The sequence below is a fragment of the Marmota marmota genome, unplaced genomic scaffold (genome assembly GCF_001458135.2).
Source record: "Marmota marmota marmota unplaced genomic scaffold, marMar, whole genome shotgun sequence".
Lineage (NCBI taxonomy): Eukaryota > Metazoa > Chordata > Mammalia > Rodentia > Sciuridae > Marmota > Marmota marmota.
The window spans coordinates 11,389,129-11,450,311 of record NW_026000119.1 but is presented as its reverse complement, the minus strand read 5'-3'; the positions used below and the strand labels follow the sequence as shown (position 1 = coordinate 11,450,311).

At 35.8% G+C, this 61,183-nt stretch overlaps 2 protein-coding genes and 1 long non-coding RNA gene across 5 annotated transcripts in view; 2 read left to right on the top strand and 1 right to left on the bottom strand.

The window, feature by feature from the left end:
* Positions 1-7,288, top strand: part of Nudt9 (nudix hydrolase 9) — a 26,901-nt gene extending 19,613 nt beyond the window's left edge. Inside the window, exons 5-7 of the mRNA XM_015499174.1 lie at positions 1,750-1,896; positions 3,179-3,263; positions 6,495-7,288. Of these exons, the coding sequence (XP_015354660.1) occupies positions 1,750-1,896; positions 3,179-3,263; positions 6,495-6,673 (411 nt within the window). The 3' untranslated portion in view covers positions 6,674-7,288. The remainder of the gene's footprint in view (positions 1-1,749; positions 1,897-3,178; positions 3,264-6,494) is intronic.
* A 12,498-nt stretch (positions 7,289-19,786) lies between these two features.
* Positions 19,787-59,928, bottom strand: Sparcl1 (SPARC like 1). Of its 3 annotated transcripts, XM_015499144.2 has the most exons (12): positions 59,509-59,928; positions 48,615-48,728; positions 39,793-39,856; positions 36,510-36,656; positions 35,145-36,128; positions 33,407-33,479; positions 32,595-32,713; positions 31,943-32,063; positions 30,563-30,699; positions 27,891-28,039; positions 27,000-27,148; positions 19,787-20,245 (listed from the first exon to the last, which is right to left on the bottom strand). In XM_015499144.2, the coding sequence occupies exons 3-12, from the start codon at positions 39,844-39,846 to the stop codon at positions 20,217-20,219; spliced, it is 1,962 nt and encodes a 653-aa protein (XP_015354630.1). In that variant the 5' UTR covers positions 39,847-39,856; positions 48,615-48,728; positions 59,509-59,928; the 3' UTR covers positions 19,787-20,216. The 3 variants fall into 3 exon arrangements, with proteins under 3 accessions (XP_015354630.1, XP_015354629.1, XP_048640809.1); XM_015499143.2 differs by lacking the exon at positions 48,615-48,728 and having other exon boundaries at positions 59,509-59,927; XM_048784852.1 differs by lacking the exons at positions 48,615-48,728; positions 59,509-59,928 and adding an exon at positions 41,524-41,603.
* LOC125611077 lies at positions 32,030-34,655 on the top strand. Its single transcript, XR_007341204.1, has 3 exons — positions 32,030-32,758; positions 33,549-33,608; positions 34,178-34,655. It is a non-coding gene; the product is annotated as an uncharacterized LOC125611077 (long non-coding RNA).
* Positions 59,929-61,183: the final 1,255 nt, after the last annotated feature.

Here is a 61,183-nt window from a genome sequence, read left to right as displayed (position 1 = left end):
AAAAAAAAAAAAAAAAAAGAAAAGAAAAGAAAGAAAAAAATTTCTGACACTGTGATTAGATACCTGAAAAAAATCAAATTATAAGGATGAAAGATTTATTGTGGTCCATGATTTCAGTCCATGGTAGGTTGGTTCCAGTGTATTTGGTCCTGTGGCAAGAAGGGGAAGGATAGGGCAGAGGTAACTACTCACTTCATGATGGTCAGAAACCAAAGGGAGGGTGGAGGATGGGAAAGGCAGCGGAGCACAACAGACACTAGTATGGCAATATGTAAATCAATGGATGTGTAACTGATGTGATTCTGCAATCTGTGTATGGGGTGAAGGTGGGAGTTCATAACCCACTTGAATCAAAGTGTGGAATATGATATGTCAAGAAATTTGTAATGTTTTGAACAACCCACAATAAAAAATTAAAAATAAAAAAAAAATAATAAAATAAAAGTAATCATATCTACCTTACAAAATAGCATAGGCACTTACTAATGTGGGTTCCCATCTTAACCACTATTCCAAATCGAAGGTAATATTTTTAGCATTATTTATTAAATTCTGATACTTTATACATAGTAAAAAAGATAGCATTTTTTACTTATTATTCCTTTTAGTTTAAAAATTTCCATAATATTAGGAAAAATATACTTTTGTCAACCAAGTATACCTTAGTTTGAATTTATGCCAGTATGATATTTGAAGTGACTTTTAATATATGTATCATATGTGTGTAGAAGGTTTTCTATTTTGTTCTGTATTGTGAAATGGAGATGATTTAATATAATAAATATTCTATAAATGTACTGTTATCTGAAATAATTTTTTGTAGGATAAGAGTAGAATGGAATTAAAGATCTAAGCTGATTCTGATAAAAGCTTAGACTAATTATTATGAACCAAATCATCAGACTTCACTCGTGCTCAGTGCAACAATGTCATAATGTTTTCATCATAGGAACTTATATTTTAATTGTCATTTGACATTCTGATGAGGTAACTGTGGTTACTGATAAAATTTTGAGTTATTCATCTACTCAATATAATTTGAGTATTTTCTCTTTGTTGACTAGTATCTTAGACACTGAAGGTACAACACAGCAACATAAACAAACATCCTTGTTTTATAGTGCTCACATCCAGAGAGGGAGATAATAAAAGTTAAATATATTTTACCTTAGGAAATGCTAAGTATTAAGAAAGAAATTAAAGCAAAGTAGGAGACTAAGAAGTGTATGAGAATTCACAATTTTAGATAGTGATGTTTGTAATCTGAAGGAAGCGAATGAATGAACCATGTAGGCATCCATGAAAAAACATCTTGGACAAAGATTATAGCAGGTGTAAAGGCCTTCAGGTGGGAGTAGGTCTGGTGTGTTCTGTGAACACCAAGGAGATGAGATCAGTCTGCTGGAATGGAATGGACAATTGGGATGACTCTATTTGCTGTATTCTTTCTTGCCTCTGGCCTTCTCTCCTTTAAGTTTGGAAAGTGTCAGGATATGAATTTGATTGGCTTACCATAGGCCAACTTTGGATAATCACTGTGGCCAAATAGATAAGGTACATTTATTGGCTACTTCTAGAAACAAATGGTTTAGAGGAGAGCATATTACAGAGGAATGAGGACCATTATTATAGGCTGATTGAATAATGGTCTGTTGTACCTCAGTAAATATTTCATTAATAAATCAAAGCTTATTACTGCTTCTTCTTCTTCTTCTTCTTTTTTTTTTAAAAAAATAATATGATTCTTAGGGGATGGTAGATCCAGGAGAGAAGATTAGTGCTACACTGAAAAGAGAATTTGGTGAGGAAGCTCTTAATTCCTTACAGAAATCCAGTGCTGAAAAGAGAGAAATAGAGGAACAGTTGCATAAACTCTTCAGCCAGGAACATCTAGTGGTAAGAACTGATGGTTTCCAGAAGGGATTTAGTCCTGTGAATTAATAAAAAATGACTTAAAATATATCTGCAACCTAAAAGAACCTTCTCTAAAGAAAATAAAACTCCTTGTATATTTGAAAAATATATTCATAAAAAATTTAGGCTGTAGATCTTCACTTTAAAATACATTTCTATTTAAACTTTAATAGCTTTAGGTAAATTTAATAATAATGTCTTTTAGTTTTTTTCTGTAGACCAAATGTGATAAGCTCTTTTTTAATCTGCTGAGTATACATCCAACAGCCCTCTTTCCTCTTTTTTGTTTGTTTGCATGAATCCTCCTTTCTCTGAAAGGACATTCACATTTTAAATTTTACAAGAGTTTTTCAGGTAGATAACTACTTAAATCTCAGGTCTAATTTAAAAAATTAAAAAATTAAAAAAATTTAAAAAATTTAAAAAAACCTTATAAGGTATATGTGCACTAATTATAAGGAAAGGAATAAATTTTCTTTTCTTTTCATTGCCTTTCATTTGGATTACTTTGTTTTCTTTCCGGAATTAGAATTTCTTAATCTTTTGTCTATGTTATCCAGTTCGATGTATTTATTTTTTTGTATCACATTTGTGTTAGATGACTAGAACCAAATCTTTTCATGTATTAACAGCTTAAATATGTTAGTTTTATTTATAGATCTCCTTTGTTTAAGTAGAAAATCTACCTTTCTATTTATGAACTTATAATCACAGAAATTATTAAAAGGACTATTTTCTTTTCTTTTCTTTCTCTTTTTTTTTTTTTTTTTTTTTGTGGTGCTGAGGATTGAACCCAGTGCCTTGTGCATGTGAGGCAAGCACTCTAGCACTTGAACTATATCCCCAGCCCCCAAAAGGACTATTTTCAGTTTTTTCCCCTGATGTTAGTGATTAAACCTAGGCTCTCCCACATGCTAAAAGCACTTGCACTACCATTTAGCTATGTCCCCAACCCCTTTCACATTTTGAAATTAGAAATTTAAGATATGGAGGGTTTTTTGAACCTTAAAGCTGCCTCTAACGAAAATATTGTCTCCTGAGAAATTTAAAAGAAGTGTTTGAAAGCTACAGTAAAGATTCTATGATATTTACATTTCTTCTTTTTAAAAAATTTTGGTAAAATACATGCAATAAAATTTAACCATTGTTGTACAACAGGATGTTTACATTTCTGAATCTAGTGAATCTTCTGAACATTTTTTTGTTCTACCCATTCCCATTTCACCCTAGACTTTTTTTTTAATCTGCCTCCTTTTAAAAATAGATATATAAGGGATATGTTGATGATCCTCGAAACACTGACAATGCATGGATGGAGACAGAAGCTGTGAACTATCATGATGAAACAGGTAATTTTATACTCATGTTTATTGGATTGATTGGAATTGAGGATAAATGTAAGTCAAGCAGCCTACTGGGGCAGTTATAGCTGGACTATCTTAGCATTTAAGGTCAATTAACTATTTTTTTTTTTTAAATTTTTTAGTTGTAGATGGACACAATACCTTTATTTTATTTGTTTATTTTATTTTTTTTAAATATTTATTTTTTAGTTATCAGCGGACACACATCTTTGTTTGTATGTGGTGCTGAGGATGGAACCCGGGCCGCATGCATGCCAGACGAGTGCGCTACCGCTTGTCACATCCCCAGCCCTTATTTGTTTATTTTTATGTGGTGCTGGGGATCGAACCCAGTGCCTCATGCATGCTAGGCAAGTGCTCTACAACTGAGTCACAACCCTGGCCCCAGGACAATGAACTATTGATTTTAGGACTATATTTATATGAAAGCAAAGTTATTGGCATTAAAAGACTACATAGAACAAAACTTCAAAAGTGTTATTCACCAGTAACTATTGGTAGCATATGAAATTAAGGTTGAATTTATGGGCTAAAACGATGTATTTTTAAAGGTTGTCCTATTATTTGTATAATATATATACATTTGTGTATAAGATAAAAATAAAAGCAACTAGGAATTTGGGTGGGAGAGTAGGGCAATAATAAAGGAGTTGAGATTTATATTTGTCTTAGTGTTTGAAATATTTTAATAATAAGCATGCATTTTTAAAGCACAAAACAATATCAGAAAGGTTACAAATACTGAAAAAATTTAAAATGAATGCTTTTTTCTAGTCTGTGTATTTTAGAATTTATTTGGGAGAATCAAATGCGTTATAAAAAGAGATAAAATTTGCTATCTTAAAAATTAATTATTATTTTAAATTTACACATTGAATATCTTCTCTTGAAACACATTTGATTGCCAAACTGGATGATTTCCTAAGTATTTGATATTTATCTGTAGCATAATGGAGTGAGGACACTGTATCAGAGAACTGAATGTTCTACTCATGGCTCTTCTCTGAGCTGTGTAGTCATGTGCAAATCAATTTTCCCCTTGGACTCAGTTTATTCATTTATAAAACAGACTAGAATTAGAAGATCTGTGACTTCTCTGTGCTTTTGCTTGTTGAACTTGGGGGAAACTTCTGGCACTATTTCTATTCTTCTACTTTAAGATAGTAAAAAAGAATTCATCCTTCTGGTATTAAGAACTGAGAAGAAATATACAAATAGAACTTAGAGGCAGGTTTATACAATGGAAATACGGACAAATTTGTTATTTTGTTTTGGTGGGAGTGGTTAAAAATAATAACTAATCTTCCAAAAAGGTTGATTACATAGTTTATATGTTGTTCATTGTTTTCACTTCACTTCCTTTTCTCCATTTAAAAAAAAAAAAAGAATTCTTCCAAAATAGATATCTGAGTGTCCTATTGCTTACTTTGTCTCTTCAGACTGTGTTTTTGACTTTTTAGCATACCTGCAGTGTATTTTAAAAGCTGGACACAATTTATCTGGTAAAACAAATTAAGGCAAATAGGACTTTAGTGTGAAGTTTTGTTTTTATCTGGCCAGGATAGCTGTATTTATTGCTAAAGCTATAATAAGAGTCAGAGACTAAAATTTCCTCTAGTGTCCTTGTTTTTTGTTTTTTTTAAAAAAATTTTTTTAACCTACTCTGTTGTTTTAGGGTTGCCTTAGAGACTTCTTAATAAGGTCTGAGATATGCTCTTCAGTTGTATTCTCCTGTTATAGTAAGTTTAGGGGTAGAATCCAGTGTTTGGGTCTTCAGCCTTTTAGTGAGCCTGTGCCCTTGGCCTATGACCTTTACAAGTGCTTCTAGGCTTCTCTTCCTCCTTCTCCCATTCTTAGGTCAGACAAGGAGACAGAGAGCTCTGGAGTTGGGTATTTCCCTTCTCCAAGGTTGGTTAAGCCTTGGTAAAATAATTTTCTATAAGGGCAATATACTGTGGGAGTATTTCAAAATGGTTACTTTCATTTCCCCTTTCTGGAAACTAGAGGGGATTTTCCTCTAAAGAGGGGGAAGGACTCTGCCCTCTGTTGGATATAAGAAGAATTGTTAATTTTCAGTTCAGCTTTTTTTCTTGTTAAGGTAGGAATTATGACTCCTGAAGTCTAAATGTCAGATCATCTCCCTTTAAATTTTTAAAAATTTGTTTTGTATAATTTATTAAGTGACCATAGGGGTGAGTAAAAGAACCTTTCAGACATTATTAATTCTAATAAGAAACTTGATGTAGAGAGTTATTATTTAGATAATTTGATACTTTAATTTTTGGATTCAGGTTTACTTTTTAGTTCTCTTTCTCTGTGGATGGTTGGATGTTGCAGTTATAATGAAGATGCACATAGAGCTATCATTTCAGCATTGGTATTTAGGAATCTGTGCTAAAATATAATAATAGTTCTTTCTTTTAAACACTAGCTTTATTATTTTATTACAAGTACTTATTATATAGGTAAAGTTAATTGAAAGTTATTTAAAAAATAAATGACGTAAAGAGGAAATGCTTTAACAGGCTGTTTTTTTTTTCTTTTAGATAAATTCTTCATAGAGGAATTGATGGATTGTTATTGTACATTCAGTGCCTAGTTTAATGTTTGGTACACAGACACTCTGATATTTATTGGTTGAATACTTATAAAGAAGCATTTGCTTTCTAAAAATACCTGATAAACATTACCAAATTGTTCTATAGAAATATGCCATTTATATTCCTAAAAATGACCGAGAATGTTTATTTTAATTTTTTAATAATTATAGTTAGAGATATTTTAATAAATATATTTATGCTTGTATAAATATAAATATTTTCTGTTGTAGTTTTTTGTCATGCTTAGAAAAGTCTGCTTAAGCCTGTATTTATTTATTTATTTATTTATTTATTTTTGTGTGTGTCTAATCCCTCAGGAATTTTTTTTTTTGATGTAAGGTTTTGTACTCATTTGATATGTTCTCTTTGATAAGTATACTATTCTTACTTTTTTAAAGAGAAAAATCTTTCTTTTTGGTGCTCAACCTGAAATTTAGTAACTTAATTAAAATATAGGCAACTTGGAATATTTTAATTTTTAAATTTCTTGGCCACTGATACAGTAATGATTTATGATTATTTTTACTAAGAATACTTGGAGATGTAGTTATGCTGGGAAAAAGAAATAAATAAATGAATTCCTTTTTTTTGGTGATGGTTTTTCTTTGGTAACCAGGTGAGATAATGGACAATCTTGCCCTAGAAGCTGGAGATGATGCTGGAAAAGTGAAATGGGTGGACATCAGTGATAAACTCAAGCTTTATGCCAGCCACTCCCAATTCATCGAACTTGTGACAGAGAAACGAGACGCACACTGGAGTGAGGACTCTGAAGCTGACTGCAATGGGTCATAGCTTGTGGTCTCCGTGTAAGCCAGAGGCAAGCAAAGGAACATGCACTGAAAAGAAGGCAGTGACAGAACTCATGCTGTAAAAAGGCAGCGTAGCTCACTAGGAAGTAATTTTATTCACTTTCAAAATGTTTGTATTTAGAAGGTTTTTGCATCAGAATAATATGAGTAAATATCATAAAATAGAATTTCCACCTTTCTGATCAAAAAGATTAGAAATAGTTATATTTTGTATGCATTCTATAAGCATGGCTTAAACCAAGTTTAATAACTGATGCTCTTGAAGAGTTGTAGTTAGAACAAAGATAAATTTCCCATCAGCTGTAACTTCTGCTTTTTCCATCTAATTCTTGTTCGTTAGTTCTTTTCCTCCCTCTAAACTGAGATTTGAAGGATGTTTGTGCCACATCCAACTTCTTTTGGAGGAGTACTGCCATTGGTTGTATAGTTTAATGTCTAATCTGATTTTTATTTAAATTATTTTGCTTCACATTTTGCTTCATATGATTTTGTTGAAGCTGACTTCAAAAGTGGAAACTGTGTTTTTGTCTTTGAGTCATCCATTTTATAAGGAAATTTCAGTTATCTTGTCAATAAAGATCAAGACTGATGAATAAGAGCTCATATTCTCATTTTTCAGAAATTCTGAATTTTAAAAATATGCCTAGGGGATTAGAAATTTATGGAGATTTCACTCTACTATAACTATTGTATGTCACAAATGATTTAGAGATGATGTAAAAAGGCAGGGACAGAGAGGTTGTTGTAAGTTAGAGTACTTTTTATGAGGAAGGGAATGTTAAGGATTGAACTTAATTTTTGAGAGACATGTGGTCAGTGTAAATCATAGAGGAAGGATAGGGTTGGTGTATTAGGGTCTTTTGGAAGCAGGGAAGAGGAAAGAAAAAGAGCACTGCCTGTCCCAGTGGACATATCTGTCACACTCAGGCTAAGGATTTCTATTGGAAAGTCCTGTGATATTGACTCCTTGACAACCTGCAGTATGGACTGTCAGAATTCCTTCTTCCTTCCAGTTAGATTATAGATGGGACACCTAAAGAAAAGGAAGTTTGTGGAAAAAGACATGGTACTTTTCTACAGATATTTGAAAAGGGTAACCAGGCTTACTCTCATAGCTAGAGAGCAAGATTAGGGCTAAGATAAAACAAAATGGTGGGATTTTTTTTTTTTTTTTGTCTTGATTGTTGTTGATTTGATGTCATGACTTTTTTGGTGATAAACCCGAACTGATCTGGAAAGAGACATTTCTCTTCTTAGTGTAACTGTAAGTTTTGCAAAGAAATGTTGCAGTGTTTGATTTCAGGATACCTTGGTCTCCTCTGGAAGAGTTATATTATGAGGCTTATTATGATATTATTCTTTTAAAATCCATGAAATCCTGGTCCATAGGATCCTGTGCATTGATCACCCTCATTTGAATGACTTTCTCCCAGCATGAAAGAGCTGGCTTCTACTTTTACTGTTTGACAGGAAGAAATTGCTTCTTCCTGGCAATAAATAGAATTCTTTGAAATTGAAATGACTAATGAAAGCTCTCAAGAAAGTTTGAGAAATTTTGTGAAAATAACATTTACTTATTTTTTAATAATTTTGGTATATTTGAACTGAAATAATAAAGATATTAGTTTGTGTTGAAGTTTTATTTGAAGTATGACTGAAGCAGATAGGTCTATAGATAACATTCGTTGTGGTATTTTAGAGTTTTCATTAGAACATTGACAGAGTATAAAAAATGATTAAACCACTACCAACTATAGATAAGATAAATGCAGATAGTCTTGTGATAATTGTAAATATCCAGCACCATCTATAATTAAGAAAAAACAGATTAAAATGTTAGTTTAAGACCTTCCTGGAGGAACATCTGCATCTCTATTGCTAGATAATGTCCCCTTCATATTTACTTTCCTAATGTCTTAGAGATAATTAATATTTTTTTCTTTTAGAGACTGAATAAAGTAAGTAGCAATAATAGATCCCATTTACCGAATATCTATATCATTATTACTTAATCCTCACAACAATCCTGTGAAGTCACAGGACTGTTCCATTCCATTTTACAGATGAAGAAATTGAGACTTTGAAAGATTGCCTAAGGTTTTATTCAGTAAGGGATAGAGCTTGAATTCTGATCTACCTAGTTCCAGTATCTGTTCTCGTTTCTATTACATATTAACCCTACTCAGGTTATGAGTATTGTGATTTGTCACTTTAAGGATGCAGATAGGAAAAGTATGTTACATAAATGATACTCATGTTAGCCAAAATAATGCATAGTTTATGACTTGAAATTTAAGGGCCACACCTGATTAAGCCAGCATTGTTGAAATTGTTTGTATAATTTTGGACCAAAGACAATTTATTTGGTGATATCTTAATCTAAGGTATCAGTATTTGTCTTGCCAGCAGACATTCTTGAGCTTTTGAAAGAATTTCCAACTCAAATAGAAGTGTATGCTAAGTTTACTTAAGGTTGTAATTATCTTAAAAGCTAGACACTGGGTAGCTATAGAGAGAATTTGAAAATTCTAGCAGTTTTAGAGGCTACTCTTGTTTAGAAGTGTAAATTATGCTTAGGACTTCTGGTGGCTATTGTTTTCTCAAATATTTCAGGAGTTTTAATAAATAAACTAATTTAAAAATATATCCTTTAAAGAAATCCTTTGTCATTAGGTTGGTCTTGTTTATGGTTGATTTCATCATACTATGAATTTACCAACATGGACACAATCTCAAGGTGATAAACACAGAAATATTTAGAAATATATAACGGTGGTCTGCAAATAGAAAAATATTTGGAGATTTTACTAACCATGTATAACTTCTGGCATAATGGTGACAGGATTATTTCTGTTGAAATAGAAAATACAGATTATAGTTATATGAAAATATTGTTATCACCTGTCTCCCATTTTATGGTTATTTTATTGCTCATGTGTTAATATTGAAGTGACTCTGTTGGTTGGGAGTGGAAAATAACGTGATTCTACTGTACTTTAGTGCTGATAAATTGAACTCTGAACTGTCTTGTCTACAACATGGAACTTTATTTTTCCCGTTTGGCCTCTGATGACCTTAGAGAAATACTTGAAGTGGTAAAAACATACTAAATTAATACTTAAGGGCATTGAAACTGATTAGGAAGGGAAACTGTTGGGTAAAAATCCAATTTCTTTCTCAATATTGAAGTTGAAAATATTTTGATTCATCAGCTTCTTCAAGGTAGATTAAAAAATACATATGTATATAATTTTAATTATATTCAATTATTTTGAAAAGGAATATATATTTTTTTGTTCCTACTTTTTTTTTTTTTTTTTTTTTACTGTATGTTTTAAATGAAAGCAAACTTGCTTGAGAGAGAGTCAAAGCAGATGTCCTAAAGTTTGTAGCCTTTTCATCCAGCAAGCTGATGGCTCTTGCATTAAGGAGATGTGACATGCAGAAATTTTGATCTAAAAGTCTTGGAGGACACTGAGTTTATAACTAATGAATTCTAATTGGGTAGATGAAGTGGGTTATTCTGCCATGTGTTTTTATAGTTCAGAGGCATTATTCTTACCTTTCTTGACATTGCCACTTATTTTATAAGTAGAAATAAAATCTTACCCCAAGGAAGCCCTAAAAATAAGATAAAAAAATTAAGCTATTATCTTTAGTCCATTCATTAAATTTGTAGTTTATAGTAGCCTAAAAATACTTACCCCCAGTTGGTTCAAAATGGAGGTGATCAACTGAGAAAGAAGAAAAATCAATGTCAGGACTATCAGTAGGTTTATTTTTAATTTTAATGTAGTACATGTATAAATTAGACTATTTTGTATATGAAAATGGTTTTATTGAAAATTCCACTTTGTTACTTATGATTTTATTTACATAATGTAAGATTTTAAAATGAAGAATCAATACCAAGATTTACATTTCTTTAATTTACAGAAATATTTTCTTCTGTCTTGTAACTCTATTCATTATGTTTGACTCTCACTCTTGGCAATCACAGAAGAAATTGTTTCATTGATGTATAGTTGGGTTGAATTGAATAAGTGAATATATAATTGTTCTCAGGCATTAAGATTGTTTTTTGGGTTTGAATTTAACAGCTGTGCTTTATTTTGTATCTACATGAATTGGACTAATAAGAGTAATTTTCAGGATGAATTGGCTCATTTTATGCAGTATATTGAATATAATATATTTATAGACTTATAGGTTAACAAGGCAAAATGTATTTACCATTATGAATTCATTAGGTGTCAGGACCTAGAATAAAGGAAATACGAAATAATCTAGGAGTTGATAATTCAGCATTTTAACTTTTTTCTGTTATAATTTTATATTAGCTTGGTAAATGAAAACATGCTTTTTAGAATGCATTTAAGAATTATATCATTAAGATTCATATTTACTAATATTTTTAAAGTATCTCCCCCTTGGTACCTCTTTCTCAAACCTATTTCTGGATATATGTAGTACATATTTTCTTTTGTGGATTCCAAACATATAATATTTATTTTTTAGTTATAGGTATACACAATATTTTTATTTTTATGTGGTGCTGAGGATCGAATCCAGTGCCCCACGCATGCTAAGCAAGCACTCTTCCTCTGAGCCACAGTTTCCCAGTTTCCTTTTTTATAAGTTTTTTTAAAAATGTTTTTTAGTTGTCAATGAATCTTTTTTTAAAAATTTTTTTTTTGTAGTTGTAGATGGACAGAATGCCTTTATTTTATTTATTTTTATGTGGTGCTGAGGATCCAACCCAGTGCTTCACGCATGCTAGGCAAGCACTCTGCCACTAAGCTACAGCTCTAGTCCAATGGGTCTTTTATTTATTTATATGCCATGCTGAGGATGGATCTCAGGGCCTCACATATGCTGGGCAAGCATTCTACCACGGAGCCATGACTCCAGCCTGGAATTTCTTTTTTGAAGATCATTAAACCTATGCTTACTAGGTTGAGAAAAAATACTACACTTTTGCATTAACATTATGAAAGAAACTATAATAATGTTATTTTCTGTAATTTTAAGAAGAGTATAATTTTAAAAATTGGAATTAATATACTATAAAATATATAACTTTTTTTTTTCTAAATCAGTCATATAATTATCAGTACTTCAGTGAAGTCCCATTAAAGTAAAATTTAAATAAACCTTATATACCATGAACATAACCCTAAATATAGTTCAAAGGCTTCAAGGACAGATACATTTCAATAAGTATCCCCTCTCCCCATGAATGTCAAATGTAAGCATAACTTTAGAGGCACAATGTATTTCATAAAAGATCTATTTTTACTCTCTTGTCTTTGAGAATAAGGTAAGGCTGAGAGGAGCCTGATTATTCCAAAGTGTTAAAGAGCAGACCTAGAGCTGGCATCTCTAGAACAATTTGCCTTCAAGTTTTTCTACTGGTCCCCAGGTTTATTCCATACAATCACTGAATGTATCAGGTTTTAGGTTTGAGATTTATATATTAAGTTGTTCAAAATTTAACAATTGTTATTTTGTTAAGACAAAGTATCAATAACTAGTAGTCCCCAAAGAGAATGCTAATCATTAATTCTTGGTATAAAATTCCTCTCTAATTAAAATTCTAGAGAATTTTCAAGTTTGTATTTTGTATTCATTTAAATATTTTCTTAAAGTTTTAAGTATAATTACCTGGTTTGGATTATAATGAAAAAGAATTGGACTCTAAAGAAGGGGAAGAAATGAATTATGAACAAAACAGACCACAAACATTTCCTTTGGGCTTTTTTTCTCACAACTATTCATTTAACCTTCCAACCATCTGTCCATCTATCCATGCTTGACATGTGTACTGAGCAATTAACTTTGTGTCTAAGACTGGGCATATCAGTATACAAGACACTTTCCTTAGGAAGCACATGATTCTCTATGATTTATTTTTCTTTCAAGAGGTATGGTCATTTTGCTTTATCAGTCAAAACTAAAGCCTGGCAATCTGTCTTTTGAATCAGTGTTGATAGTTCTTGCGAATTCCAGTGGGATTTCTTTACTTGCTTACTTTTAAATACTGTTCTGCCCTCTGGTGGTAGGAAGAGTTTCTATTTCAGATACCATTGATTCCTTTTTGTTGCCACATATAATTACATAATTTAAAATATAAGATGTTAATGGGCCAGGAAAGGAAACCATAGTAAATTTATCATTGCATTTTAAGTAATATTGATAGTTATTTTAATTTTTTGATATCCTGAATAATACTGTTGTTTAACAGTGAATCAAATAGGAATAAATCCAATTTGACTAAACACAGACACACCAAAAAAGATGTTAAGCCATGTGTGGTAGCATGCCTGTAAACCCAGAAGCTTGAGAGGCTTGAGATTGAGAGTCCAAAGCCAGCCACAGCAACGGGGAGGTACTAGGCAACTCAGTGAGACTCTGTCTCTAAATAAAATATAAAATAGGTCTGGGGATGTGGCACAGTGGTTGAATGCCCCTAAGTTCAATCCCCAGTACCAAAAAAAAAAAAAAAAAAAGATGTTAATGGTGGCTACTAAATTATAATAAAAAACTAATACTTTAGGCTTTTACACCAACTTAAAAACAAATTTACTGAATTTCAGCCAGATAAAGGAAACAATGTATTTAGCTCCTATTAGAGACAAAATAATTAGAATAATTATCAATTAATAATAAATACAAGTACCCAGAAATTAAGCAGGTAGAATTCAATATGTGAAAATGTTAAAGGGAAAGAAATGTTCCATTGAGGACAGCTTTAGCCACAAATTTCCAAAGCCTATTTAAAGTTGAAACCGTTTGAAATTAAATATAAGGGGAAGTGTTTTTCTACACTTAAATATAAAACTAAATTAAGAAAGTTATATATTTTAAAAATATTTAGAGGATCAGACAATAAATTAGACAAGATGCTATTTTAAACTGTGTTTGAACTTTTCTGAACATCATTTCTTTCTTTTTTTTTTTAAAGAGAGAGAGAGAGAGAGAGAGAATTTTTAATATTTATTTTTTTTAGTTTTCAGCGGACACAACATCTTTGTTTGTATGTGGTGCTGAGGATCGAACCCGGGCCGCACGCATGCCAGCAGAGTGTGCTACCGCTTGAGCCATATCCCCAGCCCAACATCATTTCTTAAATACTGTCCAACTTTAACATGGTCACAACTTGTGTTGCAGCCTCATTGTATTAATCATTCCTCCCCCAAATTGCCTTGTGCTTTTCAGGTCTGTGGCCCTGCACTTACTGTTCTACTCAAAATGCTGCCCACTCCTTATTCTTTGAGCCCAGGCCCAGATGCTAACTCCTTTGTGAAGTCTGACTTGTGGCCTGATTTAGCTTTTTATTTGTGTAGGAGCACTTATCAAATGGTGTTGTATTTTTCATTTCATTTTTCATATCTCTTCCTCATCAGATTATGAACTTATCTAATGCTTTTTAAGTTTCTAGCATTCACCATTAACCCTATTATGTAGTAGACACTTAGTGTTAGCTGATGAATGTTGTCTGTCTATAAAAGTTGTATGTAGACTAAAGGAAACTATGTTTAGTGTTCTTCCAGCCTTTATTGAAAAGATGTTATAAAATATATTAGGAGAGATTGGAGAAACCCCAACAAGAATAGAATTAGTTTTATTGTTTGACCTTTGATAAAGAGTTGTAGAAAGCTGGGGAAAACTTTAGAGAAAAGAAAGCAGCAAAGGTGATTTAGTAAAAACAAAAGAATGGATGTCATAGACTTTAGTGTTCTCTTCCTCAAGACCAACTACACGTGTCATGAAGTAATCAGTTCAGATAATATCTTTTTGATGATAGGCGTAGAAGGACTCTGGAGGAGGTTGTTGATTTGGGGGAAATTTGTTCATCCCTTGTCACACCCCACCACAGATATTCAGGGAGAGAAGTATGAATAGCCGATGCCTGGCGACCTCATTCCATATGAAAATTCAGAAAGTTTCATAACCATCATCCAACTAATCAATTTGAGATTCCCAAACCTATGCTTACCAGGGGCAGTTGTGGAGGTTGTGGAAATAGGATCTGAGGGAAAAACGGTGATACTTGTAGTGGGAAAAAGTTAAATCTCTATGAAAAGAAATATAATGTGAGTAATTCTGACAGTTGAAAACATTTAAAATGATGAATGTGTCATTTGAAAATACAAAGTTTACCTGTGCACTGGAACTTCCTCCAGATTGTTCAAGCTTGTAAAACAACAAGAGCAATAAGGTAAGGCAGCAAAAGGCAGTAAATGATCCATTAAAAAGAGATTTGATTTTAAAAGAGAACAGGTAACAACCCACCATTGAGCATTATACCTGTCAGTGATGTATAATGCTTCACCTCTGAAATAGAAGTAGTTGAATGTCTAATAGGGAAAACTTGAATTAATTTTATCCAGTGATTTAGAACACTGGAATACTTTTTACCTTTAAACTTATATCCAATGCTTTTATTTACGTTTTTTTTTTTTTTTTTTCAAGATTATGTTGCACATTGTATGTGCCGTAAAATCTTTGAAATAAATAAGTGTTTCTTCTAGTTTTCAGCATTTTTTTTTTTTTTTTTTTTTGTGGTGCTGGGGATTGAACCCAGGGCTTTGTTCAACTAAGCTATGTCTCTAGCCCAGTTTTCAGCATTTTTAAGTTCAAAGCAAAGGGAGTATGAGAGGGTAAACTTAAATCTTGTATCTCAAACACAAATTTTGAAAGATCTTTTACTTTTTTTGAAAACTCCTTTGTTATAAAATGTTCAAGGGAGAGGGTTTCATGCTTAGGTAGTACCTTGCATAGTCAGACTACAGTAAACACGGATTGAATTTATAGATCTCATTTATACAAATGTGGAAGGCATGGTTATAGTCAGTATTAGAAGGTCTATAAAGATGGAGTTAATGGTGTTCTGGAATTACTGTATTTCATGTATTCTAAGATACCATCATTCTAAAATGCATCATTATTTCATATATCACCACCCCAGCTGTTATATCACCACCCCAGCTGTTAAGCTGCCATAATGCTTTATTACATCATGTTTGTAAGATACATTTCAATTTCAGAGATGCAAAAATATGAAAAGTATATGTTAGAATAAACAAAATATGCATACTGTAACATTTCCAGGAGTATAATAATCTTAAACAGACGATATAAATGGTTTGGCACTTTGACAGTTAATACTTGTTAGGGCTAAAGATGTAGCTCAGTGGTACAGTATTTCTCTAGCATGTACTGAAGCCCTGGGTTCATTCTCTAGCACTGCAACAAAACAAAACAATACTTGTCAACTTTGGCAAAAAAAAAAAAAAGTAGCCTGGATTAGGCTTTTATCCAGGGGCAATATATATGAATATAGCTTTTGATCCAGATCTGGTTTCAAAATTTGAACTTTTACAGAATGTCAGTTATCAAGAATACAAGTAACAATAAATGTTGGCAAGGATGTAGGGGGAAAGGCTCACTTATACATCGCTGGTGGGACTGAAAATTGATGCAACCAATTTGGAAAGCAGTATGGAGATTCCTTAGAACACTTGGAATGGAACTGCCATTTGACCTAGCTATCCCACTCTTCAGGTCCTACCCAAAAGGCTTAAAATTAGCATATTACAGTGATGCAGCCACTCAATGTTTATAGCAGCTCACTTAACAACAGCTAAACTATGGAACCAACCTAGTTCCCTACAACAGATGAATGGATAAAGGAAATGTGGTATATATACACAATGAAATATTATTCAGCCATAAAAAAGAATGAAATTATGGCATTTGTCAGTAAATGGATGAAACTGGAGACTGTCATACCAAGTGAAGTAAGCCAATCCCCCAAACCAAAGGCTGAATGTTCCCTGTGATATGTGGATGTTAACCCACAACAAGGAAGGGTAAGGAGGGAAAAAATAAAATTTCATTGGATCAGACAAAGGGGAATGAAGTTGGCAGAAGGAGTATAGGAATTGGAAAGACAGTAGAATGAATGTGACATAACTTTCCCATTCTTATGTATGAATCTGCAACCAGTATAATTCCACATCATATACAACTACAAGAATGGGATACTATTTAGAATAAGTTATATTCCATGTATGTATAATATGTCATAATACACTCTATCTAGAAAGAACAAAAAAATTTTGGACTTAAAGATTTCTGTATGTTATCCTTTTTGGACTTATCTCTATACTGGATTCTTATAAAGTCAAGTATAAGTTTTTACATTTGTAACTTAGGTAGTCTTAAATATTCCTTTCTGTAAAACCAGATCTAAAAGAAGGAAAAGATGGTTGGTATCAGAGAATTTTTATAGATCAGTCTTTTAAGAAAACCTAAGATGGTTTAGGGCAGGGGTATTATAAATGAAGATCAATTCAAACTGTTTAATTTAGACCTGAATCACTGTAGAAACTTGTTGTCTATTGCAAAGTTTGCTGGTAGCTTCCTATGATTTGAGTTAGCACTTTTAAGTACTTGAAATATATTTTTACCATCTCCACACTACTCTGAGATTGTTCTTTTAATTCATCTTGTAGCCAGGGAAACCATATGTTAATGGCCCCTGAAGCTGGGATTTGTACTAGGCTACTCATTGAACTGAGGAAGAGTGGGAATCCCTGAGCCCCTGACTTTCCTGGATTCCACCTTCCCTTTTATTGAGATGAAAAGAGATAGGAAATGCTTTCTAGCCCAGAAATACAAAGACTTGAAGACTCCAAATCTGAAATTGAGTCAACAAGTGAGGAGGAGTACTCACAGGGATGGGGAGAGCAATGGCAGTGCTCAAAAGGCCAGCCAAGATGAGAAATTTCATTCTGAAGGTAGAGCCTGGAATTGAAGATTAGGAGATCATTTCCAGTTTCCGTTCCTATTTCCGTTGTAAATAGAGGGTTGAGGTAGAGGTGTTGAAATAGGGTCAAGCTAAATCCTGCCTCCAGATACAGATTCAGGTTGTGTAAACCCAGAGGAGCATTTAAAAAACTTGGAATGCCTTTCAACAAGACATGCAGTCTTTGACTCCTAATACTGCCTGCCATCTCCTACTCTTCCTTATAACCTACAGCTCAGCCTATATCTGTTTGGTTGTTCAAATTTGTGGTTTCTATACACAAATATTTAATGAGCATAATGTTTACTATTGGCAATTTATCATCACTGGCTAAAACGAGAGGACAATATTTATGTAATACACAAATAAATATGCTTGGAGCTTATGCCTCCAGGAGACTTACCAGGCCTTTACATAGTCTGGATGCTGTTGTTGATGCATACAGTTTCTCAGGAAGAGATTATACAGGAAAAAATTCATAAAGTATAGTGGGTTGGTAGAAAATAAGTACAAGATGAATAAATTTAATAAAGCAACTCAACATAATCTTTACTGACCTGCTGTTCCTGCAAGTAAACATTTAAATGTTTTAAAAATACACTTAATTCAAATTACCTTACTGTGTGAGTTTCAAACCAAATCACTGTACCCTGGAATTTGATTTTGGAAGAAAAAAAATCAATCATATTCTGATTAATACTTCTCTCCTGTATGTGAGACAAGTTATAACTATTTATAGATAAATAATTATTTAGCTTTTTATATATCTTTAAAGCTTAATTCTAAGTTATTTTAGTGCTACTTTACCTGAATTTAGGCAACTTATTTCCTTCCCTTTTTTTTTTTCATGTCTTTGTATTTTTCTTTCTCATGGATTAAAACTTTTGAAGTTCTTTCTTGCTTTGTTAAGTGGATCTTATTAAATTATCCAACACAAGAATATCTTACATTCTTTTATCTAGTGCAATAGAATCATCCAAATTATATCTCTTTAATTACCTTTGCTTCAAATGGCCCTCGGAGCAACAAATTCAGGAGGCAGTGTGATCTCCTAGAGCCTCTCTACCCATCAAGTGTTTAAGCCATATTACTAATGCCTTTATAGTCATGGGCAATATGAGTCACACAATTCAAAGCTAAACTGAGCAGTTGGTTTCAGATCGGGAATTCCAACTTTAGTATCTCAATTACACAGAGACTTAAAGACTGATTACTAAGAAAATAACTTCATCTCTTTGGTTGGGGTTAGATTAAATCTTTATCAAAACAAACCAATAATTAAAAATGATATCCACTAAGAATATTCAAGTGTTTCTATAATGTGTCATTTAGGTATACATACGGAAGCCTTAATTGCTGGAGAAATTTAAGGTTTGAAATGTTCTATGTTAAATGACATTTGCATTTCAAAATGAAAATTAGTTTCAAATAAAAAAGTTTAGTAAATATTTAGGCAGTGTCCTTAGCATTAAGACTAATTCAATTTAATTATTTGGAAAGGACCTGGTTTAATGTGACTCTGGTTGAAAGCAAGTGACTTATTGAGTGAAGAAAAAAGATAAAAATAAAGTTAACTTAGTGATATCTTTCAAGTCAGATAGAAAAATGTTTTTTAAAAACCCTCTTTTAAATATTGTAAGTGGAATGAAGTGGATGACAGGATCTTTTATTGTTGTGTTTCAGACCTTGGAAAACTGTATGGTCTCATTTATATTTTTGTGATTCAGCTTTAACTCTAATTGTTACCAAAGAAGAGCACAAATAAAATCACATTTTGTATAATTTTTTTTTCCTATCAATTTATGGTATTAATGTTCACCTCTCACCACACTGACCATCAGGACACTTCATGGCTCTCCACTGGCTTGTTTCATCTTTCATTATCTTTATTTTGAAAAAAATGGAATGTAGAAATTTTGCAGATCCTCCTCCCCCATGCACACAAACAACTGTACAAAAGCTACAATTAGTTGGATCAAGATGTGCATAATAATCCAAATTGAATTTGGCTAAATAGCACTTTTCCTGTTGAACTTATATGACAAAGGGTTTTCGTGAGCAAGTACTATTTTTACACACTGATTATTTGTTTTCCATAGGAAACGTCTCACACTTTTCAAGTCGCACTAGCTTCTTTTTTTTTTCTTCCTCCAATAGTAAGAACTAGGAAGCGTCTTTATAATTTGATTTGAATTGTGAGTCCTGGGTTGATAATTCACTGAGGGATTACTTAAATAAATTTGTTTATTTAAATAAATGACTAGAAATAAACTTGAATAGGCATTTGAATTTTTATGGACACTTTATTAGGATATTAAGATATTAACAATACATGTTAAGCACAAATATTCCATTTTCTTGAAATGCACATGATGTTATGGACAGTATGAACACATTATTTTTTTAAGTTTTATAATTAGCAATTATAAGTTGATTCAGAGAGTGAAATCACTATGAGTTAAGCTCCTACTTATATAAATGGTTTACAGTCTTTTGTATATAGTGACATTACTTCATTTTAAAGTTCTATTTCCTAAGTCAATGTTGAATGCTTGGTGTGTATATATTATTATCAAGCAGTTATTCTCATTGTCTTCTCATTCATGCAGATATTTTACTAAATATATATCTACCGGTATCATGGCTATATATATTTCAGAAGTGGTTAGGACAGAGGAGAATGCTGGAAAGTTTGACTTCTTCAAATCTTAATTCAAAACAGGAGGTTTTCATCTATGTCTTCTGTAAAAACAAAAACAAAACAAATATACTTTTAGAAAGGTACCAGAGTAGTAGCATAAACTAGTATGTTAGAGCTGGGAAATTAGACAGGCCATCTAATAAGGCAGCACGGTGGTGGTTCTGAACCCTGGTAGGGCATCAACATCATCCATGAAATTTAAACAATATAAATTCTTTGATCTCATTCCTGGCCTCTGGAATCAGAATTCTCTAGGGGTGGACTGATGGCAGGTGGACATATAGACAACTCTGCAGATAGTTCTCAATCACTGATAGAGGAAGGGTAGGTTAAGAGGAGGCCCAGCCAAGAAGTGTCAAATATAATAATCTATAAGGGCAGCTAAATTTTAATAGGAAGAGGCAGAAGTATAGTACCAGTTCAATCAAACTTCAATTGAATAATCTGAAGAACTTATTACCATACCACTAGGAGAAGACATAAGATATCATGGATATATAAGATATAAGATATAAAAGATACACCAGCCTGGCCTACCTGCCTGCACTTGGGTGTGTTTTGTCAATAATTGTTAAACAGATATTTACAGCAGATTAATTTGAACCACACTAAACTATGACCCTATCTGGGGCACCAGGTAATTTTCCTTTCCAATGTAAGTTTTTAGCCCAGAGAGTTGAAAGAATATAAACTTTAACATATTTTCTTTTGAGTACTGACTTTATTATTAAAATGGAGATACTAACTTTATTACCTGTAAATTTATATTTGCACACGCACACATAGTACTCTGTACTTTTTTGGTTGTTCAGATGAGAGATATCTTTTCCTTCTTCCCTTTTCTTCCCCTCCTTCTCTTTCTTTCTGTGTACTAGGTATTGAATCCAGAGCCCCTACATGCTAAGCAAGTTTCTACCACTGAGCTATATACTCCCAGTCCTTTTTGTTTTGATATAGGGTCTCTCACTAAGTTGTTCAGGCTGCACTTGAATCTGCCTTAGCTTACCAAGTAGCTGCAATTATAGATATGTACCATTGCACCCTATGAGAGATAAGAGAACAAACAACCCTATCAACAAATGGGCCAAGGACCTGAACAGACACTTCTCAGAGGAGGACATACAATCAATCAACAAGTACATGAAAAAATGCTCACCATCTCTAGCAGTCAGAGAAATGCAAATCAAAACCACCCTAAGATACCATCTCACTCCAGTTAGATTGGCAGCCATCATGAAGTCAAACAACAACAAGTGCTGGCGAGGATGTGGGGAAAAGGGTACACTTGTACATTGCTGGTGGGACTGCAAATTGGTGCAGCCAATTTGGAAAGCAGTATGGAGATTTCTTGGAAAGCTGGGAATGGAGCCACCATTTGACCCAGCTATTCCCCTTCTCGGTCTATTCCCTAAAGACCTAAAAAGAGCATGCTACAGGGACACTGCTACATCGATGTTCATAGCAGCACAATTCACAATAGCAAGACTGTGGAACCAACCTAGATGCCCTTCAATAGATGAATGGATAAAAAAAATGTGGCATTTATACACAATGGAGTATTACTCTGCATTAAAAAATGACAAAATCATAGAATTTACAGGGAAATGGATGGCATTAGAGCAGATTATGCTAAGTGAAGCTAGCCAATCCCTAAAAAACAAATGCCAAATGTCTTCTTTGATATAAGGAGAGTAACTAAGAACAGAGTAGGGACGAAGAGCATGAGAAGAAGATTAACATTAAACAGGGATGAGAGGTGGGAGGGAAAGGGAGAGAGAAGGGAAATTGCATGGAAATGGAAGGAGACCCTCAGGGTTATACAAAAGTACATACAAGAGGAAGTGAGGGGAAAGGGAAAAATAATACAAGGGGGACAAATGAATGACAGTAGAGGGGGCAGAGAGAGAAGAGGGGAGGGGAGGGGAGGGGGGATAGTAGAGGATAGGAAAGGCAGCAGAACACAACAGACACTAGTATGGCAATATGTAAATCAATGGATGTGTAACTGATGTGATTCTGCAATCTGTATATGGGGTAAAAATGGGAGCTCATAACCCACTTGAATCAAAGTGTGAAATATGATATATCAAGAACTATGTAATGTTTTGAACAGCCAACAATAAAAAATTAAAAAAATTAAAAAAAAGAATAATATTCAGATGGAAATAAAATTAAAAAAAAAAAAAAAAAGAGAGATGTCCTTTCTATTGATCTTAAGGCCAGTCCCTCTACCTGTGCTCAAGATCTCTTCTGATCTGAGGCTTCTCCTAATTTCCTGTTTTCCCTCCTTATATTCAAAACCTTTCCCCCACCTTTCTATTTATTAGCTCCTTCCCCTTGGCATTTAAATATCGTTTATAGGGGCTGGGGATGTGGCTCAAGCGGTAGTGCGCTCGCCTGGCATGCGTGCGGCCCGGGTTCGATCCTCAGCACCACATACAAAGATGTTGTGTCTGCTGAGAACTAAAAAAAAAAAAATATTAAAAAAATTCTCTCTCTCTCTCTCTGTCTTAAAAAAAATATCGTTTATATATTCAGCCTCTTGAGTATTGCCTGGCTCTATAGAGACCACCAGTAAAGTGATTGAATAAGAAAGAACGAATGGACTGCTCAAGCCTCTTTTATTCTAAAAAATGCTTCCCTCAACTCTATGTCCTCTTCTAGCTCTTTCCTGCCTCCAAACATTCACTCTTTATTCTATCTCATTTTTCATTCTTTCTCAACATATAGAATCTGGTTTCCAACTCTACCATTTCACCAAAACTGCTCTTACCACGTGTTATGGTTTTGATATGGAATATCTCTCAAAGACTCATGAGTTGAGAGCATGGTCCCCAGGGCAGAAATACTCAGAGGTGGGCCTTTTGGGTAATGATTGGATCATGAGGGCTCCTAAATTCATCAGTAGATTAATCTATCCATAGATTTATTGGGAGGTGATGGGGCCTAGGGGTAAGATGTAGGTCAGTGGGGGAGTACCCTGAGGGTATATCTTGTCCCCAGGCCCCTCTATGCCTTCTTCTCCTCTGCTTCTTGACCACCATGAGGTGAGCAGCTCTGATCTGCCAGGTGCTCCTACCACACACCTACAATAGTGGGACCAAATTGACTATGGACTGAAACTTGTGAAACCATGAGCTAACTTATAGAGCTCACTTCTGTAAGTTGTTTTTCCAGGTATTTTGTCACAGTGGTGAAAAAGAACACACTCAGATCACCAGTATATCCTATTTCTAGGTTCCATGAACATTCTTAATCTTTATCCTCCTTGACATTTCAGCAGCACTTGGCACAGTCTCTTCCTCCTCTTCAAGACTCTTTTTTTTTTTTTTTTTTTTAGAGAGAGAGAGAATTTTTAATATTTATTTTTTAGTTTTCGGTGGACACAACATCTTTGTTTGTATGTGGTGCTGAGGATCGAACCCGGGCCGCACGCATGCCAGGTGAGCACGCTACCGCTTGAGCCACATCCTCAGCCCTGGACACCCTCTTAACATGGCACTCCTCTCACGGTCTTCCTTCATTTCAGAAGAGACTTTTCATTCTCCCTGGTGAATTCCTTCCTCCTCCAATATCCATCATCTAGTGGTGGTGGTCTTTAGCATTCAACTCTGGATCCATTTTCATGTAACTTTATGCATTTTCCTTGGGAGAATTAATTCCCTTCCCTGATATCAATTATTCTCTGCGTGCTCATAATCCCCAAATATATACTTCTGATCTAAAAATCTGTCTTGAAATGCAGACAAATATTTAACTGACAGTGGCACATGGAGTAATTCAAAATTCATTGTCATTTGAAATGAAATTTGTCATTGCCCCCAAATCTGCTTCTGCCCCTGTTTTCTCTCTCAGTAGACAGTGGCTCTAGTCATCCTGCCTGACCCAACCAAGCCGGCTCCTATGGCATTATCTCTCTCTTGTTCTTAGTCTCTCAACTGTCTGTTCCCTGCTCCTACATATTTCCTGTCCAATCTTGTCTTCTTATTCTACACGTTGTATATCTTGAGTATGTTTTTTTTTTTTTTTTTAAATTTTTTTTTTTAATTTATTTTTTAGTTATGGGCGGACACAACATCTTTGTTTGTATGTGGTGCTGAGAATCGAACCCGGGCCGCATGCATGCCAGGCGAGCACGCTACCGCTTGAGCCACACCCCCAGCCCGGAGTATGTTTATATTTAAAAATATTTCTTGAATATAGTACTTCTCTGTTTCCCCATGGTCACTCCTCTAGTTCAAGTTGCCACAAGTCTTACCTGGATTTATCACAACATGCTCTCAACTATTCTCTAGCCTTTCCACAATATAACAGAGAAATCTTTCTTAAATACAAACTCTGAAAATCACTCCTTGCTTAGTGATACCCCCGGTGCTCTTAAAATAATGTTTTTAAATGACTTAGTAGGATCTTCATGATCTGACTTGTTTACCCTATTAGTTTCATTTGGAGAGTTTTTCTAAACATTAACATGCATAGTTGCATAGATGAAGACTCCTCCACCAGTTATTTGAACCCCATGTTTACAGGTTAAAAAAAATGAGACTGGGGACAAATGGCATGCCCTATTGAACAAAGCTAGTTAATGACAGAACTGAAATATTTGAACACATTTAGCTAGTTCAGATCACAGGCAGTTAAAATTCAGGAATACACTAGCTAAAATCTATCTTCTCCCATGGCTTTCCAAGACCTGAGGGAAGGAAGGGTATACTTACAAAGAGATTTTTTTCCCCCTTTTCCTAGCTGTATCCCAAAGCAATAACTTGTTTACTCATTCTGACTGAATATTTAATATTTGTTTTATTAGTTTAATATGTGATAATTCTTTCTCTTTTTCAAAATAACATAATGACAGCCAAACCACACTACACAAACAAGATCATTAGTGGCTTTGCAAGTCACTGGACTTTAAGCACTTCCTGCTCTCCTAGGCAACCCCACAGCACAGAGCCTGGGTGAGCTCACATTCTGAAGAGCTGCCAGAAGCTTGGCAAAAGAACAGTGAAATACAACTGGTTTCCTTAAATAAACAGCATCTGTCCAAATTTGCCTTTTTATCAGAGCTTTAAAATCACACGTCCTATAAAAGGGCACACCTAAATATATCTTATCCCAGTTAAGTTCTCCCCTCTTGATACTGGTGGGGAGATGCAGCTGTACTTGGGTATGTTTTGTTTTTTTAGTAGAGGAGTTATAAAAGACTGTTTAATCCATTTTTAGAAGTAGATTTGAATTTTTGTAAGTACTCATAGAATAAATGTTAGGAAGGAAACTGACATTATCTGTGTGGGTATGAGTCTTATTAACATTAATTTCACATAAGTACTAACAGGGTCCAGCCTTCAGGATAACTGCCATTAATTCCCTACCTCATGTCATTTTCTCCCATGTGATAGCAGGGTTGCCCAGTGTGAACAACAGAACATGTCACAAGTAATGGTATGGGCTTTAGTCTTGGGCTCATGTTCTTTTTGGTCACTCACTTTGGGGGCAATCATATCCCATGCTGTCAGTAATACCGTGGAGAGGCCCACATGGTGAGGCAGTCAAATCTGCAGATTGCCAAATGAGTGAGCTTAGAAGTAGAGCTGTTAGTTCTATTCAAGTCATCAGATGACACACTACTGACAGCTTGATTTCATCCCTAGAGAAACTAAGTCAGAACATCCAGGTAAGCTACTCCCAGATTCCTGACCCTTGAAAACTGTGAGAGATTTTACATGGCTAAGTTTGGGGTAATTTGTTATGTAGCATGGATAGCTAATACACAGAACTAAGTGCTTGCATGAATAGACATTTTTCATTATGATTGTGTTACTTTCACAGAATAATATTAAAGGAGAAAAGAACTAATCTTTCTGCCAATCTATTAATCAATAAACAAATCCTCATGCTCCGAGTTCTTTTCAATGTCAAGCATTTATACATCAGCATGAAGAATATTTTTTAAGCAATGGTTTACCTCTTTTTGGGAAATTCTGACTTTTGATGAACTTGCTTTTCTTTACTGCTTGATTGCATATTCATCCTACATCTGTGTAATAATCATATGCCTAAAGTCTCTGCTTTAGAGTTTTTGTGTTTAATGTTGATTTACATTTTGTGAGCAGTTTCAATGCTATTTTTTGGATATGCTTCATAACTTGATTATTGAAAACATGCTTACTCATAAAAGTCAACTCTAACTTTGGAAAATAAAAGGAAGTAGATTAAGACATAACCCAGTATAACAAATGTCTTAATTTAAATTCTTCCACTGCAAGAGTAAAGAAAGAACCACCTGATTCCCCCTGCTTCCTGGCCCACCGATCACTGAAGATGCAGGCATGAGCTAGTTTTGGATTAAAGCAATACTATCTGGTTACAATTTGTGATATAAGATCCAATCTTTAATTAATAGTGAATTCTAACATGTCTTCTGACATACCCCCTTGTCAGAAGCAGCCTTGCTGTGCAGCTATAAGTTTTAAAGGTTTGCCCTATAGTTAGGTTAAGCAATGAGATTAAAATAAGGTATAAAGCCCTCTGAGATTGGCATGGCTCTCTGGATTCACATAGTTTCTTAGGCTTATCCAGTTGCTGAGAATGCAGCGCATATTCACCCTCGTTCTGAAAAGTAGTGAGAAATGATCTTGCAATGACAGCTTGTGCATGAGGCAGTCCTGTCTGGGATATGTCACCTCATGGGCCTTTAGGTTTCTATTAGAACCTACAGCAGGACTTCTCTGTTAGGCCTTCAGGGTTTATTTAGGGAAGGGGTCAACATCCTCCTTTGGCTGATGATGAATTTACCTTCTTTAATTCCAAAGCAGTGGCCCCACTCCTTCAAGGTGATGTGCTTATCCTTGTTGGGGTCACACTCCTCAAAGAAGCGGGTTATGCAGTGCTCCATGGGCACCAGAGATGCTCGTAGAGGAGCAAGCTCGGAATGTGTCAAGACTCTGCAGGGAAATAAATGGCAGCCTATTAATTGAGTAACTTGTATATAAAGATTTAAATCTTAGGATCACCGGGGATAGTTTTCTTCCACAAGTTAGCTGCATGTGCCAAATAAATAGTACACAAATAAAATGCTGAAAGTGAGGGCTGGGATTGTGGCTTAGAGGGAGAGCCCTTGCCTAGCATATGTAAGGCACTGAGTTCGATTCTCAGCACCACATAAAAAATAAAGGTCCATTGACAACTAAAAATATTACAAAAAAAAAAAAAAAACAACCCTGAAAGTGAAATAAACAATATGTGGGTGAGGTGGAGAGTTTTGGGAATGTCAATAACCAAGGTTTCTCTCCACTGGAAACTGTCCTCCATCCACCCTAAATCTAGAGTTTACCTAGAGTCACACTTATACAACCTGGTTCCAACCCACTGGTCATACTTTATTATTCCAGATGTAGGCATTTGATCTAGTTGGTCAGATTATCTATAGAATTTATAATCAAGAATGAAAAAGTTGGAGGAGTTTCTGTGGGAAGGTGGATCTTAGCATGTAAACTTGAGAGCTGTATGTAGCCATATTCTGTTATTTTCAAAACAATTTTGTGTTTAGACTCCTAACCACCATTATTTGGCATTTCATCATTCTAACATGAAGTGGAGATTTTCATAATTCTATTTCACTTTCCCTTTTGCATAGATACTTGTATATCAGAGAGTGACCTGGTAATGGAAAGGTAGAATTTTTACCTGTCTGTAGGATGTTGGTCAAGTTCATTAAACTGCCAATGCACAGGATAAACATACATGTGGTAGTTTTTCTTAAAGTCCCTTAAGAGAAGGTCAATGGGATGGTCCCCAGCCAAAAGTCTCTTTTCATCCAGGTAAATTTTCTGGACCTGGAATTAAAAAGTTGAGAAGATTGTCAGAGCATCAGTCAACAGTAATGGAATTGACACTTGTTCAGCTTTGCTTGAAGAGTAACAATAATAATGTGACAGAGGAAAATACACTCAGGCATCATGTGCATCAAATTAAATGCCTTCTAGTCAATACTCTAGCCTTCCTTACATCTAGATAGAAAACAGCCAATGTAAGAAATTTGGGGTTTTCAAAAGAAAGTCTTTTTTGATCTTTTAACTAGTAATGTTATTTACATTCCTTAAAACTATGAGAAGGTTTTAATGAAAAGAACTGAACTGACTTGAGCAAAATTTTTGATTACTTAGTGAAAAATCCTGTTCTTTCTGCAATTGGTATATTCAATTCTTCATTCCCTATTCCTGCTCAGTCTGCTTATCTCTGATCTGTTGCTCCTGGCTACCTCCATTGAAATTCCCATTTTCATACCTTATACTTGAAAGTCTATCTGTGACAATGTACTAAAGGGAAGGACAGAAATTATCCATGAGCAATGCACATAAGACTCAACTTGTGATGTTACCTATTATTTCACTAAGCAATTGGAAGCAAACAGAACTTCCACCTCTTCCCATGCCCACATCTACTGGCTTCCCTCGATGTTATCAGTGATGAACTTCCTGTGTTCCTATTCAGAGCCTCACCCTTCTCATCTGCCTGAAACAACTACTCAAGAACACCCTCTAGAAGTTGGGTACATTTCTCTGGTCTTCATTAAATTTTACTTCATTGCTAGGTTATTTGTAGAAATTTACAAGTATCCTCTATCATCTCTAACTGGTAGAAAAGACTTCTTGAATTCACTTTCCCCTCCTGTTACCACTTAACTTCTCTTTAACCCTCAAGAGTATTGTGTATACTTGTTGCTTTTACATCCTTCCTCTTATTCTCTCTTGAACTCTGTCAATTCAGTCTTCCCTTGCCTGGATCCACCTTACAGCTAGTGTCAAGGTCAACAATGACTACCACATGCTAAATCAGAGACACAGTTAATGCACACCCTCCTTCTTTGATCTTTCTTCATAACAAGTTTTAAAGAACCTGACATATCTTATACATATGTTTGCTGATTTGATCATATTTGCATAGGTTTATATTTACATATATATGTTCATAAACTAACTCTCTCTCTCTCTCTCTCTCTCTCTCTCGCTATCTTGCAGGTGGGAGATTTGTTCTGTTCATTGCTGTATCTCCAGTAGTTACATCAATTCCTGAAATGTAGGTTATTCTCAATAACTATATGGTGAATGAATTTTTTCCTGGAAATATCTGGAATTAATATTCTTCACTTTTTAATCTTAATATATTGTTATGTTTTAGATCTTTGGCATCCCCCAAAAACTCATGTGTGAAACAATGCAAGAAGGTTTAGAGGTGAAATGATTGGGTAATGAGAGCCTTAACTTAATTAGTGCATTAATTCCCTGATAGGGATTAACTGGGTGGTAACTATATGCAGATAAGGTGTGGCTGGAGGAAGTGGGTCATTGGTGGTATGCCTTTGGGGTTTTTATATTGTTTCTGGAGAGTGCAGCTCTCTCTCTCTTTCTTGGCTTCCTGTGTCCATGTCCTGAGCTACTTTCCTCTGTCATACCTTTATTCCATGACGTGCTGCTTCACCTTGGGCCCAGAGTAATGGAATTGGATATTTATGGACTGTGACCTCTGAAACTGTGAGCCCCAAATAAACTTTCTTTCTCTAAAATTGTTCTTATCAGGTCTTTTGGCCATAGCAGTGAAAAAGCTAACTTAAACATATATCATTGACATTGTGAATAATAGATTTTCCTTATATATCTATATCAGATCTATGAGGGCAAACAAAAGTTCAGATTTAAATACATTTGGGTCTATTCTAATTTGGATCTGCAATATCACCCAAAGCCCATATGTTAAAGATTGGTTAGCCCATGGCACTATTGGGAGGTGGTGGAAGTTTAAAAGGTTGGCAATCTTCTTGTCATATGGGAGAATATTGGGATCCTGGCCCTTCCTCTTTCTTTGTTTCCTAGCCCAACATGAGATAGGCAGCTTGCTCTACCACATGTTCTATGCCATGATGTGCAGTCTCACACAGAACTAAAAAACAATGGGACCAATTAATCATGGACTGGAATCTCTGAAATGGCAAGGCAAAATAAATCTTTGCTTTTAAAGTTGCATTATCTCAGGTATTTGTTATAGTACAGAAAGCTGACTAACATACAAATACTAAATATATGTTAACTTTGCCCCACCATTGCTGGCTCTAGGTATGAATTAAAGAGCCCTTATTCAAAGGACATTGCTCTTTCAGTAGGAATAGGGCAATTTGACAGTGTCTCAAATCCTGTGGCATGAATGGTGACGACTACAAGAATGTTAATCCCTGTGGGGTAATCAGATGCAGGGAGGCAGAATGGGCTTCTGCAGCTGTGCAGAGGTAGGTAGCCGTCACATCTTTTTTTCCTCAGGCCCTCTAGACAGACCCTTAGGTAGAAGACCTGTGAATAACTTACTTTACTTCTCTGTTTCTCATTTAGATATCCAGCATGTTTAGGGTTAGGTTCATAAAGCTGCATGAGGATATTCTTGAGCCAGTCTCTCATCCGTAGAGGAAACTGAGCCACTTCAAAGTCTGTACAAGCAGGAATAGCTGTTTTAAGCAGAAAATACATGACCATTAGTTCTGCCTCTGGAGTCTTCATAACAGGAAGCTTAATAACTTCTGGGGACCCAGAGAGCATCCACACTGCCCCTTCATACTTCAGAGGTCCTTAATCATGGTGGCACCACAGATTTGCCTGGTGTGTTTTAAAAAACATATCAAATACCAGACTCCATTTGAAGAAATTCTAATTTGATTGGTCTGGGGTAGAAACTGGACATCAGGAGTTTTAAAAGCTACAAAAGTAATCTTGATGGGCAGCTAGAGCTAAGAATCTGTGCTGTAGAACCAGAGAGCTGGAATTTAGAAAAGGAGGAGACAGGAGCTATTTACTAGAGGTTGAGAGGAAAAAGGAGGGCTTAGCTTACACTATCATTACAAAGAATGCTAATTCTCAATGGCTTAAAGAGACAAAGGCTTATTTCTCCATTCTGCTACAATTCTAATACAAGTTGGCAGCAGGGTTCTGCTGCTGTCTCCCTGGGGCTTATCTTTTGCTGCTACCATCTCAACACAAGACCTCCGGGTTTGTGGTGGCAAAGGGAGCAAAAGTGGAGAACCACACCAGCTCTGAAGTGCTTCTGCCCAGAACGTACATGGGTGATTGTGCTTTATTCCAGTGAACAAAGCAAGTCATATGACTACATCTAACATCAAGGAGTCTGGCAAGTTTAATCCTCTTGGGTGTCTGCAAGGAGGCAAGAACCAGAACATGGGTGAGCACTGCCAATGTGGAGAATCATTTATCAGCAAGGGGAGCCAAACACAAATGAGAGTATCCTGGGGAAGGAAGACAACTTAAACAAACAAACAAACAAACAAAAACTTCTGGAAGAATATGTTGTCATAAAACCTTTTGGTAAAGGCTTAACTTAAATTGGGAAGAGGGCAAATAGTTTGGCAAAATTCCATTTCTCATCGCTATTATTAAGTAGATAACATTATTATAGTGGTTCTGAGGCCTGGCTGCATGTTAGAATTGTCTAGGTTACTTGAAAAACAAATGGAAAAGCAAAGCCAGGGTTCCAACCCAGTTCAATTAAGTCAGAATCGCCTGTAGTTAAGGCCTGTGAATCCTTATTTTTTCTGTCTCTCCAATTGATTTAAATTTTCAGTTTAAGTTCATAACTACATTAGCCTTTTCTTATTTACATATATAGGATTTAAGCATGTACAGATTCACCCAAAACCCTCCCAGAAATGGTGGTTGGCAGAAGTGATGGAATCTTACATTTGCAGGCTCCAAAATAATCCAGCTGCAGTTGATGTCCCTTTTTGGTTCCCTCCAGTCTGCACTTTGTAGCAAACAGATGACAGGAACTTGCATAGGTCTGGTTGTCAGTGCCACAAGCCTATGGAAGACAAGCAAGAGAAAAAGTTGATAGATCCTGATGCTTTTTGGATAGTACTCTGCTCCCGAAAGCTCAAAGAGTGTCTGGTAAATGGTGCTGTGCCAAAGATATGGTCAGGAAGGTAAGATTATTAAAATTGTAACTCTCCAGTTTGGCAACAAACTATATTAATAGCCCAAATACCACTGTTATATTTTTATGGAACCATTGAAATACTTTGATTTGGCTGGCATTTATTTCTGTTCAATATTACTTCAAATATTAGATTATAAACTGAGCATCTACCTTCAAAAAAATTTCAGTGCAAACTATTTTCATTCAAATCCCTGGCCCCCTCTTTTTTAAATTTTTTTTTTTTTTTTTTAGTTGTAGATGGACACAATATCTTTATTTCATTTGTTTTTATGTGGTGCGAGGGATCAAACCCACTGCCTCACGCATGCTAGGCAAGTGCTCTACCACTGAGTCACAACCCTGGGCCCTCCTTGGCCTTTCTGATGTGTCTGAAGGACTACTTTGTTGAGTACTTACTTGGTCAAGGGGTTTTGCTGGAGGACAAGTCACTGGATCCTGGCAAACGCAGTGGGGTTTTCCCTGTTGGTCTGCTTTACAGATGTGTCCTCTCTTACACTGGAAGTTCACACAAGGATCTAACAGAAAAGTTTGGAGAGGAAACATGGACTCAGCAAAATCGAGTATGTAAATGAAAATGTATGATTCACTTCATTTTTGTTAATAAGGCAGAAATTTTGAAACCCTGAAATTTGAAGATTTCAAAGTGAGAAAACATTACAAACTGCTTTAACTGATGCGCTGATTTCCAGATGGAACCGTCTGGCATCAGAATTTTATATGATTGTTTAGCTTTCTTGAAGCCATTTGGTTTGGTGATGTAAAAAGAACAAGCAGTTCTTCTTGGCCTCCCTGAGATGAACATAATCTGAAATATGTAGTGCAGTGTTGTGTGAAATGGTTAGAAGTTAAATAAGCCATAAGAATTTTATTGTGTTGAAATTACAAATGTTTGTGATTAGGGTAGGAATTAGTCCCTTAGTTAAGTATGGAATCTAAATTTAATAGTAAGTTGTGGATTGCAGAATTAATTCTTTCTCAGAAGCAAAAAGAATTCTAGCTGTGTACTATATCTCAACAGGACTTTCAGTTTGTAAACACATTGATCTGTAGTTTATCAAATATCACAAGATAATATCAACAATTTATAGGAACATTTCCTTGGAGAGAAAGGAGAAGGAAATTTCTGGTCATGAAGGGAGGGACAAACCCAAGATGGCAGATCCCATCTCTTCCTTGGGATAGTCACAAACAGCTCGCTCAGCACGTACCCACACTGTGCACCCCCACATTGCCTTCAGTTGAAGTGTCATCTTCGTTTGATGAGCTGCCTGCTTTCTTGGCCTTTAAAATAGCAAGAGCAGAAAAGTTAAACTTACTTAACTTGTATTCCAACTGTGTTTGCCTTCACAGAGTTTTTTGCGGCCAAATAATGTCAGATCTCAAAAGGGGAAACCATTCACAACTACACAGGTAGAGAATAATCTTGGAGACCAAAACCCTTCTCTAGCTTCAACTGAATTCAGTGCTGTATTTGGGGGGAGTATGCAATATGAGTTAGGATCTTCTCTTTGGATTTGGGAAAACACTAGCAATGTATTATTATCTTGTGATTCTGTAGTTAAGACAGGGTTACATCAGTGATCTCTATGAAGTTGGTAAGGCTTTCCTCACAGGATTCTAAAATGTAAGAAAACACCTATCTTAGAATGGTGGCAGAGTTCTCAGTAATTGAGATTAGTTTTGACTTTGCTCACCAAAAGCTGTGCCTGATGGGTGGCTGCAAAGTTTTGCACAAAAGCTCCAAATGATTAAACAGCCAAATAGCAATATACTCCCTCCATGCAGTATTTCTGGATTCTCATTTTGGTATATGTTTGCTTAATAAAGTAGTACCTTAATATTTACATCTGACTCAACGGACATTGCTGGCTCTCATGTCAGAGGTAGTTTGTTTGCCACTGATGCTTCAGTTGCAACACAACATGGCACCTGCCTTCAAGACATCAGAACTGTGACCATCAATGTCTTCTATTTTTCAGGTCTGTCAGAGCCAATTCCAGCTAGCCTCAGGCATTTTCATCTGCCATCACCTGCATTTCTGGTCCCAGAAACCATGGAAATCTACTTGGTCTACTCAATTGACTGGATGTGCTTTCTAGCTTCACCCAGCCAAAATAAATGCTCTAATTATTTCCCAAATGGAAAAATTCTGAGGAATTTTCTTTAAAGGAATAATGATGCTGCTTTCATTAGCTTACTCTCCTTGCCTGAATTATTTCTCCACTCCTCTGTTGTTCCCTGTGTCTCTCCAATAACTTTAGGGGAAACCTGAATAAAACAGGTGCTCTCAGTCTAATGATGGAGATGGACAGAAAAATAAATAATTGTACAGGCTGAGCATCCTTAATCTGAAAATTTGAAACCCAAAATACTCAAAATCCAAAACTTTTTGATTGCTGACATGATGCTAAAGTGGAAAATTACATACCTAACTTCATGAGCTGGAATGCTGTCAAAATGCAGACATACTAAAAATATTATATAAAATTACTATCAGGCCATGCATATGAAGTGTATATGAAACATAAATTAGTTTGAGACATGGGTTTCATCTCTAGGATTTAAATTATGTATATGCACATATTCTGAAATAATAAAAAGAAATTGAAAACACTTAGGATCTCAATCATTTCAGTTAAGCGATGCTCAACTTATAATTTATTTTAATAATGTACTGATAGAAATACAGGAGATTGGGCTGGGGATGTGGCTCAAGCGGTAGCGCGCTCGCCTGGCATGCGTGCGGCCCAGGTTCGATCCTCAGCACCACATACAGACAAAGATGTTGTATCTGCCGAAAAACTAAAAATAAATATTAAAATTCTCTCTCTCTCTCAAAAAAGTTATTTAAAAAAAAAAGAAATGCAGGAGATTGTGAAGTCACAAAGAAAGGCCATGGCTCTTTATTGATAACTAATAGACAAGAATTATTGTAAATAGTCTCACCCCTTGGTAGTGTCCGTGCTCACTGGTATCTTCATGTTCATTCTCGTGTGTTCTTTCTTTTTGCTCCTCATATTTGAGATGGTAGGAAATGGACTGAGCTCTTTCAGCCTCTAGAAAGTCCTGGCTTGGGGTGAAATCGACATCAGTTGCACTTTGCCTGGGTCCATCATGGCTGGCATCATCAGCCCCATGATTTCTGGGCATGATGTTTCTATCATCAGTAGGTTCCATGAGCAAAGCCTCAGAAACAGTCTTTTTATCCATGTCCTCGTGCTTGCCAGTAGCTTCAGGGCCCATTTTTCCTTCTTGGCTCTGCCATTCAGTATCTTGAATGTGCTTATTTATGTTTGATACATTGTCCTCTTCTGCTTCTGCATTGGAATTATCCTCTTCTTGTTCTTGGTTATTCTGCTCAAGTTCATCCTGCATTTTGCTTATTTGAGTTGGTTGATTGGACTCTTCCAAAATATCATCAGATTTCTTACTGTCTTCTTCTTGCTTACTGTTAAAATTCTCTTTAGGAAATTCTTTCTCCCATTCTTGGTTATCACTGGGGCTACCAATTTCCCCTGGCTCTTTTCCCTCTTCCTCATCTTCATTGGGAGTATTAGGATCCTGCTCTTGCTTTCTCTGATCCCTTAGGTTTTGGCTGTGTGTATCATTCTTGTTCAAATGATGATGTGGATAATTTGTAGGTTGTTCTTGGTTTTCCTCTCCCTCTGTGATGTTTTCTTGTTGGTTAGAATCCACAGAATCAGGAGGAGGAAAATCAGTGCTCTCAGGGAGTTTTTTCTCTTGAGGCCCACTTATATCTTCTCTTAGATCCAAGCTACCATCAGTTGGTGAATACTCCAAATTCACACTTAAGTCACCATCGCTATCCTCCTCATCCTTCAGTCCTAGCTCTTGGCTGTAAGCTTTATCCTGTTCTGCTGACTGTTCTTGATTTTCCTCTTCTGACTTTAATATTGAAGATTTTTCATCCTTAAAAGAAAAATTTTAATGTTTGTTTTTGAAACAAGCTATCTTATTTACAATTCCTAAGCTAACCTTTAATATTCATCCTTCTTTTTCTTCACACATATCATGTAAATGTATTAATGATGTTCTTCACATTCTATGGGCCACAGATTCAACCTGAACTTGAATTTTGTAAAGTGAAACAATTATATAGCGTGTTAGCCCAAGGAGTAAAACTCATTAATCTTCATATCATCTAGTGATTGGAGGAAGTTGATATGATCATCATATTAAAATAAATTAAACTGAGGACATGAATAATGTAATCTCTTTGACCATGGTTTAATACTGAGTCATCCTTTGGAGAAATAAACAATTATATTAATATAACACTGCTATTTTTACCTTATGGTTGGAAAGGTTTTCTCTGGATACTGCAGCTTCCTTTTCATTTTCTTCAGCTTCAACCTTTGCACTGGGAATTGTAGTATTGTCTTGTATTAATGATGTTTCAGTTGGTTTGGAATGATCAGATAGAAACCTTGCATTTGTCTGAAAAAATTAAGAGCTTGTTTGTGTCATTCACCTCTAGGTGCCAATTTAAAATTTTTCTGCTGCTCTTTAGTTATCATCATTATTAGTAGCAGTTTTCCTCATTCAGCGCATCAGCTAAATGGTATTTTGTAAAATATTTGAGAATACAAGCAAATGCCCAGAATAATGTTAAGTGAAAACAAAATTCCCACCTGAAAAAAAGTTATGTGTAAAGAAACTAGGCAAAAATCAATCAAATAAACAAAAACCTTCAATAATTATATAATGATTTGATAATTCAATAATGATTACCTTTGATTTTGGAAATTATTTTGTTTTCAAATTTTTACAATGCATTAGTGCTTAATAATTTTGAAAAGTATTGTTTTGTATAAAGTGGAAGTCAATAAAACTGGCCATAAGATATAGTATTGTACATTTCCTTAACATTTAAGGATTCGCTGATAATTAATAGAAAAAATTATAAAACTTTTTACTATTTATCAAGTTTTTAACACTGTTGGCCTTAATATCCATTAGGAAGTTTTTAAATAAAAAAAATTAATCTAGAACTAATTCAAGGATTATGTGAAGCAGGGCACTCAGCCTAATAGAGAAAGGCAGCTATGGAACATTTTCATGACAGAGACAGCTGTGTCTGTTTCTAGAAAGACTGGGGACTAAAATGGAGAGCTAGGCAGTGAGGCATGATGGGAAGTTAAACAACTGGACTTGGATGGTGAGAAGCCTCCCTTCAAGTCTTAACTCTGCCATTTACTTCCCACCTGTGGTTTGAGGAGTTGCTAACCCTACCCTGCAATCTCAAAGTGAAGTGGGCATAAATATCAAGTAAAAGTTGTTTATATAAACTATTTTGCAAATTTTGAGGAGCTACCCAAGTTAAAATTCCTAATTATAATATCATATGGTGGTAATAATATGAACTGTTCAAATATCTGACGCAGGTATTTGCCATAGATTTTTGTTATAGAGATGCTGTGGGTACTTAGCAGCTATATCCAGATGTAAGGATAAAACTCAGACTATTTGGATTGACTCAGTTTTACTTCACGAGCAGGTCCAGTAGTGCTGTGTACTGCAAAACAATCCATGAGGTATAAATGTATTTTAGATTTGGTTTGTTCTTTTGCTTCTTGTCCTTTTTACAACTAAGAGGATTAGTAGTCTTCAAAAAAGTTATGAAAGAAGTTATAAAGAAAGGGGAAAAGCCGGACTCAGTGGCACATGCCTGGAATCCCAGCAGCTCAGGAGGCTGTGGCAGGAGGATCACAAGTTCAAAGCCAGCCTCAGCAATGATGAGGCGTTAAGCAACTCAGTAGGACCCTGTCTCTAAATAAAATACAAAATAGGGCTGGGGGTGTGGCTCAGTAGTCAAGTTCCCTTGAGTTCAATCCCTGGCACTCCCCCCCTGCCAAAAAAAAAAAAAAAAAAGGAGAAAGGAAGGTCTGGAAAAGTAGCTTTGTAGAGTAGTACTTGCCCAGTGTGCATAAGGCCCTAGGTTCACTCCCCAGCAATTAACAGATTAAAAAAAAAAAAAAAAACAATTGTGAGAGCAAGGAGAAAGAAAGGTGGCTATTTTGACGAGTTGCCAACAAGGGCCTTCATGGAAAACAACAGATGGGGGAGATTTTAGTTTTTTTAGTGGATGGCTTTTCTCCTTCAGTGCTTACCTCCTCCTTCACATGATCATACCTTCCCCTAGCAGGAAGAAATGCATAAAAACCATGGCAGCTTATTTTCTTTCAGAAATGTCTGGTAATTAAAAGTCTATTATATTATTAGACCCATATCTATATTTAACATGCCCTCTGGAAGTGCATTTGGAATATCCCAACCACTCATAGTTCACTTCTCTGGAGAATTCGTGCAGGTGAGGAAAATGATACAAGATTTTTAATAGGTCAATACTATGAAAAAAATATTTAGCTTTTTGATATTTGCCTGGGTCTGCATAAAACAAATTACCCTGGAAAAGAAACATCTGGCATGTGTCTTTAGGCAGACATGTCATTCAAACATTTGGTTCAAAGACAGTTTTTAATGCCTATTTACAATGCCACCGTCCTTGCAAAGGCAAAACACATTTTCAGGAGAAAACAATGACTCTCTGGGATCTCCTTTCTTTATTAATTTGTCCCAGTTTTGTAATTTTAAAGTACACTATGTAATTCCAGCTGGAGTAGCTCTCTACTATTTAAGCACGATTCTTAGTGGTGGTCAGAAATTCTGTTTTCTTTGGACTGCTTGATCTGGGTGGCATGTAGCTTGTTTTTGCTGACACAGCTATTAACCTGAAGCAGCCACCAGTTATCTGAAAAGCAAGGACAGAACTTTAAACCTAGAGAGGAAGGGAAAGAAGGGACAATAGAGAAATCGCATTGTTCATTGATAAAAAAAGAAAAACATGATATAAATTAAAGATGCTATGGATCATTTGTAGAGCATCTAAAATGATCATATAAATGATTGTGTTTTTTGAACTTTTGGGTTGTTTTGAGATTGCTGACCTGGTCTGAAATGGTCTGATTTGTGTATGGCTCCTTGATTGCTTGTGAATGCTGAAGCCAGTATATCTCATCATGACTTAGAGAATGCTCTAGTCCTATCCACTTTCAGCATACTTGTTTGGACAGTGCCTCAAAATGAGATAAGAACCCATTTATGATCACCACAGTGCTTCTGTTCCCATTGGTTCCTGTTTTTATCACAAGACTGTCAGGATTTCTCATCTAGCATGTGTTCGATCTTGAAGAAAATGCTGGTGATGTGGATATATATATGAGCTCCAAGTTAAATGCATAGATATCTCATACCAATACGATGAGATCCATTGGGAATTTTTTTTCCTGTCCTTTTGGTATTTGGCCATATTCTATGGTTAATAAAAGGACTGACAACACTTTCAGCTGTATTTATTGTGTCTTATAAAACCAGATAGACCTGAGAAAATATTTTTGAAAAGCACCTTATCTTGATTTTTAGTCATACATTTACGATTTGCATAAGAAAGAATATAATTGAAATAAAAACCAGAACTTCAAGCCACTATATTAGAATATTTCCTTTTAAATAGTAGGTTTCTGAATTAAATGTCAGGAGGGAGAGATATAATAACAGAAGAAAGGAAATTTACCGGAATTGCAACTGCAGTTCCCAAGATGTATATGAAAAACAGCAGAGTCTTCATGCTTCTGGACCTGTGAACCAAGAAGATAATTTCAGTGATGGGAAAAAGTTTCCTTAAGAAAGATTAAAAAATAATCTTAGCAAATATTGAGTTTGATATTGTCTTTTGTATTTGGAGGAGATTATTGTCTTTGTGGAATAGTATGTCTGAAAAGCCAGATAACTACAGTTTTTTACCAGTTTTGTCCCTCTGAAAATTAGTTCTTATTTTATTTTTCCTTTACAATAAAAGAAGCTTCAAACTATCAGGAGAACTGGACTCTGGCTCTGGCACTGTCCCTAACTGGCCAAGAATCTTAGATAGTTTACTTATCCTTTTTTAGACATAGCTTTCTATTGTGATGAACTGTGAAGAGGCAGCCTAGATGATTTGCTCTAATACTTTAGAACTCCAAAATTGAAAATCTATGAATTTCATGAGCTCCTAAATGCTGCTATCTTTTAAGCTTTAAATTGTTAAACCTAAAATACATTCTATGATTATTGTATCAAAAATAAAATATTTTATATATCGACTTTAATTTTCACAGCAAATATGTAAGATCTACTTATATCTTTATTATTGACGATCACTTAAAATATTTTATTCTTTAGGAAATGCTAATTGTAAACAATCACTGAAAAATGAAGTTTTTTTCCCTCTATTCCAAAATTTAGCATTCATCATTCATTCCATAAGTATTTATTAAATTTATGGAAGTTTAGTTACTTATAGGTCAGTATATTATTGTTCTATTTGTAAAAACTATACAAATCTGAAACAATACAGCTTAGTGTATAGTTTGGGGCTATACATTTGGGGCTGGAATATTCTTTGTTGTGGAGATCCATCCTATGCATTGTAGTATGTTTAGCAGCATTCCTGGTATCAACCCACTAGATGTCAGTGTCAGTCCACCAGCCCTCCCTAGTTATGACAGCCAAAACTGTCTACAGGCATTTCCAAATATCCTATGGGGAGTGACATTGCCATAACCAAGGAACACTGGTTTATCAGAGGGGGACTAGTGCCCTTGGTGTAGAACTGTGTTTGAACCCAGGACCAATACTTGCCATCCATGTGATATTTGGCAAGTTACTTAACACCCGAGTCTCAGATTCCCCATCTTAAAATGGGGATAATATTTTTGATGGTTAATTTTATATGTCAACTTATTATGTCATTAGATGCTCAAATATATGGTTAAACATAATTTCTGGCTATCTTTTAAGGGTTTGTTTGGAAGATTGTAGCATTTGAATTATTAGATTGAATAAATCAGATTTCCCTAACCCTTGTGAGTGGATATCTTTTAATATGTTGAGGGTCTAAATATAACAAAAAACAGAGGAAGGGAGAATTCTTTTTGCCAATCTGCTTGAGCTGGGACATTGGCCTTTTCATACTCTCAGGCCAGGACTATGCCATCAGTCTTCCAGTTCTTAAGCCTTGGACTTGGACTAGAACTGGGACCTTCAGTTCTTCTCATTCTCTGAGTGTTAGAACTAAACTGGAACTATACCATGGGCCTCTCTGGGTTTCCAGAGAGTACAGATATGGGAATTTCTTGGCATCATAATCATGAAAGACAAGTATTCATAATAAATCTCTCTTCCTCAGTTCAATTTTTGCTGGAGAACCTTAATATAATATTTGACTCAGTTTTGTAAAGATTATTAGTGCTATTCATAACAATACCTGACATGCAGCAATTGCTCAATAAACTTTAATTCTTTCCACTCATCTTCAAGAGAAGTTGTGATTCTTAAATAAACAGCTTCAAGTCCAAGAAAATAATATAAAATTGCTGTAAGGTCAAAAAAAATTTCCGATGGAACATTTAAGGTTCACTTTGGCCACAAATTTACCAAATTTTCCTTTAACTTCAAGATTCTTTCTTACATTCATCATAAATAACAATGAAATTAGACTAAGAGAATCTTACCCCCTTTTTTTTTTTTTTTTTTTTACAAATGGGCAGTAAGAATAATCAAAAGTGTTGTGGATTAAAGGCTTATTTCTTTTTTGAGTTTGGTTTTTATAGCAATCTAAATGGCTAATTACATTTGTAAAAGGATTCCCTTTTAATTTGACCACAGGAGGATAGGAGTTTCCTCCACATTCCTAAATCTAAATGTAGCTGAATGTGTCAAAAAGAAATATGTCTAGTTGGCCAGAACTTGCATCACTTATTCACTCTTCCATTCATTTTTTGACCGCTTCCTAGATGCTATCAAAGTACAAGGATATAGTTTCTGCCTTAAGAGTTACAAAGGCTAATAATACCTGATTCATTCTACTATCCTTCCTACTCCCATATCCCCTCCCCTCCCTTCACTCCCCTCTACCTAATCTAAAGTATACCACATTTTTTTTTATCCATTCATCTGTTGAAGGGCACCTAGGTTGGTTCTATAGTTTAGCTATTTTGAGTTGGGCTGCTATTAACATTGATGTGGCTGCATCACTTGTAATATGCTGATTTAAAGTCCTTTGGGTATAAATTGAGGTGTGGGATAACTGGGATAGATGGTGGTTTCATTCCAAGTTTTCTGAGGAATTTCCACACTACTTTCCATAACAGTTACACTAATTTGCATTCCCACCAGCAATATATGTGTGTACCTTTCCCCCCATATTTATTGTTGTTTGTATTTTTGATAATTGCCATTCTGACTGGGGTGAGATGAAATCTTAGAGTAGTTCTGATTTTCATTTCTCTAGTTGCTAAAGATGTTGAATGTGTACACATATAGCTATATAACTGGTGGGATTCTACATCATGTACAACCAGAGGAATGAGAAATTATACTCCATCTATGTATGATGTATCAAAGTGCATTTTACTGTCATGTATAACTAATTAGAACAAATAAAAAGAAATTTTAAGAAAAAGAGTTACAAAGGAGGGCTGGGCATAATCCCAGTGGCTCAGGAAGCTGAAGCAGTAGTTTCCTTAGTTCAAAGCCAGCCCCATTAACTTAGTAAGGCCCTAAGCAACTCAGCAAGACCCTGTCTCTAAATAAAATATAAAAAAGTTCTGGGGATGTGGCTCAGTGGTTAATTGCCCCTAGATTCAATACGCAGTAATCCCCCAGCCTCCCAGCATTAAAAAGTTACAAAGGAGGAAGTCAAATAAATCAATGGGTTTATTATAATGTGATGGTTATATATATAGTGCAAATGACAGAGATTAACATTTAAAATTAGGTAATTAACAATAGCTAACATTTCTAAGTCCTAAGTACTTAGGCACTATTTTTACAATTACCCACATACTAACAATCTTCCCTACATTTCTATGAGGTGGGCAATCTGGTATAATCATTTCATTGGTAAGGAAACTAAGGCATAGAGGTTAAGTGACTTTTCCATGATCCACAGCTAAGAAGTGACAGAGTAAATATTTGAGAATTGGCTGTTTGATTTCAGGTCTGTGTTCTTAATTATTGTGCTATATTGCCCCTGTATACGAAAGACTTCTAGAGAAGGTAATTCTTGAACTGGAATTTGAAAACTAATAAATAGTTGTGTCATAGTCTGTTTTAAATTACAATAGAATACCTGAAACCAGATAATTATAAAGAATACAGATTTATTTGGCTTATGGATGTAGGAACTGAGAAGTCCAAGGGCATAGTACCAGACTGTTGGGGGCGTGAATGAATTTTGAGCTATCTCAAGTTGCATTTCCATGAACTCTTGGTGAAATTCCACCAATCTGACTGCTCAGATCATGCGGACACCTTGCACATTGGCTCAGACAACCCTAGGTTCAAACGCAGCAGCCCGGAGTAGAGGAGATGGGGGTAACCTGCTCAGCCTCAGCCAAGTTGCCTTTGCCATCTTCTTCCTGTTTTCCTCAGGAGTTCTGCACACTGAATCTCAGTGGTGTTCCTATCCACTTAAATAAAGTGCGTGGGCTCCATTTTGTCGTTAGATCCAGTCTCCATCAGAGCTGGTCCCCATTGGATCCTGCAGTTTCTCGTATTATTAGTTTCTCGTCTTTATTTCTTAAATTTCTTATACCTTTAATATTTCTAATCTGACTCACTGCCCTCTTTTGGGGAAACTGAGTAAATATCACAATGGTCCTGACACCAGACTCTGCTCAGCATCTGATGAGAGTTTTCTTGCCGTATCAAAAAAGAAGGAGGATATCATATGGCAATTCAGGGCAAGAATGCCAGAGAGAGCTCACTTTTATAACGAAGTCACTCCTTCAATAACCCATTAATCCATTAATGGTCTCATTCATTCATTAGAGCAGAATCTTCAGGACCCAATCATCTCCCAAAGGCCCCAATTCCAAATACCATAACATATGTGTTTGAAGACAAAGTTTCCAACATGTGAAATTTGGGGACACCAAATTTCAAAGTAGTCAGCTCTATGAAGGATGGGAAGGTCAAGGTGGAAGCAGCATGTGTGAAGATTCTGAGGCAAAAATCCTAAAAATTTGGGGGGAAGTAGAGGAAGATAAAGCTAAAAATCAAGGCAGGTATCCAGCTTGTGAAAGCCCTTGTGTATTAGATTAGGAATTTAAAATTCCAACTGAAAAACTGTGGGAACCCAATGAATGGCTGTAAATGTGGAGGTGATCTGCATTCGTTCGAGAAAGGGCTTTTGGGACAGCTGTATGGAGGAGAGACCAGTAGAAATGCCTTCAGGAGCCAATTGCAATATCAAAGTGAGATGTGTTCAGAGCTTTGAATTTTTGCTGTAGTTTTGGAAATGGTGAATGAGAGGGATAGGTCCAATCTGTACTGCTTCATGAGAGTCAAATTTCAGGAATTTTGTAAGCCAGGAATTTGTCAATGCCAGCAATAAAAATTAAATTATATACACTTATAAATTAATTATATTAAAACCATGGAAATAATAACTCAAAGCAAATCATTTTATAATTATTTTACTACATTTTCTATTATCTACTATCAAGGTATTTATACCTTTATTTGTAGGTGCAAATACTACATAATGTGTGCCACTACTACATGTCCTTCCCAGTTCTGTTCCAGGATATCATATAGAAGCTTATAGTCAGTCATGGTAGGAAGATTCCATCATGGTAACCATGAAATGTTACCCTTTCCCACTCAGAGTGCTGGCTCTTAAACATTTGCCAGCACACCTCTGGATAGTTGTGAGACATACTTAAAGGAAGAGCAGATGAGACTTCATGACTAATTAGATACTGTAAAGAGATGAGAAGGAAGAATCTTGGGTTAGCATATTTCTACTTTGGACATATGGGTAAATGGTGGTGTTAACCATAAAGATGAGGAATTCGTAGGAGGAAAATCTGATTTTAGAAGAAAGATGAATTAATTATAAACTTGTTGAATTTGAGTAGAGCTATCTAATAGACACTTGGATAAATTGGTGTGTAGATAAGCATAGAGTTTGGAGCTAAAAACATGGTTTGGGTGCTATTTGCATGAGAAGATAAACAGTGAACAAAGAAGTCTGGAGACCAAACCCAGGTAAATAAAGGCTAGTAGGTGTCAAGAGAGGATGGGAAGAGCTAAAGATACAAAAGATGAAAGGAGGGTCACGTATGAAAAAGAAAATGTTAAACGTCACAGAGAGGTCAGAGCAAAATAAGGCCAATAAATTATCCTTTGTCTTTGGAAATACAGAGGTTATGGAGTACTTACAGTTTTTATTTTTATTTTTTTCCATAGGATTGGTGAAAGCTAGTCTGAATTGAAAAGTATATAAACAGACAGTGATAAAGTGAAGACAGTGAGTGTGGACCACTTTTTTCAAAAGTTTGGACTTTAAAAGGAAGGAGAGTAGAATGGTAGCTAAAACTGAATGTGCAATCTTGGAAATTTTTGTGAATAAAAATGGTCATTCAAATATTGTCTGTGCCGGGGGGAAAGCATAAGTAAAGAATTGAAGGGGTAGAAGGAAAGAAATAAGATGCAATAAACACTTATGGCCTTCAGTGAAACACAGTTCATGGGCTTCATACACCTTTGACTTTGGGGCTTGACCTTGTGTGGCTTGCTTGGGCCTATGTGACATTAACAAACATGATGCCAGCAGAGGCTTGTTAAACACTTGCACATTGGGGTTTGTGCTTTCTGTGGAAGCCTCCAACATGCTCTACAAATGCTTGGACTAGATTACTAAATGGTGAGAGATGGTGTGGAGAGAATCCTGGAAGATGAGGACATCTTGGATTGTTCAGCCTCAACTGTACTTCCAGTTCACTTGGGCCACAAATGATAGACAAAATTAGCAGAAGAACCGCTCAGCTGAGTTCAGTTCAAATTTCAGAACCAGGAGCAAATAAGGGGATATAATTTAAAGCCATTTAATTTTGGAGTGGATTGTTAAGCATCAATAGGGAACTGAATCAGGAGAAAATAGACAAGTTACCGGAGCCACGGCAGGACAGTATTGCATAGAGTTCAAAGACACAGCCTCTTAAATAGAACTTTCTGGGCTTTAATTCTTAATTTGCAGATTCTTTGGAAAGTGTTTTAGTTTTGGGAGGCCTTAGCTCATTATGTGTAAAATGATGTGAACATTAAGTAGGGTAATACAACCTTGGTAAGCCCTTGATAAATATTTGCTGGTCTGATATTAACGAATAGGGAGAAGGTTTAACATTGCAGAGAAGGAAGGGTTCTTTATTCTTTAAGAAAAAGGGAGGATACCATAACTTTAAGGATGAATTGAGGCAGGGCCCCAGAAATATAAGTTCATTAAGATGGATTTAATTATGGCTTCCTTACATTTATACAGCATTTCAGTGTATAAAGTATCTTCCTATGTACACTCTCATTTGATTCAATGTGGAAAGAAAGGTACATAATGTTTAAATATAAAGAAAAATAAGATTGAAGAATCTAAATTATTTGGCCAAATGTACAAGGCCTAACAGGTGGTCAAGAACAAGAATGGGGAATTTTGGACTTAGTGTCCAGTGTTCTCACAGCACAATCTAATGGGACAGGCTACAGGCTAGAAGTCACAAGTTGTAGCTTTGGGGCCTGGGTCTGCCAAATACTAAAGGCCAACATGAGCAAATTATTTAAATCTCTGCAGCCTTTATCTACGAAGTGGGAATAATAATTCCTTTCAGTGTCAAAGGAGCCATTGAAGTGGAGAGGCACTTTACAAACTCTGAAGTATCAGACCTATGTGATTATTATTTCTGCCTGCTGCCTCTCAACAATATTATCATTATAATCACTTATGTCTTGTAGTAAGTTTGATGTAAGAGTAAGGAATATGCCTTAAGTGTGATATAAAGGAAAAGAACCTTTCTTTGTCTCCATCCTCCTTTCAAACATTCCTCCTCTTGGTGATTTTAAGCTGTCCAGAAAATCCCTAGTTCCAGAACATATTTATATTTGATTCACTCAATAAAAACAAACTTACTTGTCTGATAATCTTTAAATTTTTAGCTTTTTACATGGATCTAATCCCCACTTAGGAGATAAGAAAATTCCTGAATGAATGTCTTTCTATTCTAAGCTGAGAGGTATTTTCATATTATCTTTAACTCAAAGGCGCAGCTAGGATGCTGAGAATCCCTTCTGTAGCTGAAGGGAGTTGTCTATGGTATAGAACAAGTATAGAGTTTGTGGTGTAACTTTGGGTGGCTGGTTGTGCAGGCATTTTGAGAAGCTCTGCATGGGCCCTGATTGCTTCCAGCACTGTCCCAGGATGGAACTGTTTTTTTTTTTTTTTTTTTTTTTTTAGGAGTCTTGTGTTTATTTCCATTCTGAAATTGAAAACACAATTTAAAGACAAAAGATGGCTGTGCCATTTAGAACAATTCAAGCAGGAAACCACCTCATGTTTCAATTATAAAGAAGATGCCTGTGTTGAATTTCTAATGTCTGGACAATGTGGAACAATCCAATGTTTAGAATTTAGAAGACTTTGACTTCTTCTATTGTTTTCTGCTTTGTCCTTCAGGCCAGTCATGGGGCATTTTGGGCTCATTGAGCTAATTGTATTTGCCACACATTGATGAAAATAATTTCATGGCCTTTAGAGTCTTACTTGAAGAACTGAACAAATGCTCTGACTTGCATAAATAAGAGAGTAGAACTTACTGGGAAATGAATTATATTTTGAAAACAAGTGAGTGTCATATTGAAGTCTCAGGGAGACTTAATTCGCTGATGTTTGCAAAGTACTTTGAAAATGAAAACCATGATGTCCTTGCTCAATATGATGAATACCATTTATTCTTGGATATGTAAAAAGTCACTTATTTTAGATATTCAAATTTGGTGTGCTGTGTCTACAAAATGCAGGTTGTTATTTTGCAGAAAGAGAAAATAAAATTCTAGATGAAAAATGCACAAATAAGATGAATTTTTGAATATACATCATTATTATTCTGGAAGATTTAAATATGTAACATCCATGTGAAATTAGATAAATGTTATTTCCCCAAATAAATAAGCTTAGTCAATGATGACAGCATAGTATGAAATTGGAATATTTAAGTTCCAGGCCTGAGATGCCTTTTATCAGCCAGGAGATTTTGGTCAAGTCACTGGTTTCTTTTTCTACAAAAACAGGAGAAATAATAATATATTTTCCATTTGTCTTCTAGAGTTGTTTTGAGACTGAAATGTAATCATATAGTCATTTGGCAATTTTAACAACTATAAAAATAAGGCAAAAAATATCATTTCTTGGTATACTTTAAGGCAGAAAATGGCTTAACACCAATAATTAATAATGCACAGAGACTAATTTTCTTGTTACTTAGTGTCCTTCAGTAATTTCTTCCTTTTTTTCCCCCTTCATACCTCTATGTATTTTCCTGAATCTTGAGAGGTTGAAGATGAGAAATGGTGGGAAACTTCAAAAAGGATCTTGTCCTGTTAGGAACAGGATCTCTTCAACTACCAGACTTCCCAGTGCTGGAAATTGAAATGTTAAAAGATGACAGCTAGACTGCATTTTGTATACCAGGCCATTTTGGGGAAACTGAGATTTCAAATGCCTAGAATTTGGAATTTCCAATGTCCAGACTACCCAGTGTACCATTAAAACAAATAACTAGATGAAACATTTAGCATGACAGAAATAGGTCTCCCACTGAGAAATAAGCATTCATAATTGTCTGCTCTGATGCACATTGTATAACTGTCTTGAGACAATTTCTTACATTTTCATTTAATACCCATAAATATTGTGGTACAGGGAAGATGGTTGTAAATTCCTTATAACTCATCTCATGAAGAGGTGGTCTGATTATTCTCTCCTTGAATCTGGACTGTCCTTGGTGACTTGCTTGACATAGTGACTGAGATGGAAGTGATACATATTTTGGGACTTTTGAGGCTAGGATGTAAGAACTCTGGAGTTTTTATCTGGATCTCATGGAACAGTTGTTTAGGAGCCCTGAGCCACTTGAAGAGAATTTCATGCCACAGAAAACCATTTAGCCACTCCTACTGACCCCTGCCTTTTATTTGTCCTTGCAAAGTACAGGACATGTGAGTGGAGCCAAGTGGGAGACTCTAGATCAGCCCATCTGCCAACTGAGTAACCCTGAGTGACCTGCCCAATTTTGTGACCCACAAAATTTTGAGACATTACAAAATAGTTATTATTTTGTCATTAAATTTGTAACTATTATATGTGAAAGAGAACTCAAGTATATTCATTAAGATATCTTAAGGCTAGAAACACTTATGTTCATCAAATTTTATTGAAAATCTACATTTTTTTTTCACACCCTAGTGGAAGCTAATACTATATGTCGAGTACTGTGGTAAGCACCTCACCGATGTACCACTGGTGCATTCCTGTGACCTCATGTCAACTTCGTAGCAATATCCATCCAATGGGAACTTTCTGAGCATCCTACTTTGCTAGGGTTCATAGTCTTTTCCATTATGCACATTCCAGTCATGGAAATCAAAGGACATCCCAAAAGGATGGTTTTTCAGGGACATTCTCAATGATCTTACTGTCTCTTTCTTGCTTAGAAGAAATTAGTACATCTCTTCTATAATGGGTAATTGAGGAATTTCTTTAATTACATTTAGATGAGTCCTACAGTCTTCTCATAGGCAAGATGGTGCCATGACCACCTTCCCACACCTCTTCATCATTCCTTTCAGAGCTCCTCATCATATTGCTCACTAATCTCACTGTGTCTCATTCTAGAACTCCATAAGGCATGGATCCATGAGGCTGTTCTTTGTTTTCTCCTCAGTCATTTGTCTTCAGAAGCCCCTGTCCCTCCCTGCTTCATAGTGTACTGGGGGGAATTATTTTGGCCATATTTATTTTTCTTTGCTATCCTTCTATTTCCTCTTTCTTTGTGATTGCAGTGTTTCCTCACATTTATATTAATTTATACCCCACACTATGTTTTGTGTATTCTTTGGGGTATAGATATTTGCATACAGAGTGGATGTACCACAAAACTAAGAAGTTTGAGTTTTAGGATCTTTACAAAAGGCTCTACACAAAGTTCTATACATGATTTTGAGTCTTCTATTTTTTTAAAATAAGATCCCACACATTGTATGAACTCCTGGTTTCACAAACCCTGTGCCACTCCTGAGTATGGCACACCTGAAGGCCTGTAGCATTTGTAATGTCTATTTGTAATGGATATAATAATGTCTAAATCATTTGCTTCACAGTATTAATAGCGTGACAACTCTTTTTTAAAGCCTATGCCCCCAAATGATCAAATAGATTAACCCTATTCTTTTTCTGCCTTTAGCTGTACTACCCTTTAGTTTATTTTAATTTTCTACCTCCTTGGAATTTCTTTCCTCTGAATGTCTGATTGTTGGCTTTCTCTTTTGCCTGATTTATTTGAATTTCCTTCATTAGTTAAACTCCACCAGTATAATATAAAACCTCTTTGGATTCAGTGGAAATTGTCTCCCTTTTGTTAATAAGTAAGTCAGTTGTTAAATTCTGCTACTTGGGAGAGGAATTTCAAGTGCTTTCAGCTCTGTGAATTGACCAAGAATTATTCACTGGGAGAATTCTCTTCCAGGATTAAGAAAAACAGCAAATAATACCTAATAACAGTTCCCAGTAACCTCATTCTCATGGTATTTGGACCTTCTGGGGAATAATGGTGTGCATTGAGGAGTTTGTAGTTCTGATGTGAACCACGAATGAAGCACTCACTGCAAGCTGAAGGCCCTTCAGGATGCAGCCTGTGGAGGAAGCTCCTCATGTTCCTTGATTGGGCCCAGTGCATTTAATAAGGGAAATGACTCCTTGCCCAGTGGGATAACATTTTTCTTTGCCCACCTTCCTGAAAGAAGCAGATATGATAAATCCTAACAGATTTTGGGTCTGGAGTTGGAGAAGTTCTTTGAAAATAGGCTAAAAAGCTGTGGCTTATTTATGCCTTCAGAGGGAAAGCTCTAGGAAGCTCCTTCAGGCAAGGGAAAGACAGCTGGTCCAAGGCTATTCTTTCTTCTTGTCCCACCCTGGGAGGAAATGATCCCTGTGAATATCTAGTCATAGCCTCTCATGGGTGACTCACCACAGGTTTAGAAAGTGTTCTCTCATCTATTCCTAGGATCCCTGTGGCCTCTGCTTAATCTGTCCATACTTTGGAAAATAATTACTTAATTACACTCTTCTCAAGTTCCTAAATTTGAGTTTCCTGACTCAATCCATCACTTTCTTATTGGGTTCTTGTCTGATTTAAAATTTAGGATTCATTTGAATATCTGCTGCCAATGAAGCTGCCTCCCTACTGTCAAAAGTGCTCTGTTTTAAGTCATTGTAGAGCCATCTTAACTGTTGCACTTGGTTTTTAAAATTTTTAATTAATTCTTATTTATTTATTTACTCAGTCCCCAGGGCACCATGCATGCTGAGCACATGCTGTACCACTGAGCAACAATCCTAGCCACTAATTTCATTTTTTAATGAAGTGTAGCAGTCTTCATCTTTGAAGACAATTAGAAGCTACAGGATATTCAAGTGTGATAAGCCCCCCAAAACATGATTTTGCTGATATCATCACAAAATTTGAAAATGCTGTGGAATGAGGAACTTTAGAAAGAAACATGAGCAACTAGACCTAGAAAATATTGTGTTGAAAATGAACATTTTTTACTTTATTAATACTTTCCTTTTCTCTTTTCATGGAGTCTCCAACATGTTGACACCAGGGTAGGTATGGGACCTTGGGAAGTAATTAGTAATTTTATTATTTCAGAAATTATAGATTTGTGGTAGGTACATATATAATATGTATTTTCATAAATTGAGAATGGTACCTGTTTACCTCAGGTTTTAGGAATTTAGGGGTGACCCTTCCCCAAGATGCACTGTTACTTCTCACTAATCTCAAGTGACAAGTTTGGCTAAAAGGGTAGCATACAGCATTAAGGGTATCAGAGTATAGGAGAATGTTGCCCTTCTTTCTTTTTAGCTCCCTTCTTTCTTTTTTCATATTTATCGTGACATTCCACGTTCGATAAGAAAAGTTATCTTATTGAATAGGAAATGTGTGTGGAGGGAGTAGATGCTGGTTCAAGATTTACTTTGCCCACTAATGGATGACTAGAAAACCCCCAAACTTCTCACATCAGATATAAAAATAGTTTTCCTTTTTATGGGAGCATGGGGTACTAGTAGATTTAGAACCATTGTTCTTAAGCAAGGTAAACCAAGGTCACTGTAACCTTTCTGCAGAGTCTCCTAAGAAAGAAGGCAGAACAGGCATATCCCCTGCTTGAAGCCCTTTTATTTAGCTTCTCTTTGTATTAAAAGGATTGGCTTTCACCACAGGAGAGGTTGTAATTTGATTTCACCATGAAAGGAAGTAGTAATTAGATTTCTCAGCAGCTCCACAGCCTGTTTCCCTGGGAAAACAAGGAAAAGGGCCTGAATATCCTTTCAACTAGCTGGAAATGTAGCTCAGCCCAGCCTGCAGACTCTGGCCTGAAAGGCTCAGTGGAGTAGGCCATGTACATAGCACCTACTCCCAATCTCTGATAAAGAAATTCCCACTTTGGCTTCTAAGACCAAGTGCTTGGTCCTTCAGGTGGAAGCTGGAAGAGTCTGTGTGTAATTGCTAAATATTGCTTGGGAAATGTGTTAGGTAGGAAACATAGGACATTCCTCCAAATGAAACCCTCCGACTAATCTCTATCTCTTTGTCCTGAAATTTGTATGTTCTGGAGAAGAAAAGGGTGTCCAAAGTCTGGCATACCCTAAAACATCATTCTCCACCTAGATAGGGTAGTGAATTTACACAAACAACCAGAATCTATTTGGGGTCCTGTGATTAATATTGTGCTCTTTCTTGTAATTGAATTCACTTCAGGTTTATAGTATTTTTCCAGAAATTTAAACTAGAGTAAGATTAGGTGAGAGCAATTTTTTTTCCAATTTCTTTTCAGTTTCTTGGTTTTTAGAACATTAATTAGAACATACATTTAAATATAAAGATATACATCTTATTTTTGAAGTTCTGTGTATTGCCCTGTCATTTAAACTTACTGAGCATAAACATGTCTTCACTGGGCAGCTTGCCTCATTGTTCCTCTTCTCTTGTTTTCTCTCTCTTATTCTTTTTCTCCTAAGAATTAACAAGCTGGGAGAACACTGAGCTGGGGTTGGAACAGTCAACCACACCTCTGAAAGAATTGCTCCTTTCTATTGGCCACATCAATGGTTCTTTGGCAATTTTAGTGCTGGTAGTTTTGCATCAGATCTTTCTTTCTTTCTTTCAATGTTTATTTATTTTAGTTATAGGTGGACACAATATCTTTATTTTATTTTTATGTGGTGCTGAGGATCGAACCCAGTGCCTCACACATGCTAGGCAAGCACTCTACCTTTGAGCCACAACCTCAGACCTTGCATCAGATCTTTCTAGCTGAATTTTTCTCTTGTTGCCTTGATTTCCAGTTGCTGACTCGTTTACTGGCAGCCTCAGCAAAACTCTAATGTCTTCCTTCCCTTCTAGAATATGGGGACCTGCTTCAGTGTTTTTGGTTTTCAAGGCAGATGATTATGGCTTAGTATATTTTTCTCATTTCTTCTAAAGTCAAATAACCTAAGAAAGACATATCATGTATCCTAGAGAAAGGAGACATTTGCTTTGACTCTTCTCCCTGCTATTTTCTTTTTCTTCTTTATTTCCTGGAGGATGTACATCCACACATCCAAATAAGGTCAGGTATCCTCTGTTGAATTCGTTTATATCAGAGGAAGCCTGTAGGCTGCTATTTTTAGTAGTTATTATAACTATGGAAAAATTCCCTTTCTGGGAAAGGTGGCAAACAAAATGATTATTATGGGTACTTCATAATCAGACTCAGACAGAACATGCTCCTTCACCTTGTCTTTACATGAGAGTCAAAGGCTTTGTTATCAGAGACTAAATCCCTTAGTCATATTTTGGCTACTAAATACATGCTGTTACCTGATCCAGAGTTAACACTGATACTTTGGGTGCTTTTAAAGTATTAATGAGTCTCTGGGGAGAGCTCAATGGCTTGGCTTCAAGTCTTCTTAAGGATGAAAACAAAGCTCTTCTATTTTGAGTTCTCTGCTGAATCACCACCTGACATCAAGCTGTCCCTGCTCTGGGAATGTATATGACATGCCCTGACTCAATGATAAGCTTTTCTGGATCTCTGACATTCATCTGCCCACCATTCTTCCTAAATGAACCTACCACCACATGGGGCTCAGCTAAGGACAGACATAGCTCCTGCCTGTTGGGGCTTTTGAATCAGGAAATCAGACTGAAATAGTCTCAAGCAATGCTTGTTTTGTTCTTAGGAAGGTCACCTTGGCAGAAGGGATGATAAAGGAGCTAAAAGATATTTGAAGAAGACTCAGTCACTATTCTTGAGGTATGACTTAATTACTGTGAGTGTTGAAATTACACACTTTCAAAAAACCACACTTATAGATTCAAGTGGTTTTACATAAGCCTTTTAAAGAGTAGTGGAAAAAGCAATATGGGAAGTAATTAAAATGTGGAGAGCATCATCACAGAACGAGGACTTATGCCTGGGGATTACATCTGCAGCATCAGCAGGTTTTTAAAAGGTGTGTTATAAACAACCTGCACCAAGATTGATGATGTGCTTAGTATTAGATAATTACAGAGTGGATCTGGTGCATCCTGATGACACTGATGTAAATGTGGATGTGTATGAAAAGTTTTCACAAAATTGTCTCAGGATGTGTGAGACACTTTTTAAAGTATAAAAACATTTGAGATGAAATAAGATTTTAAATATGTATGTGTAAAAATAGATCAAGTATTCTAACTATACATTATAATACATTATCCATTTGAACATTCAGGTTGGACAAAATTTTTCACTAGAAAACTGAAGATGGCCTTGGATTCAAGGTCATCTTATATTGAGCATATGTAATTTTCCTTAATGTGATGATTTGATTAATGATCCTTTCCCTAAGGACATTGTAAGCTCCTCAAGGACATGGCCCTCTCTGGCTTGGTTCCCTGTGCATCTGGCATTTCACAGCATGTGGAATACTGGGTAAACACTGGGTATGTTTGTTGTTTGAGACGCCAGATAAAAAATATTATTTACACAGTTGCATGACCTAGAAAACACTTGAGACTCAAAAAAAAACAACTTTAATACAAAGCATTCTCATGAATGATGCTTTAATACCTCTTGCTTTGGTGTTAATCAAGATGAGAAGAATATTCTTTACTTTTTAATAGAGTAGAAAATTCATAATTACTTCTTTTTTTCTCTTTCGAAGTCAATGCTTCACATTTATGTGATGATATTTCAAGGCCACTATAACAATGTGTTCACTGGGAAATTCCAAGTTGAAAAAGAACTATCAGAGTTAGACCCAACCGTGAAAAGAACTGTAACAACTATTACTTACTGAGCATTCACATCCATCATTTCAGTTAATCCTACAATGATTTTATGAATTAGCTGTTATCCCCATATAACAAGGAGGGGAAATTGAGGCTCTTGGGCTTAGCGACCAGCCTTTACCACGGGTTAGATACTGTCATAAGTTTCATATGCACACTAGTTCATTCAACTCCCATGATAATTTTATGACTGTTATTATCTCTATTTTACAGATGAGAAGACAGAGGCCCAGAGGGGATAAGATTAAAAAAACTAGAGAGGGTGAGTGCCAGGATTTGAGCAGAGGCTGTCCAAGCATTCCCCTGAATAGCACGGGTGATGAGAAGAGGCAGTGGGAACTTGGAAAGTGGACTGATTGTGGTGTGCAGTATGTATTATTAAGTGAGGCCATTTCTATTTCTCCTTCTTTGCCTTCCCAGTTGTTTTTTTTTTCCTTGCACCCCCATAGTAGGCTGGCCTCGGTTTTAGTTGCTTTCTTGTTCATTTTCTAAATACCTATTCACTGAATCTTTAAAGGAAACACTTAGCTACTGCTACTGGTGTACATAAGTTGGTTGCCTAATAGGAAAGGAACAAGCCAGGACTGGAGACTTCATTTCTAAAGAAGGATTTTGAAGCCGACTAAGCTATTTCACAGAGCCGGTCATGACTCGGGGAGTCTCTTTATGCTCTTTCATCGCTATGACGACAGGCTGCTCCTGCTTCACAGAGCCAGAAAAAGCAGCTGACATCTCAATGCTAGGAACATAGTGGGGAGGTTAACAAAAAAAAAAAAAAAAAAAAAAAAAAACAAGAAACAAAATAAAAAAATCCCTTTCTTTTGAATTTCAGTGAGAGAGGAGAAAATACCCTCTAGAGTAAGTCAAAACCCCTATTCTTGTCTCCAGAAAAGATGTGAAAGGAGAAAAGTTGGGGGCCTTCTCCCCTGTCCAAGTGGGCCAATAAAGCAGGACTGACTGCAGAGCAGCAGGTCTTCTCTCTGCCTCATGGTAGTTGCGGCAGAAAACGCTCCCTGGTGACTTGGATGTTAAGAAGCTGCTAATTGATGAAGTAGTGGAGACCCACAGTAACAAACATCTCATGTTGGAGCCCCCCGGGGGAATCCAGTAGCACCAGATTTACTTTTACATTTCTTTGGATTAAAAAAAGGACAACTCACAGAATATTTCCTTCTTGATCTCTAGTTTTACTCTTGAAACTGTCATTTCAAGTGTATAACATGTATCTCACTGGTATATGAGATTTCTTACCAATAACAGGTAAAAATTTTCCGTGTGTCTAGTATTCTGCTAGATACTGTACTTTGTGTTAAAGAAATATCTTATTTGACCCTTATAATGACCTCATCCGTGGACATTATTATTATCACTTTGCTTAACAGACAGGCAAACTGAGTTCTGGAGGTGTGAAGGGACTGCCTAAGCTCACACAGCTTGTGAGAGGCAGAGTGAGGATTCCCAGGTCAATAAGACTCAAGGCCATGCTCTGTCCACTGGGCTGTGCTGATTCAGAGGCACAGACCTGGCATCAACGTATTCTTATGGAGCAACATATACAAGTCCAAGGAATAAGCCCTAAGGGAAAGCTAGAGAAAGCTCCCTTCCTAAAGTTTTGACACAGACACATAGGTAGGCCAGTACTTTTGTGTTAGCTTTGATTGATTAGTTACTATGTACCAGGCACAGCTACCTTCTTCTCTTAATTCTCATATAACAAATGTCTAAGGTTGCTACTCATTTAAGATACTGAGTCCCAAAGATTTTAAGTCATTTGCTTAAAGTCACAGAGCTATTTAGTGGTAAAGTCTAAATATAAATCAAATCTATATGGTCTTAAATAAAGCAGACCTCTATGGTCATGTAGAAATAAGATTCCACAGTCTTATTTGCTTTATTAGACCAGCCCCCTACCTTTGTAACAATTGGTCAAGACCACACACTCTGTTTTCCGGAGTTGTGTCCATGTACTGATGCCCAAGACAAAAACCAGGCCAATGATAGTTGGGACCATCATTGTGAGCTCAGCTTTTGGCAGAATATGCCCTGTGAGACATATAAGAACAAGACTCTGGCCTGGCTGAGCGTCTTTCAGAAAGCCAGATCCATCAAGGTAGTTCTCCTGGATTTATGGGGTTCCATTTTCCTCCACTGAAGATTGTTTCAGAGTGATATATGAAAATGAAGTGCACCTCAAGTCTTTTAACAAGTTGTTTATATTTTTGATGGAAAATGTTCCCAACATGTTCTGGACATTGTACTTAACTAAAATAGCAATGTCCACATACTGCTACAAGTCAACTGAGTAAAAATAACACTCAAGAGGAAATGAAATGAATAATGTTTTGGAGTTGTTCAGATATATCACTTATGCATTTTATTTCTGTCATCACTGTTTATTACTTTTACTTAGTTGATACATGAAACTGAGCCATGAGAAGAAATTGGGGATTAAATCCCAAAGGACCAGGAAAAAAAAACCCTCAAGTATTCTAATTGCTCAATGGCTGTACAAAAATTCTCTAAAAGAAAAAGGCAAGGTTCATGAATGACATGTATATAATCTTTTCCAAACTATGGAAAGCAGCATTAGTTAATCGAATAATAAGCAGATGAGATAGATTGCTCTACTTTGCTAGATCTTGTGGGATGATCTGAAATATAAACATAAATCTTTCCCAGGAAGGGTTCCTTTTTAAAAAAAAAAATGTCATAGTTAACAATAGTCATAACCACCAATGTTTAACTGAGTGAGCTGTGAACAAAAAAAGCTGTTATACATGAGAAAAGGGGAGAATAAAAAAAAAAGATTTTGCTGAGTTGGACTGAGTGAACATTTCTATTCAGTGTACTTAGGCCCCAGACCAGAGGAGAGTGCAGATACATTGCCAAGGTGACATATTTAACCTCTGCAGATGAAAGGCAATGCAAACGAGATACTCCTTCTGCAGTACCCTCGGTGTACAGTTTCAGCAGTATTGATCTGCAGTTGAAAGCAGAGTTTTCTCCTGTAGGGTAACCTTTAATGCCTGGAGGAATGAATAAGCCCTCCTTGCATTATTGCTATATTTTAAAAGATAGAACCAGAAATGATAAAACTTTATAAGAACTATTGTATGCCTTTAGCTTTTAAATTCTCTTTCCCCCTTTTTGCTTTTCTAAATAAGACTTCATCAGGAATCAGAGAAATTTTATGTCCCTGTGTGTGCATCTTAACAAATGATAAAAGGGGACAAAAAACAGTTATAAACCTATAAAAGGAAATGATGAAAGAGATAACCTAAAATAACTTAAAAATAACAAAGAAAAATAAAGTATGAGAGGGATTTTCTTACCTCAGCAAAATGTTCCAATTCTAAATTGCTGTTAGATACACACCGGAGCTATGGAGTCATTCTAGTGATTGAATGACTAGATGATTTAAATATCAAAGACATACACCTTAAAAAAACTGTTTAATTAACTTCCCCTATGGTTGATCTCACATTTTAGTGAAGTATTTCTACAAAACACATTTCAGGATTCAGACTTCATCAAGATCTGAATGCTACTCCAGCTAACAATAGTTCTGTTTCTCTTCTTGGTCTTTACTAAAACTATAATTCATTAGTACTTGCTACTTAATCTTGTAGGAAAAAAGGAAACATGAATAACAAATGGCAAAATTCTCTGTTCAGTAGCTTTTCTGTAAATTAGGTAAAAAGCCTTTTTTAAAAAAATAAATAACTTCATATTATTTAGGCAAAAATATTAAACAGCGCTATCAGATTCATGTAAATCAGCTTAACAAATGCAAATAGACAATAAATTATAAAATTTACCTTTAGATAGGTGGCTGGATGCAGAGCGTTGGTAGAAAACTGAAGTTGAATCCCCTCTTTGCGCACAGCCAGGAAATAAAAGTTTGACAAATACCCAAGAGAAACTCTTTAAATCCCTTCCATCGTTAGCTGTGCTTCTTTGCCCAGAAGCACATTCAAGTCTATTGGACTTGAAATTCTGCTGCTCTGTCAACTAGTCAGGGTCTGAAGTGACAGACGAGAATTTGGAGGTTGGCACCAGGGAGTATTTCAGACTGTCATCGTTTTTGTTGCAGATTCCTGGATTTCTCTAGCAGGCTGGCCTCCCACTCTGAGGGCAGGGTGAGTTTTGCAGGCAGTGCAAGCCCGAAGGGAAAGAGCTAATTCTGCTGGCATGCATGGAGTTAACAGTCCTCTCCTCAAGCTCTTGTTCTCACAGGCTCATAACTTGGCCAGAATATAAGCACTTGGCTCTTTATGCATTTTTCCTTAAAAAAAAAAAAAAAAAAAAAGAAAAACAGCTCTGAAGGTTTCATAGGCAGGATGGCTTTATGGGGGATTTTGATTTTCAGACTGTGAAAAGAAACTTTTTTGCTGTTGTTTCTTCCAAAAGGCAGTTGGGGAGCAGGAGTTACAGAGGGGAATAATTGCAACAGATGCATTTTTACATTGCTCGATTGGAAATTGTTCTCCCAAATGCAGTCTGAATTTTAATCATGGGGGTGCTTCAGCTACTTTAGCAGTTCTCCAAGAGAGCTTTGGAAATTTAGATATGCATGAACCATTGCTCCTTATGGTAGAGATGATTCAGAGATGTTGCAGTTTGTAGACTGCTCTCTCCACATGCAGCTCCCTCCTATAACTCCATGGTTATAATGTTTGGTTTATAAGAAGGGATTTTCCTGAGAAATAAACTGGGAGTGGTTGCTTGCTTTTGACATGACATTCTGATTATTTATGATGTGTCTAATTTTTTCAACTGCTGCATTTAATTTATTATGTGCGACATTGCACTAGTAGCTTTTTATGCATTATATCAGTTAATCCTCCTAACCCTATCAGAGGTAAGTTTCACTGTTTCCACTGGAGGGTAGTGTAGTTAAGTGGTTAGGTCTTCAGAAGTTGAGGCCAGGTAGCTTGGATTTGCATTTTGGCCTTACCAGATCCTAATGGTATGACCTGGAACAGCTTTACAACCCTTCTAAGCTTCAGAGTCCTTAGCTGTAAAACGAGACTATGAATATGGAAACCATAATAGTAATCTGTCTCAGGCAATTGTTCTGAGTTGAAAGTATTTTAACACAAGTACACTGCATAGAACACCCACTGCCACCTAGTAGGCACTCGAAATGTTAGTTATTATGGTTTGGATAAGAAACCAATGCTGGGTAAAGTTAAGTGGTTACTCCAGGGGACCAGAACTAGGAGAGTGGAATTCCAGACATGTCACCTTGGCCACACTTGTGCTATTCAACTGCAAACCTGCTAAATTCCTTGAAGATGGGGGATGTGCCTCCTCTCTTCTCCAGGTGCCTAGAACAGATGCTTTGCACATTGTAAATGATGGTTTATGGTTCTAACTGAATTTAGATTTTCTAAAAGTATGCCAAAATCTGACAAAAGCAAAACAACCCAACAAAAGCAAAAAAAAAAAAAAAAAAAAAAAAAAAAAAAAAAAAAAAAAAAAAAAAAAAAA

What these genes read in the sequence shown, in the direction of transcription:
- Sparcl1 (XM_015499144.2), bottom strand. Translation starts at nt 39,846, where the DNA reads ATGAAGACTCTGCTGTTTTTCATATACATCTTGGGAACTGCAGTTGCA. An exon ending in AAAACCTTTCCAACCATAAG is followed by an intron (nt 36,129 to 36,509) that starts GTAAAAATAGCA and finishes TTTTCTTTTAAG; the next exon opens with GATGAAAAATCTTCAATATT. An exon ending in TTATTTTGGAGCCTGCAAAT is followed by an intron (nt 30,700 to 31,942) that starts GTAAGATTCCAT and finishes TGCTTAAAACAG; the next exon opens with CTATTCCTGCTTGTACAGAC.